The sequence below is a fragment of the Brassica napus genome, chromosome C8, assembly GCF_020379485.1.
Source record: "Brassica napus cultivar Da-Ae chromosome C8, Da-Ae, whole genome shotgun sequence".
In the NCBI taxonomy this organism is placed as follows: domain Eukaryota; kingdom Viridiplantae; phylum Streptophyta; class Magnoliopsida; order Brassicales; family Brassicaceae; genus Brassica; species Brassica napus.
The window spans coordinates 7532859-7604947 of NC_063451.1; the positions used below are offsets into that span (position 1 = coordinate 7532859).

The window sequence follows — 72089 nt, forward strand, 5'->3', positions numbered from 1 at the left end:
AACAAAAAGTCTCGTCGCATGCACAAGCTCGGCCGTAAGTTGTACGGTGTCACAATAACTGGCCATAGAGAATACTGTCTTCCATGCTTTCCAAATAAGCTGAAACCATCAGTAGATAATCCAAGATAAACATTTCTTCTCTCTTCCGCAAATTCTGGATATGTTGACTGGAAATGTTTCCAAGCCTTCGCATCTGAAGGATGTCTATTCTCACCATTTGTGGAATGCTCTGCATGCCATCTCATTGCTTTTGCTGTCCGCTCACACTGATACAACCTCTTCAATCTTTCCGTCAAAGGCAAATACCACATTCTTTTGAACGGGATCGGAACTCTTCCCCTCGTCTCCTGATAAAGACACTACAAGAAATATCAGTATTAGTAGCACCCGATAAACGCTATCATATCGTTTTCATAGCGTTTCGAAGAACGCCGTGACAGCCGCAGCTATAATAGACCCCCCCCCCCTAGCGTAGCGTTTTTCGCGTGCTGTAACAATATACAGATATTATAGCGTTGGTCTTGTGTTATATTATACTTATTTATAGCGATTTCTTTACGCTATTTAAATATTTTATGTGGCACTTTTCGTGTGCCATAAAATATTTTGTTATGACATTTGTTTTTTGTCATAGAATACCTTTTTGTAACTCAGTTTTTTTTTGGATTTTTGAACAATTAATAGCAATTTTTTTTGTGCCATTGAATATTATAATACAGTGTTTTACTTGTGCTATGACGTTTATATTCTAGGTAATACTGAATAGCTAATATTTTAAACCGGTTTATAAATGATTTTGGTTTATTTTAAAATTTTGGTTTACAATCGGTTTATAAATTAAACCAGATTACAAAAAATTTCGGTTTACAAACTAAACCAGTTTACATACAAACCAGGTTTAAAAACAAAATCTAAAAAAACCCTAACTCCCTCCCTCCGCCTCCTCCGCGGAACCCAGATTTCAAAACACAAACATAAAAAAGATTCAAACTATTAATAAATAAAATCGGTTTAGCATACTAAACCAAATTAAAAATATACCTAACCCTAATCTAAACCTAATGTATATTCTCCGCCGCCTGCCGCCTCCTTACCGAGCTTCTTCGTCTTCAACATTCAAGCCGGCTCTGCTCACGACCCACCACTGCTACCTCCTCCATCAATCTCCTGTGCCTCATTCATCAATCCTGTGCCTCCTCCACTTTCCTTTACCAAGAACAAAAAAAAATCAGATTCAAAACAGAGAGAGAGAGAGAGAGAGAGAGAGAGAGAGAGAGAGAGAGAGAGAGAGAGAGAGAGAGAGAGAGAGAGAGAGAGAGAGAGAGAGAGAGAGAGAGAGAGAGAGAGAGAGAGAGAGAGAGAGAGAGAGAGAGAGAGAGAGAGACTGATGGTGGTGTGTGACGAGCGTGCGGTGGTGGTGGTGGTGAAGGGCGAAACCGAATAGAAAGGAGCATGGTGGTGAGAAGCATGACGGTGGTAATCCTCTTCGTTCAGATCCATTTGCTTGAAAGAAGAAAAGTAAATGAAAGATGAGCAGAGGAGAAAGAGAGATGGGAAGAGGATAAGAGAGATGAGATTAGATGAGGAGATCGAACAGGTACAGAAGAAGAAAATAAGAAGTATAGAATCGTGTGGAGGAAGAAGAAAGGAAGAAAGAGATAAAACAAACATAAAATATTAATAGTGAATTAATCTGAGCCGTAAGATTAATATTACCAACGGCAGAGATTCGAAAAATGGTGATCCACGCCTCACTTTTTGGTCCAATCAGAATTAAGCTGTTAATTCTTTTTCTTTGGTCATCAAATAAGCTTCTAATTCACTTAAATATGAATGGGTTTATATGGGGTTTAAACAAATGAATTTAAATTTAAATAATAGATTTATAATATAGGATTTGATTAATGACTATGATTAAAGTTAAAAGTTTAGTCTAATTTAAAAGTTTTAAATATAAGGTTAATGTTCATGATTAAAGTTTATTTGGAGTCTTAGGTTTGGGGTTTAGAGTAAAATTTGAGAATACAATTTGAAATTTTTTGATTAGTATCTATGTTTAGGTTTTGGTGTTTAAATTTGAAAAGGTTAAATTTGATGTTTGGATTTTATGATTTGGTGTATAAGATTTAGAGTTATTGTATATGGTTTAGAATATATACTCAAAGTCTAAATTCTAAAACCTATATTTAAATTTTTGAAATTTGTAAATTAGGATTTATGATGTAGGTTAATATGAAGTATGTGGTTTAGGGTTTAGGGTTAAGATTTATAATTAAGTATATGGTTTGAGTTTTAGAATATATTTGGAGTCTAAGTTTAAAATTTATATTATAAATTAAAAAAATAGATTTATGACTTTGTATGTAAGATTTAAGTTTGGGGTTTAGGGTATTATATTTAGGGTATAGATTTAAGATTTAATGTTTGAGGGTTATAATTTAAATTTGAGATTCTATTTTTAAAATTATTAAACTTTAAATTTAAATTTAAGATTATGAAAATATTGAAATTTTAATGTTTACGTTTAGGGTAAGGGTTTAAACCCCAAATTAATCATATACCCAAATCTAACTAAAAATCTTAAAACTCTACTGTTCATTATTTAAGTTCAAATATTAAATTTAATCTAAATGTTTAATTATCATTTATACATTGCAATTTAATCATATACCCCAAATTAGATTTTTTTTTCTTTTTTTTTTTGTCACCAATTGAGATACATTGCAATTGAGTTTTTATAAATCAAAATTCGTTTACAAAACTGTAACCGTTTTATCAAACTAATATATATATAGCAACAGTTTAATGTAAAGTACTAGAGACATCAAAGATACCACCACCAAGATCAAATACAATAATTATTTAATTGCTTCTCCTTTCAAAAGCATAAACCAAAGAAGTAGCAGTAGGCTTATTGATAATACGAAGAACATCAATCAGATTGTTTTGTTGTTGTTTTTTTATTCTTTTTTTCTTGGAACACCATTTTTTCCTTTTCTATTTTGTGTGTTTAATATATAGAATATTTATGATAAAATTTTGAGAAAAAAATAAGATTTAGATTTCACAATTTAAATGTTAAAAATTAATCTTTAGAATTAAATTTATAGTTTTAAATTTTAAATTTTAAACTTTGTTATTGATATTGAGGTATATGAAATAGAGTTTAGGGTTTAAGTTGAAAATCAGAAATTAAAGTTTGAAATAGATTTAAAGTTTACATTTAAGATTTTGAGTTAAAATGAAAATAAATAAATTTGGAGATTAGATTTATCATTCAGGGTTTAGAGTTTGGGGGATGATTGTTTAAAGTATATATTTAGAATATGAAATTAATCTTTTAAAAAATAGGATTTTAACTATTAAATTTTTTTATATATTAGATATAAGTTCTATTAGGTACATGGTTAAGATTTAGGATCAAGTATATGGTTTGAGTTTTTGAATATAATTGGAGTTTGGTTTTTAAATTTATATCATAGGTTTGAGGTTTGGGGTATTAGATATAGGGGGTAGATTAAAGATTTAGTGTTTGAGATTTAGAATTTAAATTTAAGATTATATTTTATAAATTATAAATTGCAAATTGCAAATTGATTTATAACTAAAACATATATTGCATTAAATTCATAATAGATAAATCTTACATAGAATCTTTCCAAGTATTACACTGACATCAAACATTAGGGTTTAGGTTTAGGTTTTGTTTTTTTTTTTAAATTACATGTTGAAAATTTATATATTTTTAAAGTAATATGCTTTTGTTTTAGTTATAATTTTTCTACAAATGTTCATTTTGAAGTTTATTGTAAGTGTTGGATGTTGGAATTATGGTATGTTTAGGGTTTAGAACTTGAAGCAAAAAAATTTTTCTAGTTTATTATTAGTGTTAGATTTTAATTATATCATATTATTTGTTGGTATCTTTGGATTTTATGATGAAATATTAAAAATTAAGGGTTTAGAGTATGATTAATAGTATTTTAGATATACATTTATATATCTTGTATGTTCTTGGATAATTAATAAACTAAACCATCTCAAGTGCTGTAGAGTGCACCAAAATATGCATAAACCTCCCCAACGTGTAATACATTACTCCCATCCGTGAATCAGTTGTGAATGTTTAAGATTCCTAATGCTTATAAAAGATATTACATATAAGAACCAACTGCATGACATATTCAGCTAGAGTCTTTAGCCTTCTGGCTCTTCTCACTGTTGCAAACCCAAATCTGATACGACAAAAAGTGATGATGTCAATAGCAATCTTGCAAAGATAGACTTTAGACACTATATAAAATCAGTTTAAGAACTACCTTGAAGTCCCCACCAAACGATGTACTGACTGCCATGGAACGGGTAAGGTGGGAAGCAATGGCTGAGACACCAGCATCCCTGAACACAAGGGCCAATTCAATTAAACAGCACAAAGAGTAATGGAGTCAAAACTCCAAAGTAACCTCAGCATTGCTATCAGCATTCTTTAGAATATCAAGTACACACTGAATAGATTTAACAAGCCAATGACCTTGATTGTTTGGACCCTGCAGGTAAACTACAAACATTCTCACAGCAAAGATATGATTGAATATATCAAAGACATATCATCTCGTTATCAATGTATATACCTTCACCGAGTCTGGGGCATCAAGAAAGAACTCCTTATATCCATCACCGAGTTTCCATGGTTCAATAATCTACGAATCCTTAATCAAGAGAGCAAAAGAAGAGATCTTTCGAGAGTTATAGAATCAGAACAACAAACCCTTCATCTAAAATCTCAATCAGAGATTATACAAACCGGAGAAAGGTTTACGCTTGAGTCAAGGGTCAAGCTGACTACAATCTCAATCTGAGACAGAGATTACACATGGTTACGGTTAAGCCCGAGCTTCTTAGCATCCTTTGCCTTCTTCGTGCTCCTTAACCTTTATAAGGAACTTGTGGTTATGCTTCAAGGTCACCTTTTCATACTTGCTCTCTGCAAAATAACAAATCAATAAAGACCTTCGATTAAGGGCTTATCGAGAAAAAAGGGACGAGAGAGAGAGAGAGATTACGACTGTTACAGTCGGATACTTTGGGAACTTCGAGACGGCTCACGAATCCGGTGCGAGCGCGGTTAGATCCGTCGAATTCGTCGAACTTTCTGCAACATACCAGTGCTTGAACAAGATGAAGACGAGACTAGGAGAGTGAAACAGAGAGAGATGTCTGTGTTGAGAAATCGTGTGGGTGTGAGTGAGGTTAGGAGAGTAAGATAGAGAGACAGATGATTAAGAACAGAGGGGAGATGAGATCTGAAAATAGAAAGAACAGAAGATCGATGAGAGATTGATGAGAATAATTTTTTTTTTTTGGTGGGTGATGAATGAAAAAATGACTTTAGCAAAAAAAAAGTGTAGATCCGCCAAAATCAGAAAATTTCGCTAAGTGTTTTGGCTCCAACATAAATATCCCGCTATAAAAGTCATTTTTGGGTCTCAGCTTAATGAAAATCTTTGCTAGCACGAATTTTGTGCTACCATAGAATTATGATCCAATTTTGACTGTATTAGTAGCACTTCGTGAATTCGTGCTACGGTGAACTGCTACCAATACTCATATTTCTTGTAGTGCGAGGTTTCCCACAAAATTTGCATACATTCCGTGTCTCATCCGCTCTCCAGTAGATCATGCAGTTGTCAATACATACATCTATCACTTTGTACGGTAGTTGAAGACCGGCAACAAGTTTCTGAACCTCGTAGTATGAACCCGGTGCAAGGTTATCCTCAGGTAGATTACCTTTGACAAAATCAGTAATCGCATCCATACATTCTTCAGCCAAATTATAGTCTGTCTTAATACCCATTAATCTAGTTGCAGATGATAAGGCTGAATGACCATCTCTACAATTTTGATACAAAGGTTGTTTTCCTGCATCCAACATGTCAAAAAATCTCCTAGATTCGGGACTTGGTTCTTCCCCTCTATAATGATTATGTACCATGTGCTCAGTACCTACACCATAATCTATATCCGTTCTAGATTCTTCTAACCTAATATCAGGCTGAAGTTCACTAACAGGCTGAGGTTCGCTAGTACTACCATATTCATAACCAGTTTCCCCATGAAGGTACCAAACTTTATAATTACGTGAAAACCCGTTCATATACAAATGAGTCCAAACATCAAATTCTTTTATAACCTTATTATTATTGCAAGTAGAGCAGAGACATCTTAACATACCACTTTTTGCATCCAGTTGCTGTTGAACAAGCCTCATGAATTCTCCAATCTCTTGAACGTATTCTTTCGTAAGCAAATTGGTGTTCGGATCCAAATGAAGTTTATCCATCCACGAACGATAGTAAACTTCTGAAGACATGATTTTCACGGAATTGTTATGACTAAAGAGAATGAAGAGAGAATGAAGTGTGAATGAGTTGAATGAGGAGGGGTTGTATTTATAGGAAATTGCTTACAGCCCTCCGACGACTTTCCGACGAAATTCCGACGGATGTAAAGCAGTCCGTCGGAATACCGTCGGTATTTTCCAATCTCAAACGGCTATACACCGGTCATATATATTTGTCGGCAACGGTCACATGGTTCGTCAGAAATTCGTCAGAATATTCCAACGGAATCCTGACGACTGCAACGGTTATATTTGCTAATCGGAATGTCGTCGAAAGTTCGTCGGTATATTCCGACGAATTTCCGACGACTACAACGGTTACATGTTTTATCGAAATGTCATCGGAAAATTCCGACGAGCCATGATTCGTCGGAATTCCGTCGGAAATGGCCGACGGAATTCCGACGACTTCAAATTTTTGGGTTTCGTCGGAAATTGGTCGGTAATCCGTCACAAACGTCCGACGACATTGATGTCCGTCGGAACCTCCGTCGGAATTCGGCGTGTTTTCTTGTAGTGTATGTGTAATATGAACTACTAGGTACTACTGTGAACTACCTTGAACTACCTTAAAATACTTTGAATTACTATGTATTATGCATTTTTCTAAGAACCTCAGTGTTCGTCTTATTATTTATTTTTAGAAGATGTATCTCATATATTACGTGATTATACGTCCCTATATGTGTTTATTTTTCAAATTAGACATAATATACTCTTAATTTCTTTTAAAGTGAAGAAATTTGAAAAAAAAAGAATATTGTTTCATACTTTCAAATTTGAATATATAGTAATTGACTACACTGGTTTGAATTGAAAAAAACATTATTGTTATTTACTTCGAATTAAAACTAAACACTTATAAAACTGTTTATTGTTATGATTAAACTTTAATGAAAAGAAAAGGCGAACTCAAAAGATTAAGAGAAATTCCCTGGGATAGACCTAAAAACGTTTCAGTGACAAATATACACCTTAAAAATAAAAATGACCAAAATAGACTTAAATTTTTTATCAAAAGAAGTAAATATACTCTTATACCCCTAGGGTTAATTAATCTAGACATTAGGGTTTAGAGTTAAGGGGTGAAGTTTAGGGTTTAGGGTTTAAGGTTTAGGGTTTACGGTTTAGAGTTTAAGGTTTAAGGTTTAGAGTTGAGGAGTGTGGTTTTGGGGATATGATTTCAAATTTTAAAAAATAAAAAAAAATTCAAATTTTCAAAATAAAAAATGCTATTTTAGTCATTTTAGTTTTTGAGACCTATTTATGTGACAAAAACTTTAAAATGTCTATTTGAGAGAATTGCCGAGAGATTAATTTTCCTTTTTTCGATCTTTTTTAACAACATCGTTGAATTTCCTTTTCTGAGTGTTAGAAAAGGAAATTATTAATTCAAAATTTCCTTTTTTTCGCATGTGTGTCGAAATCTATAAAAAGAGTCTGAGATCACTACTTCTCATTCACTACAATTTCCTTTTTTGCTCTCTTTCTCAATTTTCCTTACGTTTTTTTCTCTGCAAGCGATTCTGTTTCTAAACCCTAAAAAGCTTTTGCCTTTTTTTTCTTTCTCTGCAAGCGACTCAGTTTCGAAACCCTAAAAAAGCAGCAAAGATGGAAATCATTCAATCAAAGGAAGAAATCTTAAGGTTTCTAGGAGAAGGCTCCTTTGGTTGCGTTAATCTCGTCCGCTACTCCAATCCCAACGACGGGTCTTAGTACCTCTCCGCCGTCAAGAACTCTTACGAAGAAGACTACGCCAATCTCCAAACCGAGTTAGACATCCTGCTCGAACTCAGGGGATATCCCAATATCGTTACGTGTTTCGGAGACTCTCTCGAAGAAAGCTTTAGCAGATCCGGCAAGAAACTCTACAAACTCCAACTCGAGTTTGCTTCTAAAGGTAGTCTAAGCGCTTTCATGGACAATTACGCCGACAGAAAGTTTCCGGAACCGTTGATCAAAGATTTCACGTGGATGATTCTCGAAGGTTGGGTCTCGGTTCACGGCCACAGCTATGCTCACTGCGACATCAAACCAGACAACCTACTCGTGTTTCCTTGTCCGAGTAGTGAAGGTTACGAGATCAAGATTTCCGATTTTGGTAGCGCGTTAGAGGTGGGAGACGTTCCCAAGTTCTGGGAAACTAATATGCCGTGGATGGGGACTCCGTTCTACATGTCTCCGGAATCGGTCCGTGACGGGGTCGCCGAGATGTCTGTAGACTTGTGGTCGGTGGGATGTTTGGTTCTGGAGATGTACACGGGCGTGATTCCATGGGAAGGTGTTAATCTCCATCTTCTAGCTACTCTTCTCTGTTGTGGTGAAGCTACTGAGATTCCAGAGAGTTTACCTTCCGATGCAAAGGACTTTATCCAGACGTGTTTCTCGAGGGAGCCTGAGGAGAGAGGGAGCGCTACTAAGTTGATGTCTCATCCTTTCTTGTCTCGTCCACAAGGAGAAGAAAACAGACGACGAGAAAACAAGAAAGTCGTTTTTGTTGAAGTTGCTCAAGTTGAGAATCAAACGAAGAAGTTCCAACAAGAAACCAACGACAGATGTTGTTGCTGTTTCAGACAAGAAGCCTCTAAAGCTGAGGTTTCTTCCTACAAAGGCCACACAGTTTAAGAGAACTCTGAACAAAATCTTGAGGTTAAAGTTTATGCCTGTGAACAAATCGGCCTACTTCAGATTAGTGTCTGTTCATTATGGTATAGTACGATAGTTTTCTGTTCATTAACGTTTAGTGTGTGTTCATTAACGTTTTTGTCTGTTAACCTTTAGGATCCCAATTTAGTATGTAGTTCTCTGTTCATTAGTATATCTCCGGTTTAGTATGTGTATCTGAGGTCTCAATTCAGTAACGACATGGTATAACTGTTAATAAAGTTCTTTTCAATCTGAATTGCTCACTATACAGAGTTCTTTCCTCTGCAAACTCCAGTCTTAATCTTTTTACTGTGATAAGCAATTGAAAAGCATCTTCTTAACTCTGGGAATCCTAATACAATTTGATGAAAGCTCATTAGCTTAGCATCTTCAACTAAACAAACCAATATCAGAACAAGCTTTACGACCTAACAACACAGTTCCCTTAAGTGGAAAATATATCTTCTTAGGTTTGCTCTGTCGGTAAACTAGAAGTGGATAAACTAGAGCTACTTTGGCTACTCCATTATATCTCTATCTTATGATACATGACAAGTGGATCACTTCAGAGTCATTGCATTTATACTTAGAAGCTACAGAGGTAACTAACATTCCACAAGCTGTGTCTCCAATTGGAAGTCTCTTCCTTTCCAGTTTAAACCATTGTATAAGCAACAACGACATGTGAACCATTGCATCAGCCTTGATGCATCTCTAGCATAGTAGCAATGTATACTAAAAACACGAAAATATTGTAATCATAGCATTGTTTAGGCACAAGAACACAAAAATCCTCTTTACGTGAGAGTATCATACTTGTGAAATGAAATAAAAGTCGTTCTCTGAAACAGCATACTCCCACCCCAAGCCGGAGAGAAAAAGACCCTGGTGAAAGCTAATATTCTTGAACATGGTTAAATCATGCAAGGACTTTGTTTTCATAATGTCTTCATTTCTTGCAGAAGCATTGTCATCTGAGTTCTTGTTGAGCTCATACTTTAACTCATGAATAGTCATAATAGTTCAAATACACAAGAACAGACAATACATAATAAACTAATAATCATTGGAAAAGAATATCCGTGGAGCAAGTCATTACCAATGTTTCATTACCAAGTCATTACCAATGCAGATTATTTGTATGCAAACCTAAAGCAAGCAAAGCAGATTATTTGTCTACAAACTTAAGCTAGGAAGTTTTTATGTCTTTAACCAAATGTAAATTAACCGAAACACCAATTTCATGCAATAAATCCCAAATGTAAATGAAAACCAAAACCAAATCCAAATAATCATTCTCAATGTAGATAAAAGCAAAACACCAAATCAAAATAACAAATCAAACTTCTTCTTCATCTTCATCACTGAGAATGGATTCAAATAATGGTAGTTTCTCTTCATCATCATCAATTTCATCTTCTGAAAATATCAAAAGTTGAAGTTAGCATATATATTTCATGGTACTCTAAATTATATGATAATGTGAATATTTTACCATGTTCATAAGCTTCAAATCCCTTTATCCAGTTCCGAGTACATATCACAGCTTGCACATTCTTTGAAAGTAGACGGCTCCTGTATTTATTAAGGACTCGCGATCCAATGCTAAAAGAAGACTCTGAAGCCACTGTTGTAATAGGAATGCTGAGTAAATCACAAGCCATTCTAACAAATAACCATATCTATGAGTATTATCTTTCCACCACTCGAGAATGTCCATGCTCCGAATATTATTAATATCTTTAAAGGTAGTTCATCAACATAAGCTTCTAGAAGTGTCTTTCCACTCATAACACTACTGACTTTGCGAAACGCAAAGAAATCCTACGAAGGTTTTAAAAAAAGGATCAGAACCGGTTTAAAAAAACAAAAAAAAACAGAATGTTATGAAAAATCAAGAAGCACTCACATCGTACTTCTCAAACGTTTTGTGGAACCGTCTCACGTGGCTCTGTAGAAGGTGAGTTAGTCTTGGATTTTTTGTCTTAAGACTCAAACACTGTACTGAGCTTATCACGCAAGTTCCTCAACTTTGCATCACGTGTACTCATGCCAAGCTTCCCTTAAAAACATTCGACAACTGAAAGCTTGAAACGTGGATCCAAGACTACTGTCACTGCAAAAACACCACTGGCTTCATTCCAATATTTATCAAACTTCTTTTTCATCGGGGAACCATGTCTTTGACAATCTCATCTTCGCATTCCTCATTCATTCGAAGCCAATCATGGATCTTCCAAACCTGATAGAAATACAAGTTTGAAGTCGGATAATTAGAATCAGACATCAAACTTGTGATCACAGAAAAAGGCCCCAAAAAACAGCAGACATTCTCAGCTCTTGTCCATTCCTCAGCTGTGGGCGCCTTTTTCCGGTGTAAAGCTCGTTTCCAACCATTTCAGCCTTCCAAACTCCAATTATGAGCAAAAAGAAACACCTTTGACGATTCGCTAATGAATAAACTCGAAAATATGAAATTCGTGATTATGAAAATGAAAGTTATGAGAGTTTTTTAGATGGAAATGTAGAGGAAATAAAAGGAAATGAAGATTTGTTGGTTTAGAATGAGAAAAAAATGGTTGAAAATTGAATTCTACAGCTTTAAGAGCTCAAAAATAGTGGTTCATGGTGGTTGGAAAATTGATGATGGCATTATTGTAAATAAGAAGAAATAGTTATGGTGTATTTGGTTTTTTGCTAATTTTGAAATTAATAAAAAATCAAATAATAATGACAATTTTGTAAATAATTCAAAAATATTGGGATAATATGAAAAAATTGATGTTGGTTTTAAGTTTGACTTGAAAAAGTGGGTTGGTTTTGAAAAACTCATTTTATTGTTTGTGCTTTCAAATTTGAAAAGTACCTATCTTTTTTATCTTTTAGATTGCAATTTATTTATTTTGAATTAAGAGACTTATATATTATTTACTTCGAAATAGAACTACACTTATTAAACGGTTTATTGTTATGATTAAACTTTAATGAAAAGAAAAGACGAACTCAAAAGAGTTTCCTTTTTTCAATCTTTTGGCGGTGCGTTGAATTTCCTTTTATTTTTTTAACAACATCGTTGAATTTTCTTTTTTGAGTGTCAGAAAAGGAAATTGTTAATTCAAAATTTCATTTTTTTCGCATGTGTGCCGAAATCTATAAAAAGAGTCTGAGATCACTACTTCTCATTCACTACAATTTCTTTTTTTGCTCTCTTCCTCAATTTTCCTTACGTTTTTTTCTCTGCAAGCGATTCTGCTTCTAAACCCTAAAAAGCTTTTGCCTTTTTTTTCTTTCTCTGCAAGCGACTCAGTTTTGAAACCCTAAAAAAGCAGCAAAGATGCAAATCATTCAATCAAAGGAAGAATTCGTAAGGTTTCTAGGAGAAGGCTCCTTTGGTTGCGTTAATCTCGTCCGCTACTCCAATCCCAACGACGGGTCTTCGTACCTCTCCGCCGTCAAGAATCTTCCGAAGAAGACTATGCCAATCTCCAAAGCAAGTTAGACATCCTGCTCGAACTCAGGGGATATCCCAATATCGTTACGTGTTTCGGAGACTCTCTCGAAGAAAGCTTCAGCAGATCCGGGAAGAAACTCTACAAACTCCAACTCGAGTTCGCTTCTGAAGGTAGTCTAAGCGCTTTCATGGACAATTACACCGACAGAAAGTTGCCGGAACCGTTGATCAAAGATTTCACGTGGATGATTCTCGAAGGTTTGGTCTCGGTTCACGGCCACGGCTATGCTCACTGCGACATCAAACCAGACAACCTACTCGTGTTCCCTTGTTCGAGTAGTGAAGGTTACGAGATCAAGATTTCTGATTTCGGTAGCGCGTTAGAGGTGGGAGACGTTCCCAAGTTCTGGGAAACTAATATGCCGTGGATGGGGACTCCGTTCTACATGTCTCTGGAGTCGGTCCGTGACGGGGTCGCCGAGATGTCTGTAGACTTGTGGTCGGTGGGATGTTTGGTTCTGGAGATGTACACGGGCGTGATTCCATGGGAAGGAGTTAATCTCCATCTTCTAGCTACTCTTCTCTGTTGTGGTGAAGCTCCTGAGATCCCAGAGAGTTTACCTTCCGATGCAAAGGACTTTAACCAGACGTGTTTCTCGAGGGAACCTGAGGAGAGAGGGAGCGCTACTGAGTTGATGTCTCATCCTTTCTTGTCTCGTCCACAAGGAGAAGAAAACAGAGGACGAGAAAACAAGAAACTCGTTTTTGTTGAAGTTGCTCAAGTTGAGAATCAAACGAAGAAGTTCCAACAAGAAACCAACGACAGATGCTGTTGCTGTTTCAGACAAGAAGCCTCTGAAGTTGATGTTTTTTTCCTACAAAGGCCACACAGTTTAAGAGAACTCTGAACAAAGTATTGAGGTTGAAGTTTATTCCTGTGAACAAATCGGCCTACTTCAGATTAGTGTATGTTCATTAACGTTTTTTTCCATTAACGTTTAGGATCCCAATTTAATATGTAGTATCTGAGGTTTCAAATCAGTAACGACATGGTATAACTGTTTATTAAAAATCTTTTCAATCTAGCTTTCATCTTAAACTAAACAAACCAATATCAGAACAAGCTTTACGACCTAGCAACACAGCCCCCTTAATTGGAAAATATCTTCTTAGGTTTGCTTTGTCATATATGTTTCTTTCATATGCAGAATATATAGAGCCATGTTTCTTTCGATATGTACCTTTGAGCAACACCTCGGTGAAGCTGTTTTCATGAGATGTTATTCAAACTCTTTCCACTTTCCAGATATAGAACATAAAGGTGCTACATGTTGAGGAATGCCTTGTTGAGATGAGATCAATATATGGGAAGAGAAAGACATGAGGAGTTGAATATGATGAAGAGGTCGTACATGGCGTAGTAATACTAGTTACCCGTGTAACTTCCAAGGGTTAAACCAAAGTTACCCTAGTTATCCTAGTATACTAGTTATACTAGTTACCCATGTAACTTTGGATGAAGAAGAGAAGCCCTATTCCTTTTGCTAAGGCATCAGACCGTTGCAAGGGAAGAGGAGGCACGTGTGACAAGCTGGAGAAGAGCTGGATAAAGCAAAAGGAGTTTTATGCACAAGGAAGAAGTTCATTGGATGGTTTGAATTAAAGCAAACCTTATCTCTTGTAATAGTGACTCTTTATGAAATCTTCATCCTAGTATTGCCTCCTCATATATATTGTAAACTCTGATCAGATTAATAATTAAGAAGTTTGAGATTATCTCTCTAGACTCTCTCTCTTGTTCATGATGATTCTTAAATACTTCTAAACATGATTACTACCTAATCTCTCTACAAATCTCCCATTAATCTTCTCTAATCTTCCTTTAATCTCTCAATACCTACTCCATTCTCTAAAATCATATGGTATCAGAGCCAGGTTGGCTTTGGTATTGAGAAACCTCGTTCCATTTCTTTCTTTCTCTAGCTCTTGTGTTCTTGTGTTCTTGCTCTTGTGTTCTTGAGTGTTCCGTGAAGCTGTGTGATAAAGTTGAGTCCTGTGGTGCTGTGCTTTGAGTTCGTGTGTTCTTTAAGTCTGATACTGTGTGTTCTTCAGCTGAGTTGCAAGTTTGAAGCTTTCTGGTCATTTCTGGTTCAAGCAAGAGAAGATGGAGGGAAACAACTTCAGCAAGCTAGTTACTGTCCAGGTTGCGTTGAAAGGTGGTTCAAACTACCTCTTGTGGTCTCGATTGGTGAAGACTGCTATTGGAAGGCTAGGGCTGTGGAGCTACATCACTGATGATGGTCCGAAGCCAGTGGCCAACAATACTGAAGAAGGTGAAGAGGAAAAGACTCTCACCAAAGCTGAAGCAAAGAAGTGGGTGCAAGAAGACTTGATGGTGCTCTCCGTGCTGCAAGGATATCTTGATGTCCCTCTTCTTGAAGCTTACAGCTACTGTGAGACTCCCAAACACTTGTGGGAGACCCTCTTAAAGACGTTTGGAAACGTCTCCAACATCAGTCGTGTGTTTGAGCTGAAGAGAGCCATTAACTCCATGAAGCAAGATGGATGAGAGCTCACCAAACACATGGGAAAGTTTGGATCATTATGGTCTGAACTTGAAAGTCTAAGACCTGACACCACTGATCAAGCAGCTCTTATGGAAAGAAGAGAACAAGATCAAGTGTTTGGGTTGTCATCAAAACACATCTTGAGATCCTTGCTACAAGGATGTCATCAAACACATCTTGAGATCGCCTAACCTACCATCCATGGAGGAAGTATGCGCGCAACTTCAGAAGGATGTGGGATCTCTTGGCCTGTTTGGAGGCAAGGGTGAGCTCACTATGGCTCATCAAGCTGAAGGAATGCAAGCAAACAAGGCTGCATACAGAAGCTCAGGAAGGAAGTATGAAAAGTATGAGGGAAGCTGTGAGCATTGCAAGAGAACCGGTCACAAGAAGAGTGAGTGTTGGATCCTACATCCTCAGCTCAGGCCACGTGGGTCCAACAGGGATAGGGAAGCAAAGGCTCATCTTTCTGCTGAAGCAAATGGTGCTGGTTCATCCGGAGCTAGCTCAGGCGCTAAGGTGGGTGAAAGTGAAGGTAGAGCCTTGGCATCTCATCAACTAATTGGAAAGGGTATGGATCATGAGGTATTCAAGAGAGCTGACCTTGAAACCTTCTTCAAAGCTCTTAAGGAGTCTGGTAACACTCTTGGAAACACCCTTCATACTCATATGATGCTCATACATTGCCTAGTACTACTGATAAGTTACTAGACATTGTTAAAAGCTCTTACACTACTGCTAGTAATCCTAGTAATACTGATAAGTTACTAGACATGTTTAAAAGAGTTTACACTGCTACTAGTGAGCCGAGTATAAATAGTAAGATATTAGGATTACTAGGAAACCTGATAAAACAAAATGAACCATCAAGGACTGAGATTACTAGAAACATGCATAAACCTTTGATCATTGATTCTGGTGCATCTCATCATATGATTAGTGATAATAACCTGATTAAAGACATAGAACCAGCTCATGGAAATGTTATGATTGCTAATGGAGATAAAATTCCTATTAGAGGAATTGGTAAACTGAAATTGTTTGATAAGGACTCTAAAGCATTTTTCATGCCTGAATTTACTTCTAATCTTTTATCTGTCAAAAGATGCACCACTGATCTTCAATACAATGTTATTTTTAGTCCTGATGATGTTAAGTTTCAGGATATTAAGAGCAGTAAGTTGATTGGGCAAAGAGCAACCAAAGGAGACCTTTATATGCTTGAAGATCTTAGTCCCATCTCTAGTTCTTGCTTCTCATTTAGTTCTGTTTCTAACTTAAGTAAAGATGCATTGTGGCATGCTAGACTTGGACATCCACATGTTAGGGCTTTAAGCATTATATTACCAGGTGTCATGTTTAAAAATAATGATTGTGAGGCATTTATTTTGGGCAAACATTGTAGGACTGTGTTTCAAAGATCATCCACTATTTATGAGAATTGCTTTGATTTGATTCACTCTGATGTTTGGACTGCATCGTGTTTATCTAGGGATGATTATAAGTATTATGTCACATTCATTGATGAAAAATCCAAATACACATGGTTAACACTCATTAAAACAAAAGATAGGGTTCCTGATGCATTTAAAAAATTTCAAAGCTATGTTACTAACCATTATCATGCCAAGATTAAGATTTTCAGCCCAGATAATGGTGGGGAATACATAGGCCACACATTAAAAGATCACCTAGCTCAACATGGGATTCTACATCAGACTAGCTGTCCTTACACTCCACAACAGAATGGAGTTGCTGAAAGGAAGAACAGACACCTCATGGAAGTGGCCCGTTCAATGATGTTCCACAAGAGTGTCCCTAAGAGATTTTGGAATGATGCTGTGATGACTGCTTGCTATCTGATCAACAGAATACCAACAAGAATCCTAGAGGATCAGTCTCCATTTGAGGTACTCAACAAGAGTCGACCAGTTCTAGATCACTTGAGGACATTTGGGTGTGTGTGCTATGTACTGGTGCCATGAGAGATGAGAAACAAACTTGAAGCAAAGAGCACCAAAGCTATGCTTATTGGATATTCCGCATCTCAAAAGGGATACAAGTGCTTTGATCCCACTGCTAGAAGAGTCTTGGTGTCTAGGGATGTGAAATTCATGGAAGATAAAGGGTATTATGAAGAGAAGAATTGGGAGGAGCTTGAAGAACTTTCTCAACCATCAGATAGAGCTGCTAGTTTGAGAAACATACTAGAAGAACTCGGTATTGGCGTGTCCCAGGATCAGAGCAGGCGTGAAGAGCCAACTCAAGTGGCCGCTAAAGAACCATCCCACTTTGAACATGAGGGGGGGGGAGAATCTGAAGCTGAAGGGTTAAAAGATCAAGGCTCAGAAGAAGCTGGAGGTCTAGAAGATCAAGGCTCAGATTCTCCTGTCCAAAGTGGAGATGAATTAGTAAGAGAAGTTCAGAATGAAGGTCAGGAAGCTGGAGAAGAAATCCAGATACAAGAGGAAGTTGTTGAGGAACAAGTAGAAGTTCCTTTGAGAAGAAGCACACATGTAAGGAGGGATGCTTCCGAGTTGGCAAACACGAGAAACTGGGTAAACACGAGAGTGTTATACAATGCCCAGGCTGTGGAACATCCTTCCCAAGCTGTGTGCTCCTTTGCTGAGTTTCCGGAAGAGCACTACTCCTTTATGGTAAGCTTAGATGAAAGCTATGTGCCAAGAAGCTATGAAGAAGCAATGTTGATTCAAGAGTGGAGGGATTCAGTCAATGATGAGGCTGATGCCGTGATTAGAAATGATACATGGTATGAGAGTGAGTTGCCTAAGGGGAAGAAAGTTGTGCCATGCAAGTGGATCTTCACCATCAAGTATTTACCTAATGGGAAGATTGATAGGCGTAAGACAAGGCTGGTAGTAAGAGGTTTCACACAAACCTATGGAGAGGATTACATTGATACTTTTGCACCTGTTGCAAAGCTCCATACCATTAGAATTGTACTATCAGTTGCAACCAACTTTGGGTGGGATCTTTGGCAAATGGATGTGAAGAATGCTTTTCTCCAAGGAGAGCTAGAAGATGAAGTCTATATGCTACCACCTCCGGGTCTTGAAGGAATGGTGAAGCCAGGAAATGTTCTTAGACTGAAGAAAGTCATCTATGGATTGAAACAATCACCTAGAGCATGGTACAATAAGCTAAGCACAACACTGAATGGTAGAGGCTTCAGGAAGTCCGAGCTTGATCACACTCTCTTTACTCTCAATACTCCCTCAGGCATCATTGTTTTGCTTGTGTATGTGGATGACATCATCATAACAGGCAGTGATAAGGAAGGAATCCGAGCCACCAAGGAGTTTCTGAAATCAGTATTTGATATAAAGGATTTGGGAGAGATGAAGTACTTTCTTGGGATTGAGATGTGCAGATCCAAGGAAGGGTTGTTTATTTCTCAAAGGAAGTATGCATTGGATCTCTTGAAGGATACTGGTGTGTATGGAGGAAGAACAGCCAAGATGCCCATGGAGGATGGGTACAAGGTTCCACGTGAGGGGGAGATTGAAGACAGCAAGTTGTTCCATGATCCAAAGCTGTATAGGAAGCTTGTGGGGAAGCTGATATACTTGACCATCACTAGGCCAGACATTTGTTTTGCTGTGAATCAAGTGAGCCAGCATATGCAAGCTCCAAAAGAGCATCACTGGCGCATGGTGGAGAGGGTTCTCATGTACCTGAATGGAACTCAAGGGCTTGGTATATGGATGAGCTGCAATAAAAGCACTGAAGTTGTGGGTTATTGTGATGCTGATTGGGCAGGTGATAGAGCAGACAGAAGGTCTAAAACAGGCTACTACACTTTCATTGGAGGAAACATGGTTACTTGGAAGAGTAAGAAGCTGAAGGTTGTATCATTCTCTAGTGCTGAAGCTGAGTATAGAGCTATGCTAAAGCTTACCAACGAGTTGGTATGGATCAAAGGGATTCTTAGGCACTTGGAGATTGAGCAAGCAACACCAATGACTATGCATTGTGACAATCAGGCGGCTATTCACATTGCTACAAACTCAGTTTTTCATGAGAGGACAAAGCACATTGAAGTAGATTGCCACAAGGTGAGGCAGATGATAGTCTTGGGAGTGATCTTGCCATGTTATACAAGAAGTGAAGATCAGTTGGCAGATGTGTTCACCAAGGCAGCAAGACAAAAGACTATGGAGTCCATCCACATCAGATTGGGACTCATAGATCTTGGGAAGAGAAGGAGCTGATCCCCTAAGTCATGAGGTCTTTACTCTTTTTCCCTCATCAAGGTTTTGTCCCAATGGGTTTTCCTTGGTGAGGTTTTTAATGAGGAAGATCTCATGGCTATCCAAGCTTAGACTTTCACAAAGCTAAGCTTGAGGGGGAGTGTTGAGATGAGATCAATATATGGGAAGAGAAAAACATGAGGAGTTGAGTATGATGAAGAGGCCGTACATGGCGTAGTAATACTAGTTACCCGTGTAACTTCCAACGGTTAAACCAAAGTTACCCTAGTTATCCTAGTATACTAGTTATACTAGTTACCCAGGTAACTTTGGATGAAGAAGAGAAGCCCTATTCCCTTTGCTAAGGCATCAGACCGTACATGGCGTAGTAATACTAGTTACCCTTGCAACGGTCTGATGCCTTAGCAAAGGGAAGATAAGGCACGTGTGACAGGCTGAAGAAGAGCTGGATAAAGCAAAATGAGCTTTATGCACAAGGAAGAAGCTCATTGGATGGCTTGAATTAAAGCAAACCTTATCTCTTGTAATAGTGTCTCTTTATGAAACCCTCATCCTAGTGTTTCCTCCTTATATATATTGTAAACTCTGATCAGATTAATAATTAAGAAGTTTGGGATTATCTCTCTAGACTCTCTCTCTTGTTCATGATGATTCTTAAATACTTCTAAACATGATTACTACCTAATCTTTCTACAAATCTCCCATTAATCTTCTCTAATCTTCCTTTAATCTCTCAATACCTACTCTATTCCTTAAAATCATATGCCTTTGGCTAACACAGCAAGTCCTGAGACTACCAAAAGATCACAGATCCAATGAAAATAATTCTACTTTGACTACTCCATTATGTCTCGATGTTATGAATCGTGACAAGTGGATCACTTCAGAGTCATTGCATTGATACTTAACAGCTTCAGAGGTAACTAACGTTTCACAAGCTGCGTCTCCAACTGGAAGTCTCTTCCTTTCCAGTTTGAACCATTGTATAAGCAACAACGACATGTGAACCATTGCATCAGCCTTGATCCATCTCTAGCATAGTAGCAATGTATACTAAAAACACGAAAATATTGTAATCATAGCATTGTTTAGGCACAAGAACACAAAAATCCTCTTTAGGTGAGAGTATCATACTTGTGAATGAAATCAAAGTCGCTATTCCGGAAGCAAATTTATCAACAGAGAATACACAATTGAATCTTGGTACATCAAATATCTTAAGTAAATGTAACATGACTATGCATGTATGTATGCGTGGGTCTGAGCCGGCACTTACCCATGGCAACATGGGCATTTGCCATGGGTCCATGCGTCTATAATTTTTGTGTGTGTTGTTTTAGAGTTCCATTCAATCCGTAAAAATTATCAAAAAAATTCATAATTAAGTAAATTGAATTTACTTATTAAAAACAAAACAATAAAAATCTATATTTTCACCATTAATTTTGGAGATACTTTTTTTATCTGTCTCAGATCTTAGAGCTCAAATTAAAAGAAATATAGAAAAGAAAAATATAGAAAATATTTATAAAAAGGTTTATATTTCGTGTTTCGCCAAGGCATATTATATTAGTTAAGACGGCACTGTGGGTGATATCTAGTTCTACAAGATACAATGCAATGAAGTGAAGAAGACACTCTTAAAGTGTATTTAGTGCAACAAAATAGTTAACAGAGATGCATATTATACATTCTAAAATCTTATATATTAAAACAGAAATCAGAACCTTGATTCATATGTGATTTTTTAAAAAATAGACCCTCGCGGGAAATAAATTATCATTCATTTATTACTAATAATATGAATTAATAATATATCATTCCTAATATAATATCGACTCCTAAAAACCTGGATTCGTTAACAAACTCACCTTGATTCATGTGTGATATTTTTATTTGGATCATCATTTAAATTTTTTATTAAATTTATTTCCTTACTGCTAATATATAATCTTTTAACTACTTAAATCATAATATAATTTGATATCTTTTAATTTGAAATATAAATATATATATATATATATATTTAATGTTTTTAACAAATGTGTTGAAAAACATTATAACAATATTTTAATTATCAAAAATTGTATATAAATATTTTCACTAATTTTGTAATTAGTAATGAAATTAATGTTATTATACATTAATATATATATATATATATATACTCAGTTATCTTTTATAAACATTATATTTAACTAATTTTACTATTTTATAGTTATATGTATCATTTTAAAATAAAACATTTTATTTAACTAAATATGATAAAAAATATTTTAAACTGATAAATTAAAATATTTTATTTTCACAAACATTAAAAATTTATGCTAGAAATATAATATGTTGGTAGAACGGGTTAACATTAGTAAATTAGATAATTCATGTATAAAATTAACTTATCTTAAATTTTATATATATATATATATATTATCTTAAATGAATAAACATAAAAAATATTGATAAAGAAAATCTAGCGCTTTGAATTACGGATCATGATCATAGTAATTGAATAAAAAATAATTTTAAAATATATATAATAAAAAATACCAAATATATGTGATGATTTGAAATAATCAATTAACTTACATCATGAAAACTATTAAATTGTTATATTTAAAATAATTATATATAAATATTTAAATATATAAGTAACTTAAAAATATATTCTAATTATGTAAAATATATATAAACATGAAAATTAATACCCGCACGGTTGTGCGGATCCAATCTAGTTACATATTAAAATTGGAGCAGTCCAGCGGTTAAGCGACAGTGATGATTTATATGCAAACCTGTGTTCGATTTTAAATTGATGTGGGTTTTATTTCCGTTACAAAATAGATTCCAAATTACATGTCAGTTGTTGATATATAGAACAAAAGAACGGGATCAGAGACAAGATAACTGAATAAAGAGAAGATCCACTTCATTATCTTAATCTGATCTAGAGATGGATAATCAATCCCCTAAAAGTTTTTTATTTCCAAACAACCAAAATAAAAATAACCTAAAATAGTAAAAAAAAAAAGACAACTCTAGTGGACCAAAAAATGCTCTCTTCTCTCAGAATTTTTTTTTTTTTTTTTTCTGTTCTAATCTTTGGACAATAAAAGTAATATTAAAATGCCAATTTAACAAAAAAAAGTTTTGTGGGTGGATTAGATGGAAAATATATTATTTTGTGTAATCTTTTTCTTTTTTGTGTAATCATTATTGCAAAAATCCTAGAATACTGCAAAAGGAAAGAAAGGACTTGAGAAGAGGGAGGGAGTTAAAGGTGCTTTTCGGGCACAGAGTAAACAAAAGCGGGGACGTTACTTACGTGTTAAAAGCTTCAGGAAATCTCCAACAACGCGATCCTCTCTTCTCTTCTCCTCGAATGGACAGCAACAATGGTACGATTCAATTCGCTCTTCTTTACTTTACCCCCCAAATCTCTCTCTCTCTCTCTCTCTCTCTCTCTTCATTTTTTCTCGAGTTCCTTCGTTGCTTGCTCCGTCTGCGATTAGATAAATTGATTGAGAAACGAATTTGGGAAGTCAATTTTACACAAGTTTGCTTCTAATTAACTCTTATCTAAGAAGAAGATTAAGTGGAAAATTAGGTTTCAGTATCTTTATCTTCTTCTTTGAAATTAGCTTTTACAAATCAATAAAGGAAGGTAGACTGTTGATGGTAACAAATTTTTGTAGGGACTCAAGAGATGAGTGTGCCTGTAGAAGGGGTTGCTGGTGGAGGCACAGCTTACGGGTTTAACGACGGTGGTCTTAATTCAGAACCTCTTAAACAATCTACGGACCCCACAGAGGTTCCTACTTCTGATTTGGTTCACGTCTGGTGTATGCCCAATACTGTTAACGTCGGTTCCCAAGAAACGCCTCGACCTCTAGAAACTGTAACCCTTCTTCTTATACACTTGCGATCTAAAATAATTAAAAAAACAAGTGTTCTGTTGCATTGTTAGTTAGGAAGTTGATTTATAAAGGTTATCAAATACGGTAGACCTATTATTAATGAATCAATTCTAGTTTACCTTTCTTGTGGTTTGTGTTTCTACAGATAAACCTTTTGGCCGCTAGAAACGAGAGAGAAAGTTTTCAGATTGCCATGCGTCCCAAAGTTTCTTGGGCTGGTTCTACCCCTTCCGGGAGTGTTCAGGTTCAGTGCAGTGACTTATGCTCTTCAGCTGGGGACAGGTGCGTGAGCCTTTGCTACCTTCCCTTTTCTCCAAACAGCGGCTTAAGAAACCGAACGTTTGAGATGGATTCTTCCCTTCTGATCTCTATATGATTGTTTTCTTCCTTTCAATTCACAGATTGGTTGTTGGCCAGTCTCTAAAGTTGCGGCGAGTGGTGCCTGTCTTAGGTGTTCCTGACGCTCTGGTGCCTCTTACTCAACTTAGCTTACTTCCAGGGTACTACCCACTCGCTAATCTTATTTCTTACTTCTGTCTTAATTCGTTAAAGACTGATATAATCTCGGATGTTCCATATTGTAGAGAAACAAGTGTGATTTGGGTCTCAATAGACGTTCCTAATGGGCAGCCTCCTGGTCAATATGAAGGAGAGATTACTGTTTCTGCAATGAAGACGGATGGAGGGTGAGACTCCCCTCTGTATTTCTTTTCTTTTATAGGATGCTCACAGATCTGCTTGCTGTCATTGTGTCATGTAAAAATGAGAAGTTGTTTCTCCTGGATTTTATACGCTGATGCCCAAATTTTGTGGTTGGTTACAGCTGTTCTGATAACTTGGGAAAGCATGAGAAGGATCAGCTATGTGTGGAACTTAAGAACTGTCTGGATATTATGGAACCGATAGAAGGAAAACCCATGGACGAAGTGGTAATTTTCAGTTTGCTTCTGTTTTGTTGAGCTCGTCCCCTTAGATAAATATTTTACTTGTCAGTAATCTGCAGCTTGTCTTTTAGGTAGAAAGAATAAAATGTGCAAGTTCGTCATTAAGAAGAATTCTCTTCTCTCCATCATTCGCGGAGTTCATTTCTACAAATGGATCCTCTGATATGATGGAAGAAGATGCTGTGTCAAACCTTGCAGTGCGTATTAAGCTAAGATTGACAGTTTGGGAATTTATTATTCCAGTGACTCCATCACTCCCCGCTGTCATCGGCGTCTCTGATACTGTAATCGAGGATCGTTTTGGTGTTGAACATGGAAGTGAAAAGTGGTACGAGAAACTGGATCTTCATTTCAAGTGGCTTCTTCAGTATCGTATCAGTCCATACTTCTGCAAATGGGGTGAAAATATGCGTGTCTTGACATACACCTCACCATGGCCTGGTATTGCAATTGTTATGCACCATCTAATTATTTTGCTTCAGATTCTAAGTTCACCATTTGCATTCCACTTTTTTTGGTTTCGCAGCCGAGCATCCCAAGTCTGATGAATATTTCTCTGATCCAAGGCTTGCGGCTTATGCAGTACCTTATAGACAAGTTATAGCAGGGTATGCATGTGTTGTCCTAGTCAAACTTCTTATAAGTGTTGTAGGTACCCAAACTATAACTTTTGTTGATGTGCATGCAGGGATGATTCAAGGGAAATTTACCTGCGGAAAGAAGTTGAGATATTGAGGAGTAAACCCCACTGGAATAAAGCTTACTTTTACTTGTGGGATGAGGTATCTTAGTTCCCACTGATTATCAATAGGCCGATGGTGGTGTCTCTTAGCATTTGTGTATCTCATGTTCCACCACAGGTGTAATTGATGTGTTCTTTTAGTTGAGGTTTACTTGTTGACAGCTTTCTTATTACCATTCGAAAATTTGGCAGCCACTGAATATGGATCACTTTCATAACGTTCGCAAGATGGCTAGTGAAATTTACGCCTATGCCCCGGATGCCCGGGTTTTGACTACTTACTACTGTGGTATGATTTCCTTTTTGTGGAACTCAAATGTGCTTATTACTTGTTTGTTTCTCGATTTCTCGATTTTACTTACTTTTTCCCCACTTAATGTGTGTTGTTCAACCCATAATGTTAGGTCATTGTGTAGAGTTAATATTATTTACGCTCTCGTCATGTTGGTCCACTGGTCTCATTACAGCACTTACGGTTATTTTACAATGGTTCAGCTACTCAGAAATTTTATTTATCTATCTGTAGGTCCGGGTGATGCGCCTCTTGCACCAACGCCCTTTGAATCTTTTGTCAAAGTTCCAAATCTGCTTCGACCCCATACTCAGATATACTGCACAAGGTAATTGCGCATGCACCATTTCTCTTAGGTGGCAGTGGTTTGATCATTCAGACAAATTGCCTTCTCTTACATGGGTTTGTGGCTTAATTAGTTGTCAAGATCTTAACCTCACCAATCTATCAATTAATCAAAAAGTAACCTCGTTTTTTTTTTGAGCAAATACATTTTTGTTCTTAAAATTGCCAACCGTATAACTCCGATTACCTATTTGGATAGACATGCATGTGAGTTTATTATATTCATCTATGAGTTAGGATTTTCAGATGCGTTTTAAGGAATATTTAGAGAAATCTGTTTACTACTAGTTAGTCTATCGTTGCCTTAATCCCGCAACTCAGTCTTAAAATATGGTTTAATATTCAGTGAATGGGTGCTTGGTAACCGGGAAGATTTGGTGAAAGATATTGTGGAGGGATTGCAGTTAGAGAATCGTGAGGTAAGCTCTCTCTGATCCTTCGTCTAAACTAGTCTATGTTACTCATTTGTCTAATCAATATGCGTAACTGAATAGAAATCTAATAACCATAATCATCATCATTTTTTAAGTATAGATTTCGGTCAGTTTTTAACCATACGCAAAACAGTTAATTAATTACCATAAGCTCCCAAAAGGTGTACACATGCATATGCATACATTCAAGCATTATCATAATCAACTAAGCCATCTTAATGCTACTCTTGTGTGGTTTATATATGAATGTATTTGCAATGGGAACCATAAAGAGGAATTCTCATGATGGGTGCAGGAATGGTGGACATACATATGCCTTGGACCTACAGATCCTCACCCAAATTGGCACTTAGGGATGCGTGGGACGCAGCACCGTGCAGTGATGTGGCGTGTGTGGAAAGAAGGTGGAACGGGATTCTTGTACTGGGGTGCAAACTGCTATGAGAAGGCAACCGTTCCAAGCGCTGAGGTTCGTCTGACCTATGGTACCTTTTGTAAATGTTTCTTGATTGATTGCTTCAGGAAGTTATATGAAACAACCAAACATATTTATAGGTAAGGTTTAGGCGCGGCCTTCCTCCTGGTGATGGTGTTCTTTACTACCCGGGTGAAGTTTTCTCATCATCCTCAGAGCCAGTTGCTTCACTTAGGCTAGAGCGTCTTCTTAGTGGCTTACAGGTACGGCTGCTTTAAGCTTTTAGTTACCAACCAGAAAGAAAGAAAGAAAGAAGGAAAGAAAGAATTGTGTTCAAATTGATGTAATGGAACAGGATTATGAGTACTTGAAGCTGTACGAGTCAAAATACGGAAGAGAGGAAGCTATGGGTCTATTGGAGAAGACAGGGGTGTACATGGGGCCTGAGCGATACACTTTGGAACATAGACCAATCGATGTATTGCGGGGAGAAGTGTACAACGCATGTAGACCTTCTTAGAGTAATGTTATGAGAACGTTTTTGTATCTACTACCTATATAGAGACGCTCCCTCGATTACGCCTACTTTATAATATAATATATAGAACAAGAATAAAGTCTTAGAAAAATCCAGTTTGTTCCCAAAAAAAATGTTTGCTAAAAAAAAGTGAATTAGTAAAATGTATATAGTAGAAGAAAAATTAAGAATATAGTCATGCATCGATATTTGTAACAATTTGACATCGAAATGAACAATTTTTTCTTTCCTTCGCGTGGCTATTTGTTAATGCAATATGTGAGTACAGAATAATCAATTCATAGCAATAACACAGAGAGATTTATAGCAATAACATATAGAGAGAAAGGCTCGACAGATGTAAAAATTTTGAACTACAGGTGGATATTTCTAACAAACCTTGATACATAGCCGAGAACAAATGTGTATGACTTCTTACATGCGTCAAGACTCTTCTCAATCAAAATAGGTAAATAGTTATCCACAATTTAGGGCGACCATATATACTTCTGTACCTGAGTTATAATGAAGAGAATGATAAAATCATATCAACAATTGATGATGACAACAAGGGATTCACTCATTAGCCATGACCATTCTATTTTATTATTTACATGGCAGATTTGATATATTAATTGAGCATATAATAATATTTTGTACTCCCTCCGTTTTTTTATATAAATCGTTTTAGAGAAACTTTTATGTTCCAAATTATATGACGTTTTCGGTTTTCTATGTAAAATTTATTAACACTTAATGTTATATAACCAATGATAATATACCTTCTATTTTATTATTGGTTGATTTGTGGTTAGGTAAATAGTTAATGATATTTTTGTTTAGAAAATATAAAAAACTAATAATTTTTTAATCTATGTGCACAATTCTAAAACGACTTATATTAAAAAACGGAGGGAATATATCTTTTGACTAGTGTCATACATTGGTATGCATTTTTGCAACTGCTACCTTTTTCATTAAGGAAAAAAATTCATAGTATATTGTTGGTTTTGAGTCTTGAGGTGGCCTGGATAATCGAGTGGAGCAGAGCAACGAAAAATAACAAAGTTTCCTATGAAACAGACTTAGCTATTTTTGCTAAAGAATCTGCTTCTGAGTTACTCGTTTGTAGAAGGTAGATGATAGAGAAATGCTGAAAGTTCCCTCTTGACTTTTAGATTTTGGTTTTTGATTTTGCTGTAGATTTTAGTTTTTCAAAAAACTTGAATGGTGATTCTATATTCTATATTCTGGTTTTTGGTTTTTGGTTTTAAATTTTCTTAAATTTTTTTTTGTATATTATGGAATCTAAAGTTTGATTAGTAATTTATTTAATTTTAAAGTTATTTATTATTTTTAAGAACTTCACTTATAAGTTAATTTCTTTTTAAATAACTTAAAATAAATTATTTTTAAGAACTTCACTTATAATGTTTTCATATTAAATATGTTAAACAAATTATTTTTACTTAACCTAATTGTCTATATTTTAAAGAATTCATTCTTAAAATTTGATTGGATGGTTACTTGTACGTGAATATTGTATAGTACTCTCACTGCGTTTAGCAACCAAGTAGAAAATGTATTTGGTTTATTATTGATCTTTTGAGTATCATTTCTTATATTAATATTTATTAAATAACAGTATTTATAATATAAAACAACATCGTCAAGAAATATAATTTATTTTCATATACATATGTTATTATAATTTTATTGACAAGTTTTTAAAAATGTTCTTAATACAAAATTGCATATGTTATATGATTCTTACTAAACCTTATTTTTATAGTTAATTACCATTTATTTATTTTTCCTATATTAATTCATAAATGTAGCATAAGACCAAACAATCAAATAAAATTATTTTTGTTCATTTTTTGTATATCAAATTTTTTATTTTAATAAAGTTTATAGATTTTAATGGTAAATAGATGCTTTCAGTGTGAACGTAAATGTAAACATATAGCCATGAAATAAGATGAAGAAACTGCTACTAAATTTTTTAAATCTGTAACAAAAGAAAATTTACAAAAGCCATCGTCTGAAATCAAGATTTTGGTTTTTGTTTACAATTTAACAGTTATTTCAAAAACTAGTTTCTCTATTTTTTAGGGAATTAATTTCTTCAAAATCTTGATTGGCTAATAAAGTAGATTTTGAGACTTTATCCCAATCATCCTATTTATTTGAAACTTTATCAAAATACATGATATTTTACCCAAATTATCCGAACTACCTGATAAAACCGAACCGGAATTAGAATAACCAAATTTTCTGGGTATTTTTCCGGCTCTTAGTTTTACTATCCGAAGAGAACCAAACCTGAAACTATTCGAACTGAACCAAACCTGAAACTATCTGAACCATACCCGAACTGAAAATAGTCATGTAGTAAATGGATCCTCCAGAACCCTATCCGAACTACTGTATACCCTACCTATATCCGAAATGCCCATGCGTAGTTTTGATTGTGTAATGTTTGCAATATAATCATAAATTTTAAGACATGTTTTTTGTTAAAACATTATATGTTGCAGTATAGTCTTATACAAACGAATTTGCATCTGTATAATATTAAATGTATACAATTTACGTAATTTTAATGTGAGACCAGAAAAAATGTTTTAGAAACCGTTTATAATAACGGAAATCTAAAGAATTTGGAAAACCTAATTTTCCTAAATAATAAATAATTGATTTTCAAATAATTAGCTTATTATATTTTTCTTATTTATATCTATAGCAAACTATTGTTTGAATTTTTTTTTATCGTACGGTTACCACATTTTAATTATATTTTTGCTGATGCATTAGTTTATAATTATTGTATCTCAATTTTAATTACAGTTAAATCACAATGAATGAGCTAACAATGCTAAATTTTGTAGGCCAGTTACGCTAGCTCAATGAATTTTCATTATTTAATTTAAAATCAGTTTGAACTGACAACCACAGTTTTGGTTCAAATATGTAAAAGTCGCATCTTACCTCATCTATGAAATATTGTTATGCGTAAATTTATGTTAAACAGTGCATCCCTTGTAAATATATGAAATACTCATAAATAATAATATAATATTATATATAATTTTAGCTAATAATTTTGACCGTAGAATCATACATATGAATGTTCACGTAGAAAAAAATGTTACACATGAACCAAGTCTTTTTATTCGGTCGTCGAAAAAAAAACGTAGGCCTAATAAATAGTAAGTATTGACTAAATTATTGTTAGAGAAATATACGGTAATACATTTGTTAGTATAAATTTAAAGTAAGACCAAAATATTAGTAGTATAATGAAAGGGTGTAACAATATTATATAAGTAGATTTTTAAGAATTTTTTTCTTTTAATAGTATAGACTAAATTTCAATCCGCACGTCCGTGCGGATATTTTATTTTATAAATATATTTGATATTATTACAAATGTCTTAAATATATAATTTCAAATTTAGTATTATAAATTGTGTAACTCTATAATATTATTGTTTATATTTTTATTCGGCATTATTAATATATAGTGATTTGTTTAATATATTTTACTTTGTTATTAATTTTTACCATTTACTAATATATTTTTGAGTTAGGTACAATAAAATAACAATATGAAATAATCAAATAGACAATCTCTTTCAAAATATGTTTTTATTTAATTTATACATTTTGCTATAAAATATTTTTTTTAATTTATATATTTATATTATAGAAAATAAATATGTCTAAGATAATTTATATTTACATTTTGTTTAGAAAATATACATTAACATATATTTTTTAGTATTTTACGGGATTTATAAGGGGTTCTTTAAAAAATGATTCAAAATTTCAAGTCAAACACAAAAATAACCTATGCTTTTTTTGAAACTTTGTTTTGTCCTATTCACCCTAGAAGTTATAGTTATTCACGAAAATACCATTACTTTTTTTTTCTATTTTTTCCGAAAATAATGATTTTACCTTACCATCCTCATCTTCACCATATATTTATAACTTTGTCGTTGACATCAACACCTCAACCACCATGAACTACCAAATTGAGAGTGTTATTGTCCTAAAGTTTCGATTTTTTCTCATCCTTTCTCATTTCATATCCACACAAACCACATATCTTACACTTTCTCTCAAAATTCATCAAAAAATGAAGATTTTGATTACGAATTATGTAAGGTTCATAAGCTCACGATTCTTGGTGATTAACGAGTAGGTAGCTGTTGTGGTGAAGTTCTGGGTGATTGGAGAAACCACACAAGTCATCTCACGAGTTCAAGGTATGAAATCGCGAACCACATTCTTTAGAAGTCTTCTTCATCGAGAAGACTTCTTTAGAAGTCGTCAAATCAATGGATAGGTTAATTTTGAAATTGACCTTTTGTGTGTTTTAAATAGAAGACTTGCCTAGAAGTCTTCTAACTTTCCTTTGTAAACAAAAAATTTTGAAATTCTAAGAGAAGACTTCCTTAGGTTTGTTTTAAATTTCTTCTTGGATAAACAGGTTAGTTTTAAATTTGACCGAAGTTCGTCAGAAATTTGACTTTTTGTAGAAGAATCTTCCTGGAGAAAACTTCTACAGAAGTCTTCTGAAAGTTTTCCCTAAGTCTTCTCAATGTCGGAAGATGTCTGCGTGAGTTACTTTTACAATTGAAAAATAATAGTAAAACATTTAATATCAATGAGAAAACTTCTAAAGAAGTCTTCTACAAGAAGACTTCTTTACAAGTCTTCTCGAGTTTAATTCTGGGTTTCGGTCAAACCTTTGCCCGCGAGAGAAGACTTCTAGAGAAGTCATCCGACGGAAGACTTCTAAAGAAGTCTTCTCTCAAAAAGTCAAATATAGTCAATTGCAAAAGTAATCCAGCAGACTTCTTGCAACATTGAGAAGACTTCCGGAAGACTTAGAGAAGACTTCTTATGAAGTATTCTCCAGGTAGACTTCCTTAGAAGTCTTCTACAAAAAGTCAAAATTTTGACCAACTTCGGTCAAATTCAAAAGTAACGTGTTTATCCGAGAAGACTTCTTTAGAACTCTTCTCTAGGAATTTCGAAAAAAATTCAATTTCAAAAGTAAGCCAATATTTACAAAGCAAGACTTCCGAAGATGTCTTATATAAAGTAGATTTCTTAAGAAGTCTTCCTTCGTAAATTTGCAATTGCAAAAATGACCTAAACAGAAGACTTCTTTTGAAGTCTATACGGGGTAGACTTCTTTTGAAGTCTTCCATGGATGACTTCAAAAGAAGTCTTCTACGTAAATCTTTATTAAACTTCAAATTTATCAAAAATTAAAATAAATTTTTAATATTTTCTTGCTAATTCATGTTTATTAGTCAATATTGGGACTACTGAGTAGAATTCATAACTTAATTGGTGATGATTATGAAGTTACAAACATTGATGTTTAATAATGTTTCTAGCTAAACGGAGAAGTCTTCTGTAAATCTTTCTCATAAGTGTTAACTTTCAAAAGTGTTAAGTAACTTCAAGAATATCAAATCATGTGGTTTAATGTGTCTTTTTAGATCATAAGATATAATTTTTAACTTACATGAAATTTAAAAAATTCAACTTTCACTTAAAATTCAAGTTTGATCTTTCGTGAATATGACTAAGTTTTTTTGTGAAGTCTTCTCTCTTAGTTTTAGTAAATTTGACTAAGTTTTTGTGTTGTTGTGTTTTGTTATCAGTGGGACATATATGATTAACATTTGGTAGAATGGTTAAAAAAATTCTTTTGATTAACATTTCTTTAAGTTTACAAAAGAATTCACAACTAAATAGTGCACATACAAATCATAAAACAGACCATAAACAAAACTATTACACATGGAACTAGATATCATTCATCAACATAGACAAGCTTGGTCTCCACTTGACATCATTCCTTTGTACCACTTTGGGAAGAAGACTTTGGAAGACTTCCCAAAGACTTCGTGGGAAATCTTCTAGCATAAAATACATTAGAAGACTTCTCAAGAAGCCTGCCAAGATTCTTCCGAGAGTTTCTGAGAGTCTTCGAAGAGTCTTCTGAGAAATCTTCCAAAGTCTAACTCATATCTGAAAAATATGCCTATTCAAAAGCATTCAAATGGCTTCAAATAGAGAAATTTTCAAAAATAATTTTTTATGCTTAAATAATAAATAAAACAATCAAATTAGGTTGAATCTATAATTTTTTAGAATCTAATATATAAAACACACAATACATATCCAAAATTTATATAACTTTGAGCAGAAAACTTTGGAAGACTTCCTGAAGACTTCGTGGGACGTCTTCTAGCATAAAATGCATTAGAAGGCTTCCCAAGAAGTCTTCCGAGAGTCTTCCAAGAGTCTTCTGAGAAGTCCTATCCAAGAGTCTTCTGAGAAGTCCTCCAAATTCTGATTTAGATCTGAAAATTTTACATATTCAGAAGCATTCAAATAGCTTCAAAACATTGAAAACTTAAAAAACATTTTTTTATGCTTAATAATAAACAAAAAAACTGTCACATTAGGTTGAATTTATAACTTTTAAGAATCCAATTTATAAAACAAAAAAAAATACATATCCAAAATTTGTACCACTTTGGGCAGAAGACTTCCTGAAGACTTCGTGGGAAGTCTTCTAGCATAAAATGCATTAGAAAAATTGTCTAGAATTCTTCCGAGAGTCTTCTGAGAAGTCTTTCAACGTCAATCTCAGATCTGAAAAACATGCAAATTCAAAAACATTCAAATGGCTTCAAAACATATAAAAACTTCAAAAATATAATTTTAATGCTTAAATAATAAACAAAACAGTAACAATATGTTGAATCTATAGCTTTTTAGAAATAATATATAAAACACACAATAATACATATCCAACATTTAAAGATCTACCTTTGAATGAGTGAAAGATTAGAACCATGTAATGAAAAACCTGTAAAAAGAAAATAAACTTGTGGGAAGACTTAAGAAAAAAAAATGAGAAATTGATTTAAATTTGGTGTTTTGATGTTCAAAAAGATTAGAGAGAGGTTGGAGAGTTTTAGAGTGAGAAATATTACATTTTTGTTGCAGTCATTTGAGAGGAAGAAAGAGAATGTGTAAATTTTCTTTATATATGGAGACAAAAATTCCAATTAGGTTAAATATTTTCGATATAGAAGACTTCTTGGAAAGTCTTCTAGATCCTACATTCACTCATCTATGTTAAAATAATTCAAATTTAGAAAAACTAAATTTCCATCGTTTTTAAATGTTTATTAATACATGATTTCTATTTTTCTCTTTCAAAATATTATTTATTAAATTGATTAATTATTTATAAGATCTAATACATGAGAAGACTTTCGCTAGAAGACTTCGGGAAGATCGATTTAGGCAGAAAACCTAAATTTTTCTAAATTTAGGCGGAAACCCTAAATTCTACTAAAATTTAGGCGGGATATGTCAGAAGACTTCTTGAGATATTTAGAAAGTATTTAAATCAAGTTATTAGATAGTCACTAATAACATATAGGTCAAATTAAAAAAAAAAAAAAAATTCAAAATCTAACTCTAACAATACTACAACATATGTTACCATACCCTAAACCAAAGACTATCATAACTCAATCTACGTTCACTCATCTATGTTAAAAATAATTCAATTTCAGTAAAACTAAATTTCCATCTTTTAGAAATGTTTATTAATACATGATTTTGACTTTTTCGCTTTAAAATATTTTTTAGAAAATTTATTAATTATTTTTAAAATCTAATCCATGAGAAAACTTTTTCTGGAAGACTCCTGGATGACTTATGTAAGACTTTTGATTTAGGCGGGAAACCTAAATTTTTCCAAAATTTAGGCGGAAATCCTAAATTCTACTAAAATTTAGGCGGGATATGTCGGAAGACTTCATTTTAAGTCTTCTGTGAGTCTTCCAGATCCTAAAATTAATTAACTATGCAAAAAACACTTTCTTAAACTTAAAAGAAACTTAGAAAGTGTTTAAATCAAGTTATTAGATAGTTACTAAACATATATGGGTTAATTTGAAAAGAAAAAAAAATGAAGGTAAGATTTCAGAATCTAACCCTAAATGAAACATACAATACTATAACATATGTTATCAAACACTGAACCAATATACATTCACTCATCAATGTTGAAAATAATTAAATTTCAGATGAACTAAATTTACATCATTGAGAAATGTTTATTATTACATGATTTCAATTTTTTACCCATCAAAATATTTTTTATAAAATTATAAAATTATTTTTAAGATCTACTGAATGGGAAGACTTACAAAGAAGTCATCATAGAGAAGACTTACAAAGAAGTCTTCTCTAACGGATGGTTATAATGGATGCAGATCACCCGGTTTGGTTCACAGAGTCAATATGAGTCTGTATTGTTGATGACAAAAAAAAAAAAAAAAATACATGTTTTTAGTTTGTTCATAAGGGGGCTTTTGTAATTTCACTACGCTTTTGGGTTATTTTTGTATTTGATTGAATTTGGGCTACACTTTTGTATTTAAAATCAAGTTTTGAGTCACTAAAATATCGTGTATCAATAAAATTTACTAAAATCAAGTTAATTTTATACATAGTAGCATATATCATATTAATTTAGTAAATTTTATTGATACACGATATTTTTGGATGTTATGATATTAAGTTTTCTTTTTATTTGTAATTAACATTTCAAAGTATTAGATTTCTTTAATTTTTATAGTTTTATAACAATTTGTTTTAATAGTATATGAACTAAAGGTTATTATATACTATTTTGTACATTTATTTATTAAAATTTTAAACAATATATTGTTGAGAGTTTCAAAATAAATAAAAAGATAATATATAGTTGTAGATATAAAAGTTTAACCTATGTTAATAAATTTATTTTTATATAAAATTATTATATAATTTATGAATTTTAACCAATTTTAATTATGAGTTATAATTTATTTAAAACAAAACAATTTTTTAATTTTTTTAAATTTATCTAATTAATATAATTTTGTCATATTTTATTCATATAGCACTTCTATTTTTATATAATGGATAATATAATTATAAAATTTATAAAAAGTAGTATATAATTTTTATTTTCTTATAAAAGTATTATATAATTTCTATTTTTATAAAAGTAGTATATAATTTCTATTTATATAAAAATATTATGTTACGAATTATGTAATTATTTAATATGTTATTTTATAAAGATATTTAAAATTTTAAGTAAGATTTTGTTAGATTCTTTCTCAACAGATTTTTTTATAATTAAAAAAATAAAATTCAAATTTATAGTTGGTTTATTATTAATGTAAATAATCAAATATGTCATATTAATTAATTTTTAAGTGGCCCTACTAATACTTGTTAATGATAGATAAATATAGGACCCTAAATTAATAGATTAGATATATCATTTTAGCTAATAATTTTGACCGTAGAATCATACAAATGAATGTTCATGATAGACAAAAATGTTACACATCAACCAAGTCTTTTTATTCGGTTGATGTACAAAAAACGTGGGCCTAATAAATAGTAATTATTGACTAAATTATGGTTAGAAAAATATATAGTAATACATTGTTAGTATAAATTTAAGGTAAGATCAAAATATTAATAGTATAATGAAATAGTGCAACAACCTTGTATAAGTAGATTTTTCATAATGTTTCTTTGTTAATAGTATATTAGATTTTGGTTAAATTTTCCAATTTAAAATTTATTAAGTGTTTGGTTTGGATTTTACTATTTGAGTTTTGACATCTATAACTGAGATCAAATTAATTTTGACATCCTATAATGATGGTCATTGGAGTTTTAGATTTGTGTCGGTTCGGGTTATTCGGTTTTCATGTTATAGGGGTTATGTGTTTCATACCCGTTTATGAACCACTTTTTCGGATCAGATCGGTTCAGGTAATGTTGGGTTCGAGTCGGGTTTTTACTATCCATAAAACCCGAAGTGAACCAAATTACAAAAAGTTTGGGGTTAATTTAGGTTTAAACCCAAAAATCTAACAAAAATCTAAAAACCACAAGTTAAACCTGAAAAAATCAGGTAATTCATGTAATTCAGGGTTTTAAATATTTTATTTATAAATTAAATTATATATATATATATTAGTATTTTATTTTATTTTAGATATTTGGATACCTGTTTAGTATTCGGTGTGATTTTAGTTTTTCTGATTTAGAAAAATAGGACCCGTCCGAGTTTTTGTAAACCGGCATGCAGAGGTTGTATATCGTAATTGATTTCGTTGAGTAGTTTTAAAAAAAAATTAACCAATTTTTTTTCTTGTGGGGGGGGGGGGGGGGGTTCTTGATACTCTCGAATGGCTTTGCAAGCCATGGACAAATGTCACCGAATTGGTCAAACCAAACATGTCAATGTTTACAGACTTTCCACGTTAGTGAAAATGTTCTTCATCATGCCCATCTTCTTCGTCATCCTCTTTTCATAGCATTTCCTGTCCTATCACTCTCTTCTACTGCATATACCAGATAGAGCCTTGGAGGTATGAATCACAGTAGAAAAAGATCATGTCCCCTGTTGTGTAATCAACTGCTGAAGTTTCCTGCTCTTTAACATCAGAGGAAAGCTGAGAGGTACACAAATATATGAGTGAAAAAAAAAAATTCTTATGAAAATGTTAGACAAAAGCTGAGGTGTTTATTGATTGTTATCCTCCAATTAAAGCATAGGATCGACATCCACTGGAACTTTTGTGAAAATCCTGCAACCATTAGACCAAGGATTTTGGTCAAAAGCCACTGCTATTTTTTTGTGCACAAGGTCAAAAGCCACTACTTCTCCACCTAAACTTATAAGCGCATCTCGGAATTCAAAAACTTTAAGTCTCAAGCAAAGATTCGTTGGAAATACTTGTAACATCTGTAGCTCTGTTATCTATCAGAGTAGGATTCACTGTCAAGAAAAAACCAATGACAGTGAATCAGTCCCCTATTTATGAAATTATATAATTCCTTTACAACATTTTTAAAAAAAGATAACTTACATCGCTTTCATCATTTTGGCTTTTTTTGGCAATGACATGAGATGTGGCTCCTCTCATTCCTCAAAGAAGATCCTCCAATGGCAGAGATCTCTTGCAGAAGGTGAAATCTATGAGCTCTGGATGAGAACCGTACTGACGTACATGACACATAGATGTACAATTGATAGTATCGTGGTGAAGAGCATCTCTTTCCCGAAAGATATGATTAGATTCTTACGTATTTATTTTACAAAAGCGTACCTCCTAAGTTTGAGACTTGGTGCTGCTATTCCGCCAGAAGCTTGAAGGGTTGTCCTAACATGCCTCTGCATTGCACATAAAGCACAAAACCCAGTCACATGGACTACACAAACGTTTTCATGAGAGCATCCAATTAGACACTGAATAAAAGATCCACCAAGCCAAGCAATTAATCAAACCAGCTTCTAAATGCATACATCGTTTCACATTGCTAACATCTAGAAAGTAAGCATCTAAGAACTCAGTGTATGTCAAAAATTGCAATACAGAATTCAAAAAATATGTATTCCCAAGATTCTTCAAACCCAGACCCTACAAATCACCGACACCGACCAAATGTCAACAAAACCACAAAGGAGTTCTCGGATAAATAAAAAGACAGATATATTTATGTTAATCAGTGAGTGCTCAATCTTCCCTCTCTTTTGATTTTTTTTCTTGCGAACTTGGAACTTGTTAGTACAGCAGGGATCAACGTCTCCATCTTGAATTCAGAACCACCATTAGAGAAGCCACTAAAGGGTTTCCTAGCAAGATGAAAATCAAGTCGCAAAACCTTCGTCCACTTCTCCGAACCCTAAGACAAATCGCCTTCGTAATCACTTCGTACAACGTAACTTGAAATCCCCAATTTGCGATGACCTCTTGTTCCAGATCACAAAATCTTTTAATTATGCTAAAAATTATTTAGTTGAAAGGGATAGAGAAAAACGGAAATATATTGTTTGTTGGAATAAAAGGATTTAGTGAATAATAAAGATAATTTAAAAGCATAGTTTAAATTAAAGCAGTGGGAGAGATCTGTAAATATTGTTGAAACAGAAGGGCACCTCAAAAATAGATCTTCTTTTTTAATAGTATAAGACTAGATTTTGATCCGTCCATCAAGAATAAGTATATTTTTTGTTTTACATTTCTTTTTAGAACTTTAATTTTCATATTTATGTTTTTCTTTGTAATTATATTTGTGTAAAATATTTTTTTTTAAAATTATTAGTAAAGGTTTTGATAATTGTATTGAAGATGTGATATTGCATGACTATACAACTATGCCATAGCCATTTCACTCATTGATTTTGTGCAGATTATAATATGTTTAACATTCCAATATAAATAATTTCGATTATGAAATATGTAATCAGGTTTAAATAAAATCAATTTTTTTTTTGCATTTATTAGCATTCTAATTTTTTTGTCATCAAATATACAGATATGGTAGCCAGTATTCGATTGCAATCATTCAAAAATAAAAAAGTGATTTTTTATGGAACGATTTGTTCCAAAAGTTTGCAACATATTATATTTTCTTATTAGTTATCTAACATAGTTAGTCAAGAATATTGGTACAAAAAGAACCGAGTCGAAATCAATCCGAAAATTAGTCTCATAATCTATTAGATTTAGCCTATATTCTCAAACGGTTTTTAAAATGCTATACCGAAAACCAATATCAAACCCAACCCGCACCGAAAACGGAACCAATTTTTTTGAAAAAATGTTTGAAAAAATAATTTTTAATATATTCTGTTACAAAAAAAAAAGTATATATATGTATATTTCGATGCAAAAGTCAATGAACCATTGTGGTCTACTGGTAAAAGAGACGGCTATTATCAAAGATCTGATTTTTTGGATTTTTTTTTTTCTTCTAATGGCAAATATGTAAATACTTTATCTTCTCCATTTATCAAGGATTCTATCTTTCTGCAATTTTTTTCCACCGCCGCAAACGTAATCGATCTAATTTTTTGATGTTTCTTTTTCACTTATGCATCAAAATTGAAGATTTGTTATTTATCATCCAGTAATACACAAAAACTTGAATGATTTTGATAAACTTGATTTCACTGCCTAGCACTCAATGTTTTTGAACGATATATGTAAATAGGTTAATCAATAATCCAACCATTGCAGTTGAACAGAAGCACGATTCTGCCAATATGAAACTTAGACTCATAGTTTACAAATAATTGCATGAATAATTTTTGAGAACATGACTGTTTTTTTTTTGCTAAATTTCTGCAACTCGGTTAAATCATGAAAAATTGAGTGTTAATAATAATGATCGAACTGACTTTTGTAGGAAGAAGCATAACTGGTTTCGTTATAGAAATTTATATAAAGAGAACGTGGTTAGTTTCTAAGTTAAAGTAAATACACTTATAGAATATTTTAAGTTAAAGTAAATACAGTTATCAATAGATGTAATATTGATATTAAAAATAATTGTTAGACTAAACTAATATCTACCGGACATGTTCCAGATTTAATAGTATTTACTAGGTTAAGACTTGCATTTTGAACATGTTAAGCCAATTTTTAAATAATAAGTGTTATATATCTTAACATGAAATATAATTTTTTTGCATAATAATACATTATATATTATCTAATTTTGTTTTATTAAAAAACATGTCATTCATACACAAATGTCTAAAATGATTAATTATTAAAACTATAGTTTTTTGACCCTATATGAACTTTGACATTATGGACTTCATGAACGTTTCACTTTAAGGATTGCTCTCTATTAATGTAGTCAATTTTCCAATTTTAGATATTATGGTGACTTGCACAACATTCATATCAAATTTATATAATTTCGGGATCAGCGGAAAGTGAACATATGTTCATTGTTTCTTGTGCTTAGCATTGGTGAACATATGTTCTTCAAAGCAAGATTTAATGTATGAACTACAAAAGGTGTCCAGAAGATGGTAGGATACTTAGCTTAAATAAGTGCACCAGCCTTAACACAATTAGCAGCATTGTCGGTGACTACTTGAACCAAATTTTCATGTCCAACCTCCTTTATACATCCTATGATCAGCTATGCAATCATCTCTCCCGTTTTCATTTCACCTTGGCTATTAATCGCCTTTAGCATCATTGGACCACTCTCATTTGCAGCAATCAAGTTAAATATCGGTCTTCGTTGTGGATCCGACCAACCATCACTACATATACTGACTCCTTTTTGTTTCCATGAGTTCTTCAAAGGCTGTAAATGCAATTCTAGGTTCTTCTTTTCCTTTTGAAGAAGCACAGTCCTCAATGCATTATATCCAGGGGGGATATATCCTGGGATCTTTTATGCTCGCACGTAAGAATTGTGGTAATGAGGATTTCTTGCGACGTTAAAAGACAAACCACTCGTGTAAAACAATCTAGCCATTTCACCATCACATTGCTCTCTAGCTTCATTCTTAAATGCTTTTCCCAAAGGTGTATCCATACTCTTTCTCTTCTTTGGATCAGACTCATCTACATTCATGGCACTGTAAGTTATATCATAATCAAGAGAAGAACTAGAAGGTTTTCTTGATGATGAAGGCAATGGAACTACTCGAGAAGCTGCACTTTTTATTTTCTTCTTGCACTCATCAACTAAGTTTCTCATGTTTTCTCTCTGTCAGGAGTAACCTTTGAACACTCTTTGATTCCCTTAGCTCCATCTCTCAACAAATGAGTTGAAACTCTGCTATATGAACCAGTATACTTGTTCTTGCAGAATTTGCATTCAAATCTCCATGATCCTCCTCCTGCTAGCTTCTCCAGCTTGTTCACATAAATCCACAAAGGAGCCTTATCATCTACGTTAGTTTGATCATCAGCATTTATACTTGATGTGCCCATAACTCTGAAAAATTGTAAAAAACAAATAAACATCGTACATCTAAGCAATAATCAATGTATACAGATTGAAGTCACAAAAAATCATGTTTACGGTAAGCAATCCAAGACCAATAATAGCTTCCTGAGATCACTTTTACCATATAAAAATTATTGGCAATCATGATCGACATGTGTTTTGCTAGAAACTAAAACTACTATCAAGTATTTTCACATATTTCTATTTTATAAATAATGGATACCTTTTGTCAAGTGTGAGCACATGGATCACACGTTAGTCAATTCAAAGTCAATTTTGTCAAGCAACGATAAACAGAGTGATAAGAACTTGTATGTATTATGAGTAAGAACCTCCCAACCACCCTCTCTTAGTCTCTACACCCAGAGTCTAAGCCTATTCTTGAATCCCACAATCTGAGATCTCAAGCCACAACTGATTCTAACTCAATGACCAACAGAAACAACTAACGAGCCCCTTATATACTGAGACTTGTTTACATCTGTTAACTAACCAACTAACTTGCCAGCTCAGCACTCCCGTGAGCCATTCCCTCGTTGATACGCCTCTGCCTCTTCGAGATATAAACTCTTGTTGGCATATCAATACCCCCCAGCTGAAGAACGAGCTTGTCCTCAAGCGAATAAGTCGGAAACTGATGTTTCAACTCAGACAAACGCATCCAAGAGTTCTCGTGTGACGGTAAGTTCTTCCAAGAAACGAGCACCTCTAGATGTCCTTCTACATCGTACCGTGTACCCAACAACTCGTCTGGTTCAATCAATAGCTCATCGTCCCTCGATAACGTCTCAGGTAATGGAGTGATTACCCGACCCTTTCCAATGACTGGTTTCAACTGTGAAACGTGAAACACCGGATGCACTTTCGATCCTTCCGGCAATCTTAGACGATACGCAACTTTACCTATCCGCTCCAACACCTCATAAGGTCCATAGAACCGTGCTGACAGCTTGTGACACAATCGTCTGCTCACTGATTGTTGTCGATAAGGTCGCAGTTTCAAATAAACCTTCATACCCACATCAAACTCCAATTCACGCCTTCGCTTATCAGCGTTATTCTTCATAACATCCTGCGCTCTTAACATATGTTGTTTAACATCCTGCAGCATCATATCTCTGTAACGTAACATTGCTTCTAGCTCGAAATTCTTCGTAGATCCTTCCTCAAACCGTAACAATGCCGGTGGATCACGACCATATACCATCTTAAATGGAGTGCACTGCGTCGCCGTATGATAAGAAGTATTATACCATAGTTCAGCCCACACCAAATACTTGGACCACGTCTTTGGATGCACAGAAGCAAAACAACGCAGATAAGTCTCTAGACAGCGATTCAGCACCTCGGTTTGACCGTCCGACTGAGGATGAAAAGCTGTACTGAAACGTAGAGTAGTACCCGCAGCTCTGAAACAATCTTTCCAAAAGGAACTAAGGAAGATCTTATCTCTATCAGAAATAATCGACCTTGGAAACCCATGAAGTTTTACCACCCCGTCAACAAACTTTTGAGCAACATCAGCCGCAGTGAACGGATGTTTAAACGAAATGAAATGGCTGTACTTACTCAATCGATCAACCACCACAAAGATCACGTTCATTCCTCGAGATACTGGTAAACCCTCTATGAAATCCATAGAGATGTCTTCCCATATCTGGTTTGGGATATCAATAGGTTGCAACAATCCCGCAGGTGCCAGAGTCGAATACTTGTGTGTCTGGCAAATTTCACATGCAGCTACGTAATCCTGAACGTGCTTCTTCATCTTAGGCCAATAGAATGTTGCCTTAATCCTCTGCAACGTTTTTAAAACTCCTGAATGGCCCCCTAGCAGACTGTCGTGGCATTCACGTAAGATCATCGGGATATGCTTCGAATTTCCCGGTAAAAACAGACGCCCTTTATAGAATAATCTTCCTTGCACCAACGTAAACCCCACTTTAGGTGCTTGACCACTGCTTACATTCGCAATGATCTGTTGAATGTTCACATCGTGATCAACCTCTGCATATATATCTTGAACTTGTAAAGACGAAGGTACCGTCAGTGACAAACAACGAGGTAATACTTCTGCGGTAGTGTAGTGAACAATGCGAGATAACCCATCCGCCACCCGATTCTCTGATCCCACTTTATACTCAATATCGAAGTCGTAACCCAATATACGTGTCAACCATCTCTGGTAGTCCAGGGTTACTTCTCGCTGCTCCAGTAAGTACTTGAGGCTCTGCTGATCTGTTCTTACTATAAACCGTCGCCCCAACAAATAATGCCTCCATTTCTGAATCGACAACACAATAGCCATTAACTCTCGCTCATATATTGGTTTCTGCATTTCTTTTTCTGTTAAAGCGTGGCTGAAATAGGCAATAGGATGCTTCTCTTGCATCAACACTGCACCCAACCCATAACCAGACGCATCTGACTCAATTATGAACACCTTAGAGAAGTCAGGAAGCGCTAAAACTGGAGTGGATGTCATCGCCTTCTTCAGCTTTTCAAACGCTAACAGTGCGTCTTGTAACCACTCAAACTTGTCCTTTTTCTGCAACTCAGTCAGTGCCCTGGCCAACATCCCATAGCTTTGTACAAACTTGCGATAGTACCCTGTTAAGCCCAAGAATCCCCTAACATCCTTCACTGTCCGTGGAATTGGCCATTTCACCGCTGATTTTATCTTCTCTGGATCTGTTGATACTCCTTTCGCAGATATGCAATGTCCCAAATACTCAATATGTTCTTGACCGAAAGCACACTTCTTTCTGTTAGCAAACAACCTGTGCTTTTCAAATACCTTCAACACTTCCCTAAGATGCTCCACATGCTCCACATGCTCCTCCAATGACGAACTATACACCAGTATATCATCAAAGAACACCAACACAAACTTCCTCAAGTATGGTTGAAATAACTCGTTCATGAGAGACTGAAATGTAGCCGGAGCATTCATTAATCCAAATGGCATGACAGTGAATTCGTAGTGTCCCTCATGTGTTCTAAACGCGGTCTTCTCAATATCTTCTTCCTTCATCCTTATTTGATGATAACCTGATCTCAAATCCAGTTTTGAGAAGCACTTCGCACCATGAAGTTTATCCAATAGTTGATCTATCATGGGAATTGGATACTTATCTGAGATGGTAGCTTGATTCAACATTCTATAATCCACACAAAATCTCCAGCTGTTGTCCTTCTTCTTTACTAATAAAACAGGACTCGAATATGGGCTATGGCTTCGCCGAATTGTTCCTGAAGCTAGCATTTCTGTAACACTCTTCTCCATTATCTCCTTATGTACTTGGGGATATCGATACGGTCTTACTGAAATAGGACCACAACCTGGCTGCAAGATAATGCCGTGTTCCCTGCCACGTACTGGAGGAAGCTCTGTTGGTTCCCTAAAGACATGTTCAAACTCATTCAACAATTCTCTGAGTTGTGCTGGTACCTCAGACACAGGTCGTATCGTCTTCATTGTTTTCTCAATTGTTGGTAACGACTGATCCCCAATCAAAGTCACCTGTTGCCCTTGATAGTTAAACGTATACTCATGTTTCTCCCAATCTACTTGACATTTCCCCAGGGTTCGTAGCCAATACATTCCCAAAATGACATCAATATTACCCAACTCCAATACAATGAAGTCCGTAGTGAAAGACCAACCTTGGAGAGTTATTTGCACATTTCTACAAACTCCCACTCCACTCACGGAAACTCCTGTTCCCAACAACACTTCCAATCCTTTGCCCTCCTCTGTAATCAACTTCAGTTGAGCTGCTACCTTCGGCGAAATGAAGTTATGTGTAGCTCCACTATCCAACATTACCAGCATTACACGTTTCTTGATACTCCCTATCAACTTTGTTGTTGTTGGTGAACCTTTACCCAAAAAAGATTGCAAAGAAAGAGTTTTTAACTGAGGTTCCCAAATGATTTCCTCCGTCTCCCCATCCTTATCTTCCTGATCAATCAACTCCATCTCCATACCCTTCCATATTGTCAAAACTCGTAAGGAAGCATTTGGACATACCCCATTCACCAAATGTTGTCTACTCCACTTTGCATCACATTTGAAACAGAGCCCCAATCGCCTTTTTTCAGCAATCTGCTCTTCTGAAAGACGTACTGCCGGCTTCACATTATTCTGCTGTGTTGGAGTTGTAGTTGTAGTAGATGGCATCGCTTGCTTCTGTTTCCAATTACTAGTAGGGACATAACTTGAATACGACTTCGAGGTCGTATTCACTGCTCCACCTCCCTTTACTTTCCTCAGTTTCACCTCCTTCTGTATAACACTAAACAACGAGCTATCTTCCATCTGATACGCTGTTGCAATCATATCAGGAAGGTCTACTGGTTTACACATTGTAACTACTTCTCTCATCTCTTCCGTAAGACCATTCATAAAGATCCCTTCCCGTTGTGTATCAGAAACCCCTGAAGCTTGTGTAGACAAATCCTCAAATTGATGAATATACTCTGAAACTGATCCAGTTTGTCGAACCGCGAAGAAAGGTTGACTAGGATCTCGCAGCTTCACTCGACTAAATCGAGCAATCAATCTTTGTTTGAATTCAATACAAGTCTCAAAAGGTCGTCTCAAGATCTCGCTGTTAAACCAGCTCAGAACATCACCTTTCAAACTGACTGATACCAATCTCATCTTCGTCATCTCATCGTATTCACCCATGCGAAAGAATCTTTCCGCTACAGCGATCCAGCCATACGTATCCTCTCCATCGAAAATCGGAAGCTCAACGCGTTTCATCATCTCTCGATAGTCACTTAACGCGTTCGGAACCCTAACTTCTTCAATCCTAATACTACGGTCAGGTTCCGAGGTCGACGTATGTACCTGATTTGCGCTGGTCATCGGAATCTGATTTGGATCTGCAATCGTCGGAGCTACCGAGTTCTTCGTCAACAGATTGAATAACTCGGTGAACTTATCTTCCAATCCCGTCATCGACGCTCGTAACTGCATCGTTGATTCTTGTTGCTCGGCGTAGTTCGACGCCACCGTCTGTGATAACGATTCTAACGTCGTCGCTCTCGTCATCTCTGATTCCGCGATTAGTTCGATCCAGAACGCTCCTCACGCACCAATTTGATAAGAACTTGTATGTATTATGAGTAAGAACCTCCCAACCACCCTCTCTTAGTCTCTACACCCAGAGTCTAAGCCTATTCTTGAATCCCACAATCTGAGATCTCAAGCCACAACTGATTCTAACTCAATGACCAACAGAAACAACTAACGAGCCCCTTATATACTGAGACTCGTTTACATCTGTTAACTAACCAACTAACTTGCCAGCTCAGCACTCCCGTGAGCCATTCCCTCGTTGATACGCCTCTGCCTCTTCGAGATATAAACTCTTGTTGGCATATCACAGAGTTCGGTACTTATGAAATCACTTATGTATCTAAATCATCAAGACTCATGAGAATTGAAAATCACAAAAGAAAAAGAGATTAATACCTTGTTTATGCCGTTTTCTCTTGTTTCTAACTTCCACCTTAGCTTGATTTCGTTACAAGATTTTAGGTTTAACTAATTGGGAATAATATTAATTAGGTTTTTTAATTTATTAAAATAACAAGCTAATCCTTATATTTATTATTATTTATAGAAATTGTTCTAAAATAAAAAAAAAAGTTTCTTAAACATTTTCAAAACAGAATCGCGAGTTTCCAAAATAGAAACGCAAGTTTCCATTAAGTTTCCAAACTGAAATTTTTAAGAAATGAGTTTCCAATGCATTTCCGCAAGTTTCCGAGATATTCCGATTCCGAAACGTTTCCGAAACGTGAAACGGACCTTCAACGGAGTTTTATGCAACATAGATAAGAACCCAAAAAAATGAAAATTTTGTTGACCATTGTTATTAATACTATTTTATACTTCATATCCTCTAGTAATTTTTTCACAATTATAGTCATATCATGCTGTCAACATTATAAAGCAATGCATGAAGGTAACTATGACTCATTATGCAATATAAAATGGTGTTTCATTTTTTATAACTTTCTAATTATTTAACCTAGTTAGGCACGTCCACTAACTATCATTTTATTCTGAAAGTCACGTCCATTAAGGAGACCCGCACTGAATAGATGAAATCATACGTATTTAATAGTTAACTATATAGTTAAAAGTGTTACCAATGGCATTGTTTTGTAATTATACTAGATAAAAGAGGGTATAATTATAAAAAGGCCGAGGAAAGCTGTCATACTGACACGTCAGCAAATGGTAGAGATGTAAATAAATTATCATATCAAGGTTATTCTTTTAAATTGCTTCTCTTTTAATAATAAGGGGATATATGATATAACTAATTACATAATAGTTGCTTAAGGAAAAAAAATAATACATGATGAGGCAAAGAAAAACAAAAGGAAAAAGAAAACTATGAATCAAATGAAATCATTTGCTTATGTACTTTTCTCCCAGACTTTTTCCACATATTTTCTTCCAAAATTTATTTTATTTCTATTTTTTTTTAATTTAGAATTGAATTAAAACCTAACTAAACCTAAAACAATTCAATCTATTTCCAATTCTCCTTTCATTTTCATCTCTATTTTTTATCTTTATTCTTCATCTTCTTCAATTTACTTTTAGTTCTCCTTATTTTTAAATCTCTTCCTCCTTTTTATTCAATCCACTCCTTATTCAATTTTATCTTCTTCTTTTGCATGTTATATCTTATTCTTTGATAGTTTTCGTTTTTTTTCTTCATCTTCTTTATAATTCTCTAGACAGTTACAAAAATTATGAAACGAATATGTATAATTACGACAAAGATATACCAACTTGTACCATCTTTTGAGTACAAATTGGTCTAACTGTACAACATGGTAAAACTAAGCCTAGTTATACCAAGTTGTACCATTATCAAAGTATAACTTGCTAAAACTAAACTCTAGTTATATCAAGTTGTACTCGGACAAATGGTACAACTAGCTATAAATAGAACTCAGTTTTATCTAGTTTTATTTGAACAAATGTATAACTTTGTGTAACTAAGTTGTAGTTTCACGATGTTGTACCTAAGAAAAATAAAATTAGAATTAGAATTAAAAACATCAAAATTCAAATTTTGAAACCGAAAGACGTACGGATAAATTTGAAATTCACTTAATTCATTAAAGTTAAGAGTATGTAGAATAAGCAAGAGTATCAAAGATTATTTTTTTCTCATTAAGAGTATTTGAGCATTAGGTTCACTCAAATGTTGAGATACTCCCCAGCCTAAAATTTTAATCTCATATTGTCCTCACCTATTATTCATTTTATTTTCATATGTTTATAATTTGAAATCTAATTAAACCCAATTAGTCCTTAATGAATTCACTTATTTACTGACTATACCAATAGACCTAATTATTCTTTTTTATCGCTAAAGATTTAAACCTTTGGTTCTTTCAATTTTCTTTCTCTCTTTTCTTTTTCTTATCTGGTTCTTCGTGTTTTTCTTCTTTCTCATCTTCTCAATCTACTCTCTTGTTTTTCTTTCTCTTCATTTTTTCCAATCTTCTCTCTTGTTTCTCTTTTTCAATCTCATGTTCTCTTGTTTCTTTTCGATTTTTTTCATTTCTCTCTGTGTTTTTCTTTTGTTTTTTTTTTCTCAATATAGCTCCTTTTTCTTGTTGTTCAGTCTCTTGTAGTCTTTGAATCTTCTTTCTGTCTTCAATTTCTCTTTCAGTTTCTTTTTCTCAATATACAGATTCAGACAGTTACTGAAAATTATAAAAAACACATAATGTATAACTACAACTAAGAAAACACAGTTTTACCAAGTTATACAATATAGGAGTACGAATCGGTAACATTATATAATTTAGTAAAGCTAGGTTCTAGTTTTACCAAGTTGTACCTCCACAATGGTACAACTTGTTATAACTAGCACTTTGTATTACTATGTTTTATTTCGACAATGGTACAACTTGGTAAAACTAGGATTCACGTTTTACCTCGCAATGGCACAACTTGGTAAAACTAGGTTCTAGTTTTATGATATCACTCAAATTACCCTAAGGAGTGAATTACTCTCTCAAATAAGAGGTTCAGTTGTAGTACTTAGGGATCAAATTCACAGGGAGCTAGGGAACTTAATAAATCTAATTAAGTTGATTAAGCTAGGTTGTTTGTTATTACATATAAAAGACAGGTTTGTGGGCAAATTAATTGCTCGATTGATTGATTGGGGTTTTGGTACTTAGATGAAAGTAGCTAGACTTAGGGCTTCTATTCAGGTAATCAGGATTATAATCCTACAGATGCCTAATAAGTTGTATGCATGATATTATAGAGCTCAACACTTAATAACAAACCATTAAGCTTTCGCTTTCTAGGTTTGCTTATTGACATGTGTTGATCGATGATTCTATAGGAATATCGATCGATACACTTGTTGCAACGTCGACCAATTATTCGATTAGAATATCGATCAACGCTTTTGGTCAAGCGTTAATGCGCGGATTGAATATGCTCACTAAGCTTCCTAGATCAGCTATCGCCTTACTCTAGCAATCTTAGCTCAGTTAGGATAGATTCAGGGTGAGATGCAAGCTATCACGTATGTCTACAACTCCTTGGGCAAGTTCTAGGTAGCTAATCTAGAAACATGCATAATGACAATCCTAAAGATGAATATTGATGTCGATCGATGTTAAGATGTGAACATCGATCGATTATTCCTCTTCAATGTCGACCGATGGTCATGCTCGATGGGCATCTTGGGTGCTTACTCCAAATATATTCAAAATGCTCCAAAATCATCACTTTCTTCCAAATCACTCTTGATCCTATAAATATATTAAATAAACTCTATAATATAATAATTAGTAGTTAAAACACTTATAAACCATGGGTAAAAGTGGGTTAAATTCATGGTCTATCAACTCCCCCAAACTTACTTTTTTGCTTGTCCTCAAGCAAAATATACAGGCAGTCTCTCTGAAAGATGTTTGAAAATAACAGGGACTCACAGATTAAAACTTAGAATCAACACCTTAGACAGTCCTAGTCTTAGAAGCACACTATACCATATCCTAGTCTAGCAACCAAGTTCATCTAGTCAACAACTTAGCAAATCATGTCTGACAATCCCCTCTACCAACCTCAATTCTCACATAAATAAAGTATAGGCTTTACCTTGGGGGTATCGATCACAGGATGCAAGAATTCTCAAACAAGTATCTGGACCTGCAGGTAAACAATAGTTCATATCCTCTCTCTCTACTAATTTCTCCCCTAATCAAAGTCTGCTTTTTGTAATATCTTTGATTTAGGTTGGACATGCTTCCATGAATCAAGCTTTAATGGTTTTATCCATCAAATCATGTTCACTTCTTTTTGACATATATCCTAGGATTATTTGTGAATCAAGCCTTAATGGTTGTAGCCACCAAGTCCTGTTCTAATCCTTTACCTATAGAATTCTTATGAAGCAAGCCTTAATGGTTGTAGCCACCAAGTCCTGTTCGAATCCCTTCCTAATAAATCTATGTAAATTTTTTTTTTTTTTTTTTTGATAACTATATCTATAATTTTATCAATATTTCGAAAATAGAGAAAGAAAGATTGTTAATGATTTAAATGTAAAGTTGCAGGTTTGTGAGCAAGTAATTGCTCAATTGATTGATTGAGGTTTTGGTACTTAAATGGAAATAACTAGACTTAGGATTTTTATTCAGGAATTAAGGATTATAATCCTACAGATGCCTAATAAGTGTTATGCATGATATTATAGAGTTCAACACTTAATAACAAACCCTTAGGCTTTCGCTTTCTAGGTTTGTCTATTGACCAGTGTCGATTGATTATTCGATAGGAATATCGATCGACACTCTTGGTCAAGCGTTAATGCGCGGATTGAATATGCTCACTAAGCTTCCTAGATCAGCTCTCGCCTATTCTAGCAATCTTAGCTCAGTTAGGATGAATTCAGGGTGAGATGCAAGCTATCACTTATGTCTACAACTCCTAGGGAAATGTCTATGTAGCTAATCTAGAAACATGCATTAATGACAATCCTAATGATGAATATCACAACTTAGCAATCTATAGTTGAGGTTAATCCCTCATAACCTATTTAAACCCTAAATCTAACAAGAGAACTACTCAGACATGGCCAAGCAATTCATAACAGCAATAAGGTATAAAAACTGCATAGATAAATAGATAGATATCAATGGAGTTCCAATCACAAATCTCTTTGGATCTTCTCTCTAATCTACTAAAAATCCTAGAAAACCTTTGCTGTAAAATCAGTAAAACAAGAAAGCACACTTTGCCTCTAACATGTTGGCAAAACTTATACAATTAGGTTAAAACTCGTCAGAGGTAATCTTGTAAATTGGTGAAGACTTGGGCTCTAAGTTGGCTGAGACCAAACGAGCTTTGTGCGTGCTTCGTTGTCGATCGATGTCAAGATGTGAACATCGATCAATTATTCCTCTTCAATGTCGACCGATGGTCGAGCTCGATGGTCATCTAGGGTGCTTACTCCAAATATCTCCAAAATGCTCCAAAATCATCACTTTCCTCCGAATCACTCCTGATCCTATAAATATACTAAATAGACTCTATAATATAATAATTAGTAGTTAAAACACTTATAAACCATGAGTAAAAGTGGGTCAAGTCCATCGTCTATCAACTCTCCCAGACTTACCCTTTTGCTTGTCCTCAAGCAAAACACATAGGCAGTTTCTCTGAAAGAGGTTTGAAAACAGCAGGGACTCACATAATTTTAAACTTAGAATCAACACCTTAGACAGTCCTAGTCTCAGAAGCATACTATAGCATATCCTTGTCTAGCAACCAAGTTCATCTAGTCAACAACTTAGCAAATCATGTCTGACAATCCTCTCTACCAACCTTAATTCTTACATAAATAAAATGTAGGTTTTACCTTGGGGGTATCGATCACAGGAAGCAAGAATGCTCAAACAAGTATCTGGATCTGCAGGTAAACAATAGTTCATATCTTCTCTCTCTACTAATTCTCTCTCTCAGTCAAAGTCTACTTATATAGCAAGATCATTGACCAAGATTGGACAGGCTTCCATGAATCAAGCTTTAATGGTTTTAGCCACCAAATCCTGTTCACTTCTTTTTGACATATATCCTATGATTATTTATGAATCAAGCCTTAATGGTTGTAGCCACCAAGCCCTGTTTAAATCCTTTACCTATAGATTTCTTATGAAGCAAGCCTTAATGGTTGTAGCCACCAAGTCCTGTTCGAATTCCTTCCTAAAAAATCTATAATAATATATTATATATATATATATATATATTTTTTTTTTTTGCATAACTATATCTATAATTTTATCTATATTTCGAAAATAGAAAGAGAAAGGGTGAATAATCTACACAAGGCTTTACCTTCTAGACTTGTTTGAAGAATCTGATCCCACGTATACCAAGCCCCAAGACAAGCAGAGTTGAGCTCAATTAGGTTGGAGGTCAGCTTTGGTTCCTTCAAACATTCTCAGCTAGTGTAACATAGTTGACAGGTTGATCCACTTTGGTATCTTTAGTGATATATGCAATTAGTAAATCTTGAATGATGTGGTTAGGTAATAAGCAAAAATCAAACAAGTTTATTATCTCGTTCTTGACTTAATAAAAACTCTTTTTAAAAACATTTTAATAAGAATCATGAATAAACTAATATCAGTAAACATCCTCTCAGACTTAAACTACACTGTCCCCACTGTAAATTCAGTCGGATTTATGTGAATAACTAAAGCATAAGGACTCAATGTAACAAGTAAGAACGATATACCAGACCGAATTAGATGTCGATCGATGTAAATGTGTTGACATCGGTCGCGACAGGTGATGTTCTATGGATCGATGTCGGCAGTGGTTCGTCGGTCGATACTCATTGTAATCGTCTACTCGGATCTTTTTATTTTCTTTTTCTTTTTTATGACCTGCATTATTAAAAACCAACATAAATACTAAATCAATAAAAACCAATTAAATATTACCTAATAGTGGGTTGCCTCCCACTCAGCGCTTTGTTTTAGTCATTTAGCTTGACTTTTGGAGGTGATTTGGCGAGTAATGTGGAAAGCTGGAACTTGCTGGGAAACAAGTCTCCATCTCTTCTATGTGCTTGTTGAACCATGTACCAGTGAAGTCTCTCATTGCTTCATCTCCTCTGCGCCATTTGTCCTTCATTGATGCAGTTGCATTCTATATCTTCTGCAATCTATCGTCAAGACTCTCAAGTTGGAACTGATTCCTTATGAGTGTGACGTATGCGTCGTCTGAGATCTCCTCTCCATGGCTGTGTGTATCAGACATGTCTGATTTCACCTTTTGTACTACCCTGCCTCGGTTTGTAGCTTCATCGACCGATGTTCGTCTGCGATTGTCGGTCGATTTGTTGTTGCGTCTGTCGATCGATGCTGATGCTTCTGGTCGACGAGTGATGTATCCCTAAATCTCTACTATCTCCTTCTGTATTGCTTCTTTCTTGGACGTCAGAGAACTTATTTTAAGGTCCACCGGGAAATAGATGTCATCACATCTCCTATCAAGCCTCTCTTCTGTAGTTTCCAGAGTTTTATAGATCTCTTCTACCAACTGATTAATTTCTGCTCTAGTGTAAGAATCTGGTTGAGACTTCATCGGATTTGAATGTGTGAGGTCGTCGTCGATCGATGTTGGGTGGTGTCTGTCGATCGATGCTTCAGCGGTTGCTTCGGCCGCACGCTGTGTCTGGATCCTGGCTATGTCTTGCCTCATCTCCTGTATGCATGTAGTTAACCAACTTATGCTATCATTCAGTGCATAGTAGACACCATCAAGCTTCATCTGGAAATCACCTTCATTCTTTTCTTGGGCTCCACAAACTCCATAGAACATCTCATTGATCTCGTCCTTGGTGTAGATCTCTTGTACCAGCTTGGTCTGTGTGAATGAGCTAGCATGTTCTGGAAGACATAGGTAGTTTTGCTCATCTCTTGAAGCTCTTTCTAGAAGACTTCTGATATCTTCCTTGGATACACTGATGATGTGTCCATCTACATCTCTGGCATGTCCATGATCATCTCTGTAGACTCCATACTCATCTTTCTTTTCCCAGTGGAATCATCTGGTTCCATCACGATGATAAGCTCTTTTTCCAAATTCTGAACGTCTGTCGATCGATGAAGAGACTTCAACGTCGATCGACGATCGAGTATGCTGTCGAGATTTCTGCTTGAAACGATCACCTACTCCACCAGCTGTGTCATAGAACTCGTTTGTATCCCACTGCTGATGTGCTGGGCTGTTGCGTTGTTGCAAGAAGATATTATCTGGTCCATTAGCCATATGAAGAATGTCTGCAATGTCCTCTTTGGATACTTGCAGTGCATGTCCATCTATTGTTGTTGCATAGCCATCTGGGTTCCTGAAAATACCAAACTCATCATGTGTTAGATACTGATTATCATATTGAGTTTTTGCGCTTACAGTGGATGGTGGTTTCGGATGGATGTCGACCGATGATGGATGTTGGGCGTCGATCGACGGGCGGTTGACTCTCGAGCAAGGATGGCTGAAACGTGTTCTTTCCCAACAGGTTTCTGCTTGGTGTTGATCTGCTTCATCACGTCTTTGCATGTTGAGAAGTTCCTCATATGTGAAACCCTCATGAAGTTCATCTGCTCCTGGCTCATGTACTGCTGTTTGTACTGCATAGCTTTCGTGATGGTTATCACCTGCCCAACTTCCAATTGAGTAATCTCCTTCTCGTACACGGTCGACTTCAGTGTCGATCGATGGGTAGCAGTCAATGTTGGTCAATGCTCGTTTTCGGATTGTCTGATGAGGATGAGTGTCGATCGATGTTGAGACTGTTCTGTCGATCGACGGCGCATTCTTTTTCCAAGAGTAATGGTGGAGAAGTCTATCTTCCTCATCAAGAATGGCTATGTACTCTATAGCTCGTTCCTCTGCATAATATTCATCATACTCCTCTGTATGCATGGTGTCTCTGGTGTGTGTCGCCATGGTGGGATTGTAGTAGTCGTTCTCCCAATCACGCAGACTACTGTCGACATATTCTTCCTTTGGACTGTCGATCGATTTCTGGTGGGCACTGTCGATTGATGTTGCGGTGTGAATTTCGATCGACGTCGAATATTCTGTTTCATACTCGGCTCCACAGTGGCATGCTGCGATATGTACTGGATCATCTATTCTTCTGGACGACACATGTGGCTTCTTTACAGGAATGTGGTTGTAGTGGATATGTTAATCTATGAGCGTCAGGCATAACTGGTTGGTTTGCATGTTGCACACTGCTCCTACTGTTAACAATAATGCTCTCCCAAGTAATAGAGAAGAGTTTCAGTTCAGCTTGATATCCAAGACATGGAAATCAACTGGAACTATGGCATTACCAATCTGCACCTCTTGGTCTCTTACAATTCCTCCTGAGCTCCTATGAGAACAATCCACAAAAGTGAACAATTCCTTGGAAGGCTCCACCTTCAGACCTAGATGGTCTGCCATAACCCTAGGTAGGATGCTGACTTATGCTCATGTGTCGCACAGTGCATGTGGGAATTCAATACCCTTCACCGTGCATGGTACTGCAAACTTCCCAGGATCACTCTTCTTGTTCAGTGTAATCCTCTTCTTCATCTTTTCTCTAGCCTCACAGAACATTCTCCTAAAGTCCTCTTCAGTTTCCCTAGTCTCTCTGAAGAATATCCACAATCTGTGGGTAAAATAGGTCTCCTTGAATGGTTTTTCTAAAGGAATCCCGAAGACTCTCTTTTGGAAACTTTCCATCTCCTTCTCATTAGCTTCCCTTTTCAGATGCTTAGCAACCTTTCCTTTTCTCTTCCTCAAAGTTCTCCCCATAGGAGCCTTATTAACCTCCATAGGCTCTGCTGCATCATTCGAATGTGTGCTGGTCGTCTCTGGAGGATTAGCTGAAGGTTTGGGTTGTGGTCTAAGTGCATTGAGACGGCCGATGTCTATCTTTGGCATCTGCACTCGGTATGTGAGAGGTGTGCGTCGATCGATGGGCGCTGGAGGTTGTCGATAGATGGTGGTCACTCTTTGTCGATCGATGGGAGGACCAATGTGCCGATCGATATTGACATAAACATGGCTGGGCGGATGTGGGTGTCTTGCTGCGAACTCCTCGTGAGTCATAATCCTCACGGAATTGCAAGAGGCGGTCGACTCCGTAGGTGTCATCAATCGATGCTATGGAGAGCCTGTCGATCGATTTTGATTGATGTATGTCGATCGATGTTCGAAGTTCGGCGTCGATGCGATCCGCCAAAACTCATCGAGCTTTCTACTTCGAAATCTCCTTCTTGCAGCTTCTCCTGCTTCACCACTTGCCATAAATCATCATCTATGATGGCATTCACGTGGTGCTTCATCACATCATCTCCTACCACTCTTGTTAAGGCTTCTTGCCTCTTAACAACTTCTTCTGTCTGAACAACCTTCATCTCCAGCTTCTTCACGTGAGTGTTTAAAGTCTCAAACTTGTGTTCAGGTTGGTGTAGACAGAGTCAGTCTTCCCATTGAAGTCCACCATCATGCTCTGCTGTCCCTCAAGAACCTTATCGAGCATCGCCTCAATCTTGCTCTCCTGAGTAGGTGGTGGTGGCTTCTGGTAGAATGAGTTTCCATAACTCCTGTTGTTGCTGTAGTTGCTGTAGAGTTTCTGCTGCTGCAAACTCTGGTTGAAATTACTTCTCTGTCCATAGAAGTTTCCATTCTGGTTTCCAGACCTCTGATATCCAGTTCCTCCAATGAAGTTCACATCCTCTTTTACTTCTGCTTTTCCCTCTGTGTCTACAGCCTCTGCATCCTCTACTAAGCAAGCCTGCTTCCTGAAAAGCTTGTGAACATTGTCCAACTTTGCTCTGATTTCATCCATCTGGTTATTCCCAAGGATGGAAGCAGATCTCTTCCTCTCAAAGTCAGTGTTCTTGGTGATGTTGCTGGATGCTAAGTTCTCAATAACTCTCACAGCCTCCTCTGGATTCCTGGTGTTGAAGTTCCCATCGCTGGAAGCATCAAGAGCCATCTGATACTGCACTACGATCCCTCTGAAGAATGTGTTGAGAAGCTGCACCTCATTGAATCCATGGTGTGGACAGTCCTTCTGGTAAGACTTGAATCTGATCCAGGAGCTTCTGAAGGATTCTGTAGGCTCCTGAGTGAATATGGCAATCTTGCTCCTCAAGTCTTCAGCACGTGCCTCATCAAAGAAATTGCATAAGAATGCATTCTTGATGTCGGCCCAGGATATGAGAGATCCTGGTGGTAACTGCTTAAGCCAATGCGAAGCCTCTCCAGGAAGTGAGTACTTGAAGAGCTTGCATAGTGGGTAGTCCTCAGGGACTCCTTTGACTTGTATAGCAGATATGAGATCCTCGAACCTCTCCAGATGGTCCATAGGATGCTCGTGAGATAACCCATTGTAGGGTGTCTGTCCCACGAGTGTGTAGTACTGCGGCCTCAACTCGAAATCCCCTCTCTGGATAGTTGGAGGACGAATAGCTGATCTATTGGTATAAAACTGATCTGGACGGTTGTAATCAACTAACGTTCAGGGTCGAGCATCCTCATCTACAGGTAGAGCAGTGCATGTATTATCGGTATCAGACTCAGGGATTGCAGCCCCCTGAGCATTTATCCTCTGACCTACTGCATTACGCAGATGACCTTCCTGGTCACGCAGGTCTCCCTTCTAATCACATACAAGTATCAACGTCTCAACCATGTCTCGCGGCTCAGTATCGATCGATGTTCGGACTGAAGTATTGATCGACGTTAGGTGGACAATATCGGTCTACGGAAGAGTGTCTTCGGTCGACGGTGGTGAGCGAGTGTCGGTCAACAAGACTGGTGTCTGGGTCGACGGTGGCTGACGAAAATTGAGCGACGAACTAGTGTTGTTGTCGATCGACGAGGAGTGTATTCCTTTGCGGATTGAACGTTCCAAGCTTGAAGGATCTAATGAGAATAGCAGTTAACTTTCCTTGTTGCTTCTGGTATTGCTAGGCATGTACCTAAAAAGACAAGATTTTTTTTTGTGTCAGAAAATGGTTTTAAGAAGAAATTTAGACTAAATCGAATTAAATTTATCAAGCGATCAAAGCTCCCCGGCAACGGCGCCAAATTTGATATCACTCACCCTAAGAAGTGAATTACTCTCTCAAATAAGAGGTTCAGTTGTAGTACTTAGGGATCGAATTTACAGGGAGCTAGGGAACTTAATAAATCTAATTAAGTTGATTAAGCTAGGTTCTTTGTTATTAAATATAAAAGAAAGGTCTGTGAGCAAGTTAACTGCTCGATTGGTTAATTGGGGTTTTGGTACTTAGATGAAAGTAGCTAGACTTAGGGCTTCTATTCAGGTAATCAGGATTATAATCCTACAGATTCCTAATAACATGCATGATATTAGAAAGCTCAACACTTAATAACAAACCATTAGGCTTTCGCTTTCTAGGTTTGTCTATTGCCCAGTGTCGATCGATGATTCTATAGGAATATCGATCGATATACTTGTTGCAACGTCGACCGATTATTCGATTGGAATATCGATCGACGCTTTTGGTCAAGCGTTAATGCGCATATTGAATATGCTCACAAAGCTTCCTAGATCAGCTTTCGCCTTGCTCTAGCAATCTTAGCTCAGTTAGGACGGATTTAGGGTGAGATGCAAGCTATCGCTTATGTCTACAACTCTTAGGGCAAGTTCTAGGTAGCTAATCCAGAAACATGCATTAATGACAATCCTAAAGATGAATATCAGAACTTAGCAATCTATAGTTGGGACTAATCCCTCATAACCTATTTAAATCCTAAATCTAACAAAGAGAAATACTCAGACATGGCTAAGCAATTCATAACATCAATAAGGTATAAAAACTGCATAGATAAATAGATAGATATCAATGGAGTTCCAATCACAAATCTGTTTGGATCTTCTCTCCAATCTACTAAAGATCCTAGAAAACCTTTGTTGTGAAATCAGTAAAACAAGAAAGCACACTTTGCCTCTAACATGTTGGCAAAGCTTATATAATTAGGTTAAAACTCGTCAGGGGTAATCTTGTAAATTGATGAAGACTTGGGCTCTAAGTCGGCTGAGACCAAACGGGCTTTCTGCGCACTTCGCTGTCGATCGATGTTAAGATGTGAACATCGATCGATTATTCCTCTTCAATGTCGACCGATGGTCGTGCTCAATGGTCATCTTGGGTGCTTACTCCAAATATCTCCAAAATGCTCCAAAATCATCACTTTCTTCCAAATCACTCATGATCCTATAAATATACCAAATAGACTCTATAATAAAATAATTAGTAGTTAAAACACTGATAAACCATGGGTAAAAGTGGGTTAAATCCATGGTCTATCATTTTACCTCGACAATGGCATAACTTGTTTCTAGTTTTACCAAGTTAAACCATTGACAATGTAAAACTTAAACCATTATTGAAATACTTGGTAAAACTAGGGCTTTACATCAACAACCAGATTTAAAATTTAAAATTTAAAAATTAAAAATTAAAATTGGGGAAAATGTAATGGCAAAATTGGAATTCTCTTAATTCATTAAGAGTATAGAGTGCATTGGATTGAGTGAGCAACAGTATGTGAGATTAAATTTTGGGCAGTAAGAATATATGATATTTTGACCCAAAAACTAGGTAGAGGAGGAAGAGGAGTATGAGTAGGAAGGGAGAGAGAGGTAAGGGATAATGAGAATAAATGAATAAGGGAAAAAAAATGAACAGTTTGTGATGAATAAAGGTGAGTCACAATTACGTAACAAATAGAGACTTATCTTTCCGTCCACCATTTTGTATCCAATTTGTGATGATACGTATAGTCACAATACCGTCACGGCCGTTTCGTTTATTACTATAGTAACAATTACGTCTGTAGTTGTGACTAAATATAGCAACGACTTACATCATCATAATATAGTGACGAAACAACTACAGAATTAAGACGAAAAAACACAGTCACAACTACGTATTAAAAACGTCACTAAATGGTGACCGAGACAGTTCGTCTCAAGATAATATATCCTTTTTTTTTGTAGTGAGAGGTTAGTGAGGAAGAACAAAATGAGGAGTAAGAAGAGGAAGAAGTGGAGAAAGGGGTGAGGAAGAACAAAAGGTGGAAGAGAAGATGAGAGAAAGGTGACGAAGAGGAGTAGAAGAAGAATATGTTGTATCATAGTATAGTGTATCATTAAAATAAAATAGTATATTGTATTTACAATACACTGAAACTGATTACATATTGGTTTTTCGACGAAAATAAAGAGAAAATATATAAACTATGAGAGAAAATATAGGTTTTAAGGGAACTCTAGACACGTCAACTCATATCAATGACATAAAATTATTTATATTAATATGAAGTTTGATTTCTAGTTAACATGTACAAATCGGGAAATATAGAATAGATTCACAATATACATAACACTGTTCATCTTCTTATATATTGATTTTCCTCCATCTCATGCCAATTCAAAACAATTAACCACAATCTAACTCTCTTATTCTTGTCTTGCAATTTTTGCTGATTCGTCGTTGGAATACAATCATTAACACATATGTTTCCATCAATGCAGTTTTTGTCATCATTGAAGAGGAATCATGAGATGGAGAAAAAAAGTAGGATTGAGTTGTAGAGTACAAGAAGAAGAAAACGTAGGTTGGGATGAGTGCATTTGGATTTCAAGGACAGAACAAGATTTAATACATATTATTCACACTATATTCTAGCCATTAATTTCTTATAGTTAGTTTGTTAATTATAGTTTTATGGTTATTATTGCCAATTTTTCTTATAATGAAACCCATTAAAATAAAAAAGTACAGTGATTAAGAAAATATATCCAACAAAAAATCTAAATACGATGCCAACAAGAAGCCCAAACACAAGGCCCAACAAGAGCCCAAGAACCTAAACCTAGCCACACACAGTGGGTGGTGACAGAACACGCCACCTCAAGAAAACATGTAAGAAAGCAAAGTTTGAAGGGAATACGTACTTGGAATCTAAACCGTAGTTACACCATAGCCGAGAGAAAATCCTCTAATTAGAGCCACCAAATCATAAGAACAATTCCAAACGATCTCCGCTTTAGAGTTGAAGCTTTCACTGCATGGAATTGATCTTAAAGATTTGATTCACATGCAATCAAACGCAGACATCACTGAAGATAAAATAAGTTTAAAGACGATAGAACCCTATCCAAGAGAAGGTAAAATGATCATATCTAATAATTGATGGTTAATAGCATACTTTGGCTTTTATAGGATTTTTAATTAATAAGTTTTCATTAAATCCAATTTTTTTGAAAACATATCAGTTGGTAGAACCTCTGATAGGAATGTTACATGATGAACATACGTCAGTCTGGATCATATACGGGCACAAGGTTTACTGATTCGACTGTGGGTCCAGATCGGTATACAAACACTGTTTATATGCTAATTCGTCTATAAACCACATATATATCCCACTAAAAAGAGTTAAATAATTTGTAAAAATACAATAATTTCTTTGCACCATTTACATGTAAATGCACTACTAGTCCTCAACATTTTGTTTCGGTTCATGTATTTTGGTTTTTGGTGTTTTGGTTATAGGAGTTTAGGAATCATTCAGGTAATTACAAAGCTGGTTTGGTTTCACTTGGGTTATTTTGGTTTTTGGTTCAGTAGCAAAGTTGGGAACTGTCTAATATGTAAAAATAATCTTGGGTCCAATTATGTTTTAGTTCGATTCAAGTTTTTCAGATAGTTATGGATCTATAGATAAAAGAAATATCGGATAATTTGAGGTTCTCAGTTTAAATATCCGGTAATTTGATAATTTTTAATATTTTGAATAAAACATATTCAGGTAATTTGATTTTTGGGTAGTTCAATTTATAAATAGTATTTTATTCAGGTAATTTGATTTTTGGGTAATTCAATTTATAAATAGTATTTTTAGAATATTTGATTATTTATAAATTAAATATAATTAATATTTGTAAGTATAGAGTTTGTATTTTAAAAATTCATGTACCATTTGGTTATCAAGTGGGTTTTAATTTTTTGTTCTAAAGATATATGATATGCTCGGTTATTTATGAAATTCAATGCAATTTTGATTGGGGAATTTTCATATTTACTATTTTGTTGATACCATTATTCATGTTTACCATCACTTATGAGACATTTTCAAAAATATCTTCTTTATTAAGAGACAAAAGACTTTTATACCCTTATTCTATATATATATATAATAAATAATTATTTAAATAAATAAAAATAAAAATACTTTTTTTATGCTTTCAAATTATACTTTTTCAAATTTGACTATTTCTAAATTTTCTTTTTTTGAATATTTTTTTGAAAATGTTTTTTTTTTGGAATTTCTGTTTTCATTTTTTTTTTTGAAATTCGAAAATTCTTCTTGAAAGTACTTTTAAAATTTAACTTTTATCAAATATTTATTTATATATTTATTAGAACCCTAAACTCCACATTTCAAAAATCCTATCTCATCCATCAACTCTAAACCCTAAGTCTATTAGCTAATCCTATGGTTATAAATGTATTTTTGCTTCTTTAAAAGTGAGGGTGAAAATTATTAAGGTAAATATGAAAGTGATATTATGAATATGATATTTTTTTGGCAATTTCTCATTTTAATTTCGCTTTTACAGTTTGGTACGGTTTAGTTTACGGTTGCGGATAATTGTATCCAAATCTATATACTATCTTATATAGAAATTCATCTATTTATTTAATTTAATTTCATAAACAAAAACTTTGTCAACATCTAGTAAATATTAGAGAAGCTCCAACAAAGAGTTATTAGAAGGTTTTTACTAATTAAAGGAAAATGGAAAATATTAAAAACATCAAAAAAGTGTACAAAAGTTCTTAAACCTCATCTTTTAGGAACCTATTAATAACCCCAAACAACATGTATCACTCATTTGTTTTTTCAACTGATTTAATAAAATAAAAATTTAATCATTTAAGTATAATATTGATATTTTTTTTCTTTTAGAACCCAACGATTTCCAACCGATAATGTTGCTCTTATGGGCCTGGCAGGTTCAAACACAGCGGTTACGGCTGCGGAAGTTTGCGGATACGGATGGTTGCGGTTTCTACCGGTTTTAAGAGATTTGTACGACTGGTTCTACGGTTAGAAATTGGTGTGTTTTTAGGATACTTATGACTGGTTAATTACCAAATGCAGCAGCGGTTAAATAATAAATTAACAATATTGACATTTTATATAATTATAAAAATATCAAAAATCATAATATTATAATAAATATAAAATTTATATTTAGAAAGTTATAATTTTAAATTTTTAAAAATTATAGAAAATATTTTTATTTTTAAAATTTATAATATTAGTTAAAATATAATAGATATATTTTAGTATTTTTATAATTCTAATTTAATTTTTTTTGAAATATTTTTATTTTTGTATTCATATTGTTAAAAAAAAAAATCCTCTCGCAACGGTCCGTAACAGCAAACGCTAGCTGAAACCAGCTTTTGAATTTATGAGGTTTGGACGGTTTGAAGCGGTTTACAATGGTTTAAGTGATTATTGCATACCGCTAACAACCACTATCAATCACAAAAGCTGCGTTTGCGGGTGGCAGCGGGAAACCAGTCTTATAATCACTGTTTATTTTTGCGCGCTGGCGTGAGGCAGTCGTCGTTATCTAGAAGCTTTAACGTTACGTCTACTTTTGACGTCAAGAGTGTCGCGTCATCATGCCGTTGACCTCTAGCCCTCTGATATATACCGTTGGATCCGTTTCCATTCCTCCGCGTGATGGTAGTAACAATTAAGAAAGAAAAAAAATCTTAAAATAGTTAATATAAAAAATAGGCTAACTCTTCAAAATCCCCTATATATTATTCGAGAAACATTACAACTTTTTTTTGTAGCCACGTGTCATCACTAGGATGATTCTTAGAATCACTAGAGAAACACTTTGGTTTATCTAATTATATAATAAACTTTTTAACACGTTGGTTTATCTAATTATATAATAAACTTTTTATTAAACTAACAATAAATTTATTATTAATGTACTTTATTATTTCCTTAAATAGAATTTACGGAATTGCCTAATGTGGCTAAAGTATATATGACAATTAATGATTTTGAATAATAAAGATTTGATAAAAATTATTGTATCTTCTATCATATTTGTTTAATATTAAACTATTAAATAAATTAAACAATCAGATATTAAATAAATTATCCTCAATTGATAAAGCAAGCAGATTTCTTATGAAGCCTTATTAGCTTTATTATTGGCTTAAATATCAAACAAATTTAACTCCAGAGTAAGATTTTGTAAATGCCATGAGGTAACTTTATGATCAAGTTATTACTTTTAATGTGTTATATGTTGTACAATATGTTTGTAAGAATGATATATTGAGTTTAAATTGAGAGACATACATTTATTTTTGAGATTTCTTTCTTGGTTATTTTTTTTCATCTGCAAAGCTCTAGTATTCTTAGCGTCCACTGCTTTCACATGTAAATATTGTAAGATGAACTTGGGTTGTATGTTCAGCTTAATGACAAAGGCTGAAGTGGCGGTAGTACCTTTTTTAATGCTACCTTGATTAGGATCGTCTAGTGTGATATGGCTTTGGCTAGTGATGTGGTGAGCAGCCATGGTTGGTTATGTTTCATAATCTTCTCGAGACGTGGCGGTTTCTCCTGCATTTAAACGACCTAAAGTGTTTACTGAGACGAAGATGGGTAAACCTAACTGATGGGTGTGTGAGCTACCTGGTGCTGAGTCCATTTCATTCATATTAGCATCTTGATGGTGAATTTCTCCTGCAAAGCAAACATCCAAAAGAATCAAATCACTTAAGTTTGTATTTGTTACCGGTTTTAGAACATACAACTGTTTTAATGAATGTAAATGTGCTAGTGTTAACGCAGAGCCTAAATCATACGAAGGTTTAGTAAAGAAACTTGATTAAAATTTAAATATTTCTTTCATCAGATGTAAATAACCTTACATGTTTAGGGCACTCAAACGCATTGTGTTTGTGTTCACCAAAGCTACTCGATAATGTTTTAAACTTGTTCAGCGAGATGATTAATCTACTCTATTCAAATAGAATAACTCTAAAAATGACTATAGAGAGTTATAGTTGGACCATTTAGTTAGTAATTTAACAAATTAACCTAAATTTATTCATATATTAATTTTAGAAAAAAATGTAAATAATATTGATATCTAAATAAAAGATTGAGAAAAAATGTCTATCCAAATCCTAACAGATTCTATTTGTTTTTGGGTATTTAGTTTTGGAATGAAAAAACATAGCCCAAATCTGTTAAAAAAATATAATATTAAATTTTTTCTATATGAAAAAAAATAATTTTGTGCACGATTTTATGTATAATTCTTATGGTAATAATAAAACAAAAAGATAATATAATAAATAAAACAATTAGTTAACAAAATATATAATATAGAAATTTAAACGAAGCTGAAATACATGTTAACAAAATATAGAATTTACTAATTTAATTTAGTCACATATCAACATTTTGAAAATATAAATTTTCAAACAAAACTTCTGATAAAGTTAGTAATAATTTTTATAAAATTAATGTTTAGAATCAAACTTTTTAATATGCTGTTACATTTTTTATTGAACAAAGAAACAACACAAATGGTTAATATATGAATAGTACAACTTTATTGTCGTTAAAAAGTACAATTTTATTAAAAAAAAAATTCACCAAATATAAAATTTCAAACTCATATTATATACAAAAACTAAAACTAATATAAAAGATATTCCTTTATAACTTATTTTACATTCTAAATATTATTTAAAAATAAAAAAATATATGCGTGTGGAGAATTTAAGTCCGGTATTTTTATAAAGTAGTATTGACAATGTTAGCCTCTTATGTAGTTTTATTTTTTGGTACATTAGCGTAACATTTCATACGTACCTGTTTGAGCTTTAAATATGATATGCTCAATGATTTGATCGATAGTGTTTTTAAATATTAAACATTCATATTAAACCCTATCTTATTTGTATTTCCTACAGCATTCCATTGTCTCAGAGTGACGACGCTGGCAGTTATTAGTATAAGCTTGATAGTATACCTCTATGTACTTGATCGCAAGAGTTAGATTCTTGAAGGAAACTTAATAATATAGTTGGTTTATAAGGAATAATATAGTTGGTTTATATCTAAAATAATATTTTGATCCACCGTTATTTTACATTATTAGACTCTATGTAATGACCCACCACTCCCACCATCTCCACTTCTTTCTCCAACCCCACCACTTCCAACTTCTTCTCCACCATCTCCACCTTCTTCCCCACCACCTCCATCTTCTTTAAAATTAAGAAAGAGAGAGAGAGAGAGAGAGAGAGAGAGAGAGAGAGAAAGAGAGAGAGAAGAAGAAGAAGAAGGGAGAAAGCTCACCTGAGCTCGTCGCCGGAGCCACCACACGCCAGGACGTCGTCAAGCTCGTCACCACCATCATCCGCAACCAAAGGTAATCGAAAACCGCCATGTTTTTGAGTTAAGTTTCGGCCGTTTTAGTAAATCGACCATAACTTTATAACCGTGATGAATCTCGTGAATCCAAGACCACCATCGTGTTCCTCTTGTCGAGACGAATCCATAGCCACCAAAAACGCCTCAATCGGAGTCCGGACGAAGCCGCACGCGCCTCCGGAAGTTTCGCCTCTGCCACCGCCGGACCACCGTCCCCTGCCGCCGGAATATCCGCCGTCGCCGCCGGTGACCGACACCGGTGACTCGCCGGCGACTCGGTCAACTCGGCCAAGTCAACTCAGTGAGTCAACTCGGTTGACTCGGTTAACCGATTGGTTTGACCGGTTTAAATCGATTTCGATTTGGTTAGGTTAAACCGGTCGGTTAAAATCAATTGGAAATCGGTTAGGGAAAACCGGATTAATTAATTAATTAATTAATTAATTAAATAATTAATCTTTGACCAACGGGTTGACTTTTCCGTAAATACCCGTTTTAAACCGTTCGAAAGGCTTTCTGACTCGAAATTTCGATCTGATTTCAGATTTGGAGTCCATTTGAGCAGCTGGAGTTCATAGATACCACTTCTTATTGCTAAGGTGAGGGTCTATTCCCGAACTCCTCTTATTCGGCTTAGGACCTCGAATAAGTATAATTTATTTCTAATGTGTTCCGTCTGTGTGAAATCGAGTCTATCATTGCTTGTTTAGTTTTAGGTTCTTTGCATAAACCGGAACTAGGGGGTTAGAGGATTCAACATTGATTGTTTCACTTAATGTAAATTCTTAGCTAGGATTGTTTTTGTTTGGAGACGGATACAGAGTCGGACTGCTGTATGCCGGATTGTATGGAGGTCACGGCCAACTTTAGTCGACCGGTTGAGCCGTAGACTGGAAGTGTCGATAAATCGTCTACGGGCGTGTGTTACCGAGCACTTTTTCGGTGTGTGTATGAACCGAGCACCTTTTCGGTAGTGTTTTGGCCTGTTAGTGGGCGGCGAGTGTGCACCTCGCTAGGACCATTGTTTGTTGCTTGAGTACTTTAGGTACTGTGTTTGACATGCATTAGAATTAAATTATATTTATTCGGAGTGCTATGTCCGGGTCCATGGACTTCGGGGTGGCATCCCATACCTCACTGAGCGATTCCCCTGTCGCTCACCCCTCACTCTTCCCCCTTTCAGGTGAGACAAACAAGTATGTGATATTTGGACGGACTTGGTGCTACTGGACTTTTCTTTCAGATTTTATTTGGGCATGGGTGAGAGTTGTCGGGTTTATGGGCTTTTATATTACGGGATATTGTTGGTGGCCCGTCGTCCTTAGTGTCAGGGAGACGGGTATCACATTGTTGTATGATGACGCGTCGGGGGTGACACGCTGTCCTCCATATAGGAGGTGACGGGTGTCACAATTTGGTATCAGAGCGGGTTCCATCCCGGTTCCGTCCCGGGATGGCGGTCAGAGATTCGGTTTTCATCGGTTTTCAACTTAAAAAAAAAAAAAACTATATATTTATTTATACATTTCGAAATTCTTTTAGCACCATTCTGTCCAGTAATTACTAACTCAAATGTCTCTTTCTATGACGATGAGTAAAATCATCGTCATTCGTCCTTCGACTATCAAGGTTCTCGACAGATGTTCAGCAGTTGCGTGAAGTTTAAGTTCGTCAGTTTTCTCGGGAGTTATCAGTTTCTTCGGTCATGATTTCGAGGCTATCCAGGAGTGGATATGTGACGTTTCTGCCACCAGCCCACTTCAAGCAATCGTTCCACGAGTTTTGTTACTGGAGATTATGTGGTGTGTGGTATGAGCCATTGGTTGGCATGTGTTATTGTGTGTACGAGTATATTGACTATTTTGGAGATATTTTTGTTTTGTGAACTCGTGGAGATCGCTTTTGAATTGGGGTGCAGCAGCTTGCGTTGTGTGGGTGTTGGAGTTACACTTTGGTATGTTTACCAATTTTGGCAGTGTTGATCGTTTCAGAGATGTGTCAGTTTGGACAACTGACATAGGACATTGGGAGCTATTTATATCCATCGCAGTGTACCAGTTATGCTTGGAGGGCCGATTTGTTCGGATATTCATCAGAGATGGAGCTACGTTTTTACGATGTTATCCTTGGGATGGATTGACTGTCACGGCATCAAGTAGTGTTGGATTGCCTGAGGGCAAGAGTTCCGATTGCTGGAGCAGATGGAAGTTGTTAGTGCATGCATGCTACATACTGAGGAGTTATGGGATACAAGGATATATAGATTTTTGACTACCATCTCGATGGTTAAGGATGATGGACAACATGAGCTGCAGGATCTTCCGGTTATTGCAGAGTATGAGGATATATTTGTGACCTTTGGAAAGGCCACCACATGACACATGAGAAACTCTTGCGATTTGTTTGGAGCAAACAACACCAGTTTCACAAGTTTTATACCGATTAGCACCAACAGAGATGACAAAGCTGAAAGAGCATGTTGAAGATTCATCAGACAAGGGTTTTATCAGACCGGATACTTTACCGTGGGGAACATCATCATTGTTGTTGTAAAGAAGAAAGGTGGGAGTTTCAATTTTGTATCGACTACAAAGGTCTGAACAAAGTGACCATTAAAGATAAGTATCGCTTCCGCGCATTGATGAATTATTGGATTATTTACAGGAAGTTTATAGTTCTTGAAGGTTGACATGGCATCAGAACACCATCAGATTACTATATTTGAAGAGTATCTACTGAATGTAAATTTTTGTATACATTATGGATATTATGGGACGCAGTGATACCATTTGGGTCGACAAAGGCACTGTTGCATTCATGAAGATATGAATGACGTTTTCATGAACATTTGGATAGGTGTGCGATTGTATTCATCGATGACATCCTGATTTATTTTGGAGAAGAAAGGAGATTTGTGAGCATTTCGCGGATTGCGTTGGATAAGCCTGGAGAGCATCAGTTGTTCGCTAAGTTGAGGAAGTGTAGCTTCTGGCAGAGGAATGTTGTATTTTTGGCTGACATGGTTTTGGAAGCAGAATTTTGATGGATCCAAAGAAGATTAATACCGTTTCGGGAAGGTCGAAACCTAAGAGCGCTACAAAGATCTGCCGTTCTTTTTGGGTTAATAGTGTACTACTGGAAGTTCATCAAGGGTTTCACCGGTATAGTAATGTTAAAGACGCGGTCTACATGTAAAGACGTAAAGTGTGGCTGGATAGATTTTGTTCGAGGAGTTTCACTGAATTGAAGCACAACTAATGAAGACACCAGTTTTGGGTTCTACTGAGGCTGAGGCTTACTGTGATGTGTCAGATACTGGATTGGATTTAAATTAAGGTATGAGGATTAAGTCATTCATATGCATCATGCCAGAGAGGCTGTAGTGGTATTTGCGTTATAGTTTTGGAGATCGTAATTGTACGGGAAGGAAGTTCAGATTCTCTGGGATTATTAGAATGTGAAATTTATCTTCATTTATTAAAAACTTGTACTTGGATAGTGCAGTTGGATTGAGTTTGTAGCAGGCAGTTTTGCTATGGAGGATACACAAGCACAAGTTAGCATTATGGATTGGTTGAACAGATCGAGATTGGGAGTATTGGATATCATACATCTTTGAGCAGGATATACTTGTACTGAAACCGAGTTTGTGTGTTGGACGATAAGTTGTTAAGAAAAGGAATCTTACAACAAACATATCACTCGTGTTTCTCTACGCATCGGGAAGACCAAAGGGTACAAAGATATGAAGAGTTAACTATAATTGGTGTAGTATGAAGATGTTTGTAATTACATTGCGTCGCAGTGCCAGACATGTTATATGGCAATGACAGAGGATCAGTTATCTATCATGTTATTTTAAGCTTGCTTTTGCCGGAATGGAAATGAGGCATGGTGATTATGGACATTGTTATTGGATTTTAAATCACCATATGTGGAAAGGATGCCACATGGGTAGTCATGGATAGACTTACCAAGTCAGCCCATTTCCTAAGTAATTAAGAAGATAATCAGGGCTAATCAATTGGAGCAAACCTACATTATTGAGTTTGGGAAGTTTCATGGATGTCAACATTGTATCGGATTGGGAATCGAAGTTCACATCTACATTTCAGAGAGCCTTTCGGAAGGCACTTGGGACAAAGATCATATGAGTACATCTTATCACCCGTTGACATATTGTCAGACAGAGAGGACTACTCAGAACTTAAATGATATGTTCAGAGATTGCGTGGGATGAAATTTCGGAAAGCATCTACCTTTACCAGAGTTTGCCTACATCGACAACTATCTTTTGAGTATTGAGAAAAAAAAAAAAAAAAAAAAATTTTACTATACGAGGGTTATTTATGGTAGACCCTATAGTATACCACTTTGTTGGACCAAAGTGGGGTAGCAATATGAGTTAGAACTATTAATGGTTTAAGAGACGGTAGAGCAGAGGACATGCTCAAGGATTGGCTTTCGGAAGCCCATGACGTCAGAGAATTTATGCAGCTAAGCACCGTAAGGATTTGGAGCTACATATGAGCACCTAATATACCTGAAAATAAGGACATTTCAGGAGGGACCTAAGACTCAGAAGATAAAGGAGCTTAAACCGAGACACATGGAATTGTATCCTTCGCTGGAGTGGATTGGATTAATTGCTTGCAGTTACTTTATCAGCAGTATATCAGCCTTCTAGTA

At 35.2% G+C, this 72089-nt stretch overlaps 1 protein-coding gene, 2 long non-coding RNA genes and 2 pseudogenes across 5 annotated transcripts in view; 4 read left to right on the forward strand and 1 right to left on the reverse strand.

Moving 5' to 3' along the window:
- The first annotated feature begins 8014 nt into the window (after positions 1 to 8014).
- LOC106393702 lies at positions 8015 to 9905 on the forward strand (annotated as a pseudogene).
- A 222-nt stretch (positions 9906 to 10127) lies between these two features.
- LOC125591618 lies at positions 10128 to 14136 on the forward strand (annotated as a pseudogene).
- Positions 14137 to 22499: 8363 nt separating this feature from the next.
- On the forward strand, positions 22500 to 27014 carry LOC111197993. 2 transcript variants are annotated; one of them, XM_022708428.2, is made up of 15 exons: positions 22500 to 22694; positions 22992 to 23194; positions 23359 to 23495; positions 23615 to 23713; positions 23798 to 23899; positions 24037 to 24142; positions 24229 to 24598; positions 24684 to 24765; positions 24846 to 24939; positions 25092 to 25188; positions 25426 to 25519; positions 25883 to 25955; positions 26266 to 26439; positions 26526 to 26648; positions 26741 to 27014. In XM_022708428.2, exons 1-15 carry the CDS (start codon positions 22679 to 22681, stop codon positions 26903 to 26905), a joined length of 1935 nt encoding a protein of 644 aa, XP_022564149.2. In that variant the 5' UTR covers positions 22500 to 22678; the 3' UTR covers positions 26906 to 27014. The 2 variants fall into 2 exon arrangements, with proteins under 2 accessions (XP_022564149.2, XP_022564150.2); XM_022708429.2 differs by lacking the exon at positions 22500 to 22694 and adding an exon at positions 22700 to 22903.
- A 10485-nt stretch (positions 27015 to 37499) lies between these two features.
- On the reverse strand, positions 37500 to 39396 carry LOC106429108. 2 transcript variants are annotated; one of them, XR_002660876.2, is made up of 3 exons: positions 38137 to 38860; positions 37897 to 38028; positions 37500 to 37805 (listed from the first exon to the last, which is right to left on the reverse strand). It is a non-coding gene; the product is annotated as an uncharacterized LOC106429108 (long non-coding RNA). The 2 variants fall into 2 exon arrangements; XR_002660875.2 differs by having other exon boundaries at positions 37897 to 39396.
- A 27120-nt stretch (positions 39397 to 66516) lies between these two features.
- LOC125591633 overlaps positions 66517 to 72089 on the forward strand; it is a 6035-nt gene continuing 462 nt past the window's right edge. Inside the window, exons 1-2 of the long non-coding RNA XR_007327737.1 lie at positions 66517 to 67398; positions 67945 to 72089. The exon at positions 67945 to 72089 is cut by the window's right edge and continues 462 nt beyond it. This is a non-coding gene — a long non-coding RNA (uncharacterized LOC125591633). The remainder of the gene's footprint in view (positions 67399 to 67944) is intronic.

Coding starts and splice junctions, on each gene's coding strand:
- LOC111197993 (XM_022708428.2), top strand. Junction 24,766..24,845: donor TATAGACAAGTTATAGCAGG/GTATGCATGTGT, acceptor ATGTGCATGCAG/GGATGATTCAAGGGAAATTT. Junction 24,940..25,091: donor ACTTTTACTTGTGGGATGAG/GTATCTTAGTTC, acceptor AAAATTTGGCAG/CCACTGAATATGGATCACTT.